At 49.0% G+C, this 72,089-nt stretch overlaps 1 protein-coding gene across 1 annotated transcript; it reads right to left on the reverse strand.

The window, feature by feature from the left end:
• Positions 1 to 15,805: 15,805 nt before the first annotated feature.
• Positions 15,806 to 34,176, reverse strand: LOC136536757 (uncharacterized). Its single transcript, XM_066528944.1, has 12 exons — positions 33,994 to 34,176; positions 33,547 to 33,624; positions 33,384 to 33,443; positions 33,138 to 33,295; positions 32,306 to 32,507; positions 19,946 to 20,065; positions 19,657 to 19,742; positions 19,468 to 19,578; positions 17,177 to 17,248; positions 16,937 to 17,026; positions 16,542 to 16,626; positions 15,806 to 15,916 (listed from the first exon to the last, which is right to left on the reverse strand). The coding sequence occupies exons 1-12, from the start codon at positions 34,174 to 34,176 to the stop codon at positions 15,806 to 15,808; spliced, it is 1,356 nt and encodes a 451-aa protein (XP_066385041.1).
• Positions 34,177 to 72,089: the final 37,913 nt, after the last annotated feature.

Here is a 72,089-nt window from a genome sequence, read left to right on the forward strand (position 1 = left end):
CGCGCGCTGCACTCCGTTTCACGCCCTCCACATGGGGCCGCGCTGCCCGAGCGACGAGGGAAAGGGGCGCGGCACCTCCGATTCGAAAGGACCCGACCACGGCATCGTATGGATGCTCTGCCGGTGCCGGGAGGAGGACACACCGAGACAATGCATCAGAAGGCGGGGAGGAGAGATGCAACACCCGATCTACTTTTGAAACATCCAAATACAACAGTTGCAACATACGTCTGAAGGCAGTTGAAACACTTTAAACATGCTTTTGAAACACTTGAAAAACAACCGAAAAACACATGAAAACCATTGCAACCATATACAACATTAAAATAAAACACATGCAACGTATTTGTGAACATATGCAACATCCAGATAAACACACTTGCAAAATGCGTCCAGAAATCACAAATAAAACATACTTCTGAAACATCTAAAACACTCAAAACGTACGCTTGCAGCATGCCTCTGAAAAATTGCAACATATGCAACATGTGCAACATCCATATAAAACAATTGCAACATACATCTGAAATGCCCTAAGCACTTAAAACATATATATGCAACATAGGGGAGGGGAAGGCTGGGCCGGTTGATTCCGGTCGTCGGGGTCGGAGACGGCAGCGAGCGACTGCGTGCGAGCACCACCACCACCAGTAACGGGCTTGGCTCAGCGACAACTATGGGGGATGGGGGCGAGGAGCACCATGGCCGTCGGGGTAGGGGAAAGCCACCCACTCCCTGCAACACCACCATGCCACCTCCATGAATCTCGCTCGTGCTCCATGAATCTCGTCGGGGTGGGGGAGAGGGCCACCAAATCCGCAGCCGTTGGGCACTCTTGGTGGGTGAGGACGTCGAGATGGGGGGAGGGGCGCCACCGGGGTGGGTGGAGGAGCCACCGGGGTGGGGAGGAGGACGCTGGGGTGGGTGAGGGCACTGCCACCTGCCAGAGAGGCAGCCATGGCCGCGTGTCGGGGTGGGGCAGTGCGCGAGCGTGGAGGGAGGCGGAAGCGAGGGATAAGATTCTTGTGGGTGCGGGAGTGAGCAAAGTGAGGCGTCTGTTCGTCGAGACATCCTCGATAGAGCATTATCGTTTTATGATTTGGTTTGATGGATTCCACATTGGTACTGCTCATTGGAGAAAATTTTGCCAACGTAACACCTAGCATGTGGGCTCTAGCATAGCACTTCTCAAATGTTACTCTCTTTGTTCCAAATTATAAAGGTCTTTTTGGTTGAAGGACAAATTTGGATGGAATATAGTCAATCATGGATTTCAGGATATAGGCTTATTCATATTTTCTGTTTGGTTGGATGGGAAACAGGCTATTTTTCTATTTGGTTAGATAGATGAGAGTGGATATGATGAAAATAGTTGTCTAATTATATCTATTATTTAGAAATAATAACAAATAATTATACACCAATATATATGCGCTAGCACTAATTTTGTCATGATAATCATTAGTTAAAAATAAAAATGTATTAATTAGAACTACTACTACCTTAATTGGCACACCAGACATGCATGCACTAATCAACATATTAGCATTTACCAAAACTAATCTTTTCATAATTACTAAGTAATAATATAACATAATAAAAATTCTTAAATTTACTATGATAAAAATTAGAAAACATGAACAAGCTCGTCAACAATTTTTTTTAGTAAAAGTAATATATCTAGAAATGTTAAAAAGGTTTATAATTTGAAACGGAGGAAGTCTATATCATGGATGCTTTTATCGGTTCTTAGACAGTAACATTTGCGTCCTTCATATGGATTCAACGCAGAGTGTGAAATCGTCTTTTATCTACATCGTCGTGATGTCGAATATTTAATGGACTCATAAGTTCAGCTTGCCTAACAAAGTGTTCAATGCTTATTTAAATTTATAAACGTAATAACAAGGCAAAGATTATTCTTCATGCGTATAAGGTATCAAAAGGCCAACAAAACTTCAGGTCTTCAGCTATTCTGTAGCATGCTCAGTGTGAGTCAATGATAATTATCAAAATAATAATAATAATCTGCATCTCAAGATACTGCGAACCTTAAACAATTTTTAGGTTGCTTGCACCCTGCTGGGCACGCCGTCCTTTTTGTTCCGCCGCTATCAAAATTGACTTGGAAAACAACTTGCAACAACATATTGTCCGACAAGTCTCGAGTTAAATCGTCAGCCTCGTATGGTTATTCCCGAATTTACATCAGGTAGGGCATCCGACAGGACTTTCAACTATCACTCTCTACTTTACCAACCGTCACTTTACCAGACGGCCCCCCTCACGTATGTCATCCTCCATCTCGTCCATCTGCGGTAGCCCACTTCCTAATTATACTTCGTTTGCCAACTAAAGGGTTGTACACTACAACGTTTATTTATGTGCTCCGCATACCTCACCTCATCTCCATCAGAGAAATTTATATCCTGTACCGGAACGATTTGAGGGAGCTTCACACCCAAACCAGGTTAATTTGCACTGTAGAGTTTTGAAACGAAAGCTCGAATAGATGGAGAAGGCAAAGAAAGGTAGGGTAAATCAGATGCAACGCGCCAAAACTGTGTTCTTCTAAAGAAAAAATTGCGCACCTGCTCAAGAACGCCTAGCATCTATATGTATCATTTGTTTCGGTTCTCTGGTTGTGATGATGGGACGCACATTGGCCAGCAAGGACAATCCAAGCACAATATACACGGAAGAATAAGCGTGGTCGGCCGTGTGGAGGCTCGGAAAGGCAAGTCCAGCAAGATTCTCGGGCCACTTTGGGCGTGTTTGGTTCGTTGGTTCCGAACGAACATGCATCGTGGGGTGCAGAGTCGGAGCGTTTGGTTGGCCGGAGGAGCGTTGGAGCCTGGCTGGCCGCATGCAGGAAGTGCCGTCGGGCCTGGCTCGGGGAAAACGCCCGAATCGGCCGTTTCTACTGGGCCAGGCTCGCTCGGTGCAGCTGTTTACTCGACTAATGATGTATTAGTGTATGATTAGTAAATATCAAGTGATATTAATTTGTTTTAAAGATGTTTAAGACATAATTAGATAAAATAAGAACTTTAAGAGTGTATTTGTACAAAATAAAAATCATAATCATAACCTTATAATATTTTTATCCCATGCAGCATATCTTCGTACATGCAACCAAACAGCATCTCTTCTCAGCCAGGCTGAGTAGATACACTCAACCAAACATGACAGCGTTGCATGTGCTCAGCCTGTCCCATGTGAGCCTGGCTCTCAGATACGAGCCAGGCTCTACTCCTACGCGAACCAAACAGACCCTTTGGGGGCCTCAGCTGTGAAACCGAACAAAGGTGAAACGAAAACGAAGCTTCCTCGGGTTTCGTCGCCTTCAGTCTGATTTGGTCCCTGGCTCTGCAAATTTATATCGTAGCCGCTGGAATCCACTTTACTTTGGTGACAGTAACATGTGAGGCCCTGGTGATCACTGACTATATATAAATATTTATATACGCGCAGTTCTTAAGCACGTAGACCTACCCTTGCAAAACATGTATATGTCGTAGAGACGAGGTCTGGTTTCGTCTAACAACACAGATTCTGCACGTTACGACGTCGACTGAGTATGCAAGTCCACAAGTGGCTCAATGCAAAGTTAGCCAACACATTTCTTTAACAAAGAGAGAATTTACAAGAGTCACATGAGAAGGTTACTATGCAAAAGCCCGGGATACAGAAGGGTAGTAATTTCAGTTAGCGACCTGACAAATGGTTTAAAGCTGGAGTTCTTCTCTATAGCTGCAAAATATTATAAAAAAGAGAGGGGGAAATTAAGTACAAATGCAACCTGAAAAAAACATTACAAAATTCAAAGTACTAATTCAAATTACGAAGAGTACCTTGAAGCATAGCCTTAATTCCTTTGCAGAAATCTTCAAGCCGACCAAGCACTGGCCTGATGCCACATGATTGGGATACACATAGTTCCATGTAAAGTGACGTTTCAAGTGTCACCAATAGGAGCTGGCATACCTTCTCTGTCTCGGGATTTAGAGTGCTTGACCCAATTGCCTCGACTACTTCAGTGACAATACAAACCACTTGATCCTGAAAAGAGAGATCACAGATGGAAGAGGGAATTATACACACAAAAAAAACATCTTTCATATTTATAAATAGAAATTTAATGTCTTATTCATGAGAAGATGGCAGATTTCAACAAGATCCTAATGAACTCCTTAAACTTAAACATAGAGCAATTTTCAGGTGGGGACGCCAGTGCCGCACCGCCTGCGCCAAGCCGATCAACTCCCGCTCATAGGCCGCGACTTTCAGGTGGCGCGCCGCGAACGGCCTGCTGAAGAACGCGACAGGGCCATCGCCTTGATGTAGAACAGTCCCGAAGCCCGACCCTGACGCGTCGCAATCAACGAAGAAGGCGCGGTCGAAGTTGGGCAGGTGCAGGACGGGCGCCTCGGAGAGCGCCTTCTTCAGGGCGGCGAACGCCGTGTCCGCCGCTGTCGACCATTGGAAGGCGTCCTTCCTCAGCAGGCTAGTGAGAGGCGCCGCTATGGAGCCGTACTCGCGGATGAAGCGTCGATAATAACCGGCGAGTCCGAGAAACCCACGCAGTCCCCGGGCAGAACGCGGTTGCGGCCATGACTGCACCGCGGCCACCTTAGTGGCGTCCATGGCGACCCCCTCTTGTGATATGACGTGGCCGAGGTACTGGACGGTCGATGATGCAAAGGTACACTTGGACCTCTTCAGGTGCAGCCCGTGTGCGCGAAGAACGTCGAGGACGGCGCGGAGCTGCAGCAAGTGTTCGGTCCAGGTCGAACTGTAGATAAGTATGTCGTCGAAGAAGACGAGGACGCAGCGACGAAGGAACGGCTTGAGCACCAGATTCATGAGAGCCTGAAATGTCGACGACGCGTTAGACAAGCCGAACGGCATGACCAAAAATTCAAAATGGCCGTGGTGCGTGCGGAACGCCGTCTTGGCCACGTCGTCGGCGTGCACGCGGACTTGGTGATAGCCCGATCGAAGATCTAGCTTGGAGAAAAATTTGGCGCCATGGAGCTCGTCCAGTAGCTCCTCAACGACGGGAATCAGGAACTTGTCTTTCACCGTGGCCGAGTTGAGCGCCCGATAATCAACACAGAAGCGCCATGATCCGTCGTGCTTCTTGACGAGGAGGACGGGCGCCGAGAAGGGCGATGTGCTGGCGCGAATCGTGCCCTGGCGCAGCATCTCCTCGCATTGACGCTCCAATTCATCCTTCTAGAGCTGCGGGTAGCGGTACGGTCAGACGGTGACCGGGTCCGTGCCCACCTTGAGGTGGATCCGGTGATCGCATGGCCGGGCCGGTGGTAGCCCGGTTGGCGGTGCGAAGACGTCGTCGAAGGACGCCAAGAGCAGCTCCAGCAGGTCGGCCTCTGACTCCTTGGCGGCCACGAGCGAGTGGAGGTGGCGTGGCAGTGAGGGTACCGCGCTGGGCGCGCCCACCCCCGTCCACAGCACGCGGCGTCCACGGCGGTGGAAAGCCATGCGGCGGCCCTCGAAGTCCCACAGGATGGGGCCCAGCGTGCTGAGCCAAGAGATGCCCAGCACCATGTCATACGCGTCGAGAGGGATGGAGTAGCAGTCGATGTAGAACTCCTCCCCCCCGACCTGGATGGGCAGGCGACGGGCCAGGCCACGGCAGGCGACGCGGTCACCATTGGCGACCACGACGTGGGTGCCCTTGCTGTCCCCGGACGCGAGGCCGGTTTGGCTCGCGGCAGCCCCACTGATGAAGTTGTGGGTGGAGCCCGAGTCCAGCAACGCGACGAGGTCCTGGCCGCCGCAGCGGACGCGTAGCTGCATGGTGGCCGGCGCGCGGATCCCCGTGATCGCTGACAAGGAAATCATGGGCTTCTCGGGGTCGAACGGCTCCGTTGCGTCAGCTGGGGCGGGGCTGTCGCCCTCGTCGTCATCGTCGGGCTCCTCGACGATGTAGTCCTGCGCTTCCAAATAGAATAACCGGGCGCATTTGTGGCCCCGGACATATGGTTCATCACAATTATAGCAAAGGCCCAACTTACGGCGCTCGGCCATCTCCTCCGGCGAGAGTCGCTTGAAGGTGTTCATGGCGGTCGTCGGCTTGGTGGGTGCGCCGCCGTAGCCCTCTGGCGTCGGGAGAGCTGGAACGCCTCCCGCGCGGCGCGCCGGTCGTGACAGTGGGAGCGCGGGTCGTAGATGGATGTTGCGCCGCTCATAGGCATGGGCCAGGCGCATGGCGTGCTAGAGATCCCTCGGCTCCATGAGCTCCACGTCGACGCGGATGTATGCCGGCAGCCCACCGGTGAACAGCTTAGCCTTCTGGAGCGTGGTGAGTTCGCCGGCGTGCGCCGCACGGGCTTGGAACGCCTCCATGTAGGAGTCCACGGAGGAGCCGAACGGCAGCCGCGCCAATTCGGCGAGGTGGTTCGTGCCAATGGCAGGGCCGAAGCGCTGCTGCACGTAGCGACGGAAGTCTGGCCAGGACGGCCGGCCGATGTCTTGCTCTAGGACGAGGTACCATTGCTGGGCAACCCCTTTAAGGTGGTAGGACGCCAGCCAAACCTTGTCAACCTCGCGGGTGAGCTGACCGCGGAAGAATTGCTCACACTTGTTGAGCCATCCCAGCGGATCCTCCTGGCCGTCGTAGGTCTCGAACGAGATCTTGTGGTACTTGGGAACGCCCGCGGCCTCCCATGCCGGAGCCTGCGGGGGGTATGGCTGGGACGATGCCATGTAGGCCGAGGCCGGCAGGGGCAGGGTCTGCCCAACCGATCCGTAGTTGTGGTTGGGGATTTGCGACGGGGATCGAGGGAATTGGATCTGATGCAGCGGAACTCCCGTGGACGGCGGCGCCGGCGCCGGTTGCGACTCGGGCAGCCCTGCAGATGTCAGTGGCAAGGAGGGGAACACCGACGCAGAGGAGTCGCCCGCGCTTGGAGTGACGTCCGTGATCACCGGCATCGAGGTGACGGGGAGCTTTGGAACGCCGGCGAAACCCGGCATGCCAAACTGGGGAAACGCCGGGCGGCCATCGAGGGCCGTCAGGCGGCTGCTTTGATCCGCTAGTTGATGATTGATGGCGGTCATCTGCAGCTGCATATTGTTGAAGGCGGTGGTGAGCGAGGCGAGCGAATCGGCGATGGAGGCGAGGGTGGGCGGTGGAGCGGGTGGTGTAGTGTGGACGGGCGGCAGCGACACACCGGACGTAGGCACCACGGAGGAGGGCACCCCAGTGGATGGCGTCACCGTCGCCGATGCATCCCCAGACGTCGCCATGAAGTCTGATACCAGGTTGTTACGGCGTGCCTTACTGCGGAGGAAGTAGGGAGGATCGACGGGTGTGTGAGGGCGCGTGGGCTTGCGGCGAATCGGCGCCGTGATCGAGATCGATCTCGGCGGCAACAGGGAGACGAGGAACAGGGAGAACGAGAGGAGCACCGCCAGGTGCCCAAGGGAGATATAATCTCAATCCTGGGCTGTCCCTTTCATTAACTTGGTTTGGGACTCTTATAGTCCTTACACATGACGACGATTACTTGCTAACAAATCCCTTGATTTCCTAACAAACTTAGCTAACCAAATCTCCTTGACTCAACTAGACTCCCTGAAACTCGGACTTGCCCAACCGGGCGTCGTGGTGACCGCGCACGGCGAACTCCCGCGCATGCGTCAACCACTAGCTTTGTCCCTCCTCTTGTAGACGTTCCCCACCATAACACCCCACAGTACAAACTGCTTGACTTTTTCAAAAAGTAAAAACTGCTTCACTTTTCCAAAAACTAAAAACTGCTTGACAGATTTGAACATGATATGGTCTCCAACGTGTACAACTGACCAGTGTTTTCTACTAGAATATAAATTATGAGATTGTGAAAGAATTTTTCAAGACAAATCTACACATACGAATGTCATGTTTCCAAACTTAATACTTTAAAACTTGTTCCTGCTCAGAGTGTCAAAAGATTGACTGAATCATGCCAAAACATATAGTATTTATGACCAGAGATAGTAAGACACAACATCAAACTTTGCACCTTCTAAGAAGTTGCGCTATTGAAAAGTGCAAATATAGCATCCCTGCCTAAAAAAGGAGCACCATGGGATTCACTAAAGTTTTTCAGATAGAAGTTGAATTTAACAATCTAGCAGGTCATTAATCACTTGGATGCTTTCAGGGAAACTGTTGTAGACGCTTTCATTGGGAAGCAATACAGCAGGAAGAAGGCGCCAGCCTCTAGTGGCTAGTTTTAGGCCATAGTTATCCTTTCCTATAAGTTAGGATCTGGGAGCCAGTTTGTTAGGAAGTTTGTTAGGTCCAGCCAGCCATTGGGAGATATAACCAAGGGCCGGCTGATTAGGGGGGAGGAGGAGAAATAGAGCATCACGTTCGGAGCCTCCCAGGGAGGGCGAACCTGCTCTACCGCTGCTGATCTCTAGGTTTAGCCATTGCAATTACCTCTGGTTCATCAATAAAGCTCTACCAGATTACTAGCTCTATCATCAGGTATCAGAGACCTTTCGATCCTCTCGCCTGTCATGGGTGACGACCTCAAGACCACTCTGGATGCCATCCTCGCCGATCTCTCCTCCATCAAAAACGAGGTGACGACGATCAAGGGCGACCAGAGCCGTCTCAACGTAGCCGTCAACCGACTGCAATCGGACCACCACTCCGCCGGTGGCTCCCACAGCGGCAAGGACACGGAGCATGGCGCCCCACCCCCACACGAGCACGGGAAGCACAAGCTCCGGTTTCCGCGTTACGACGGCAGCACCGATCCGGTCACATGGCTTCACAAGGCGGAGCAGTTTTTCCGCGCCGATCGCACGCCGGATGACGAGCGCGTGTGGCTCGCCTCCTTCTACATGGAAGGCGCTGCCCAGGACTGGTACTACCGCCTGGAGCAGAACCGCGGCGCTCCAACGTGGCCGGATTTCGTCGACAAGATACAGCGGGCGTTCGGGACGCCGGCGCGCAGCAACCCGCTCGGCGCCCTCATGAAGCTCCGCCGCACAGGGACGGTCGAGGAGTACAAGGCGTAGTTCTTGCCCATGCTCGCGCGCTGCAGGCCGCTTCAAGAGCAGGACCAAATCGACGTCTTCACCGGCGGCCTCCGCAATCCGCTACAGACGGACGTCGAGCTCCAACATCCGGCCACGCTCGATGACGCCATGGCCCTCGCGCGGGCTTTCGAACGGCGCCTGGAGTTGGACGAGGACGAGGACTCCTCTACGAGCCGCGCCACCTCCAGTTCAGGCCTACGATCATCGGATTCATCTCCTACCAGGCACGGCCCCGATCGTAGTACGGCCCTACCGCTACCCCCAGCTGCTCAAAGATGAGCTGGACAGGCAGTGCGCCGACATGCTCCAGCAGGGCATCATCCGCCCAAGCACCTCGGCGTTCTCATCGCCCGTCCTCCTTGTGCGCAAGAAGGACAACTCATGGAGGTTCTGCATCGACTATCGCGCACTCAATGCAAAAACAGTGCGCGACGTCTTCCCCATTCCCGTCGTCGACGAGCTTCTGGACGAACTCCGCGGTGCCACCTACTTCATCAAGCTCGATCTTCGCAGCGGATATCACCAAGTACGCATGCACGCTGATGACATCCACAAGACGGCGTTCCGAACTCATCATGGGCATTTTGAGTTCTTGGTAATGGCCTTCGGCTTGACCAATGCCTCGGCGACGTTCCAATCCCTTATGAACGAGGTTCTCCGCCCCTTTCTTCGCCACTTTGTGCTCGTGTTCTTTGATATTCTCATCTACAGCACGTCGTTCGCTGCACACCTGCAACACATCCGTGCTGTCCTCTCCACACTGCGCGCCCATAGCCTGTTCCTGAAGCGCTCCAAGTGCTCATTCACGGAGCGTCGGGTGGAGTACCTGGGCCACTTCATCTCCGAGGCAGGGGTGGCCATGGACATGGCCAAGATTGAAGCGGTGCAGAGCTGGCCCATGCCGCGAACCCTACGCGCGCTGCGTGGCTTCCTCGGCCTCACGGGCTACTACCGCCGTTTCATCCACAACTATGGCGTCATCGCAGCCCCGCTCACGGCCCTCTTGAAGCGGGATGCTTTTCGCTAGAATGACGCCGCCGCCGCCGCCTTCGACATGCTCAAGTCAGCACTGACCTCCGGTCTGGTGCTGCAGCTTCCCGACTTCACGGCGCCCTTCGTCATCGACTGCGACGCCTCGGGCTCTGGTTTCGGCGCTGTTCTCCACTAGAGCGCAGGGCCGATCGCGTTCTTCAGCCGCGCCGTGGCGCCATAGCATGCCAAGTTGGCTGCCTACGAGCGCGAGCTCATCGGATTGGTGAAGGCCGTGCGGCACTGGCGGCCGTATGTTTGGGCACGCCCATTCACGATCCGCACCGACCACTTCGCCCTCAAGTTCCTCTTGGACCAGCGCCTCTCCACCATCCCGCAGCACACATGGGTCAGCAAGCTTTTTGGCTATGATTTCAAGGTGGAGTACAAGCCCGGCCGACAAAACGCGGCTGCTGATGCCCTGTCACGCCATGATGAGGACACCGCGGTACTGATAGCCTGCGCACTCTCCCGGCCGGACTTCGATCTGTTCCACGAGTTCTGAGCGGAGGCCGAGACACTGCCAGATATCATCGCCAAGCGCCAGGGAATTGACCAGGGCCTTGCTGGGGTGAACTGGACGTCCGTCGATGGCTTCGTCCTGCATCGTGGCCGCATCTTCGTCCCCGACACGTCGGCTCTGTGGCCCCAAATCCTGGCCACAGCTCACGGCGCCGGCCATGAAGGCGTACAGAAGACGCTGCACCGCCTGCGCGCCTCCTTCTACAGCCCGCACGCCAGCCGTCGTGTCCGCGACTTCGTGCAGGGCTGCACCGTCTGTCAGCGTAACAAGACGGAGCATCTCCATCCAGCCGGCCTGCTGCAGCCGCTGGACGTTCCCCACACCGTCTGGGCCGACATCGCCATGGATTTTGTTGAAGGCTTTCCCAAGGTTGGAGGCAAATCGGTGGTTGATCGCTTCTCCAAGTATGCACATTTCATCGCCCTCGGCCACCCCTACAGCGCCACCTCTGTTGCCCAGGCGTTCTTCGACCAGATTGTGCGGCTCCACGGGCTGCCATGCTCCATCGTCAGCGACAGGGACCCGGTCTTTACCAGCGCCTTCTGGACCGAGCTCTTTCGCCTGTTTGGCGTCACGCTGCGCCTCAGCTCTGCCTTCCACCCCCAAACTGATGGTCAGTCAGAGGTCACCAACCGTATTCTTGGCGTCTACCTTCGCTGCCTCGCAGGCGATCGTCCGCGGAGCTGGCTGCGGTGGCTGCCCTGGGCAGAGTTCTGCTATAATTCATCCTTCCAGACAGCATTGAGGGCAACTCCGTTTGAAGTGGTGTATGGTCGACCACCGCCCACTCTGAATTCGTATCAGCCAGGTCTCTCAAAGGTGGCTGCACTGGACAAGCAGCTGACGGCCAGGGATGAGTTCCTGTCTGCTGTCCGGGAACGCCTCCTTCAAGCCCAGAGTATCATGAAGCAGAGCCATGACGCGGCACACCGGGATGTGTCTTTCAGTGTGGGCGACTGGGTGTGGCTCCGCCTTCACCAGCGCGCTGCGACAGCTATCAGGTCCAGCCACAATGCCAAGCTCGCGCCCCGCTACTTCGGCCCCTTCCAGGTGCTCGAGCGCATTGGCTCGGTGGCCTACCGCCTCCAGCTCCCTGCTAAGGCTCGCATCCACAATGTGTTCCATGTGGTGTTCCTGAAGAAGTTCCATGGCAACACTCCTGCAGACATTGTTCAACTACCTACAGTTGTCCATGGCCATGCTGTTCCGGAGCCCAGTCACATTGCCCGCGCTCGCCTCAACCATGGTGTGTGGGAAGTTTTGGTGCAATGGCTCGGTCGAAGTCCAGCTGATTCAACCTAGGAGCTGCTGGAAGATTTCAAGGCCACCTATCCCAAATTCCAGCTCGAGGACGAGCTGTTTCGAAAGGAGGGTGGAAGTGTTGTAGACGCTTTCATTGGGAAGCAATACAGCAGGAAGAAGGCGCCAACCTCTAGTGGCTAGTTTTAGGCCATAGTTATCCTTTCCTATAAGTTAGGATCTGGGAGCTAGTTTGTTAGGAAGTTTGTTAGGTCCAGCCGGCCATTGGGAGATATAACCAAGGGCCGGCTGATTAGGGGGGAGGAGGAGAAATAGAGCATCACGTTCGGAGCCTCCCAGGGAGGGCGAACCTGCTCTACCGCTGCTGATCTCTAGGTTTAGCCATTGCAATTACCTCCGGTTCATCAATAAAGCTCTACCAGATTACTAGCTCTATCAGAAACACAATTAGATAGTATCTGGTTTATTTAATATAACAAGCACTGACAACAGATAGTATCTAGTTTATTTAATATAACAAGCATTGATAACACTTTGAAAGCACAATAGGTATGGTTTCATTATGTGTAATGCCAACAATAGTTAGTCCATTTGAGCTCTTTATTACTTCTTATATGTAGCTCACAATTAGTATTAAGTATAGTAGTATGCTGCACATGATGGTAGCTTAGTTCAAATTCACAGCAATAATCACATGTAACAAATGTGTAGCTGTAAACATAGTTTACAACAATGGAGAAAACTATACTGTATAAGCAAAATATCGATGTGTTGTAAAATGTACATTGAAAATGACATAACAAGATGTCGTCCTTGTTTTACCTCTGGTAAATTGGACAGGATGTGATATATAATATCAAGTCCATTGCAAAGCACAAGCTGGATATCTTCAATATCCTTAAGACCATGATAATTGCTCCTATATGAGTCCTGAAATTTTCTTAACAGATATCATGTAAAGGTCACAAAGCTAATGATCAATAATACTAACAGAAAGAATATCCTTACATGCAGTAATTGTGTTGACACAGATAATATGCTCCAGAGTACACCGTAGACAGATGAATCACGACGCGGTCACCATTGGCGACCACGACGTGGGCGCCCTTGCTGTCCCCGGACGCGAGGCCGGTTCGGCTCGCGGCAGCCCCACTGATGAAGTTGTGGGTGGAGCCCGAGTCCAGCAACGCGACGAGGTCCTGGCCACCACAGCGGACGCGTAGCTGCATGGTGGCCGGCGCGCGGATCCCCGTGATCGCTGACAAGGAAATCATGGGCTTCTCGGGGTCGAACGGCTCCGTTGCGTCAGCTGGGGCGGGGCTGTCGCCCTCGTCGTCATCGTCGGGCTCCTCGACGATGTAGTCCTGCGCTTCCAAATAGAATAACCGGGCGCATTTGTGGCCCCGGACATATGGTTCATCACAATTATAGCAAAGGCCCAACTTACGGCGCTCGGCCATCTCCTCCGGCGAGAGTCGTTTGAAGGTGTTCACGGCGGTCGTCGGCTTGGTGGGTGCGCCGCCGTAGCCCTCTGGCGCCGGGAGAGCTGGAACGCCTCCCGCGCGGCGCGCCGGTCGTGACAGTGGGAGCGCGGGTCGCAGATGGATGTTGCGCCGCTCATAGGCATGGGCCAGGCGCATGGCGTGCTAGAGATCCCTCGGCTCCATGAGCTCCACGTCGACGCGGATGTATGCCGGCAGCCCACCTGTGAACAGCTTAGCCTTCTGGAGCGTGGTGAGTTCGCCGGCGTGCGCCGCACGGGCTTGGAACGCCTCCATGTAGGAGTCCACGGAGGAGCCGAACGGCAGCCGCGCCAATTCGGCGAGGTGGTTCGTGCCAATGGCGGGGCCGAAGCGCTGCTGCACGTAGCGACGGAAGTCTGGCCAGGACGGCCGGCCGATGTCTTGCTCTAGGACGAGGTACCATTGCTGGGCAACCCCTTTAAGGTGGTAGGACGCCAGCCAAACCTTGTCAACCTCGCGGGTGAGCTGACCGCGGAAGAATTGCTCACACTTGTTGAGCCATCCCAGCGGATCCTCCTGGCCGTCGTAGGTCTCGAACGAGATCTTGTGGTACTTGGGAACGCCCACGGCCTCCCATGCCGGAGCCTGCGGGGGGTATGGCTGGGACGATGCCATGTGGGCCGAGGCCGGCAGGGGCAGGGTCTGCCCAACCGATCCGTAGTTGTGGTTGGGGATTTGCGACGGGGATCGAGGGAATTGGATCTGATGCAGCGGAACTCCCGTGGACGGCGGCGCCGGCGCCGGTTGCGACTCGGGCAGCCCTGCAGATGTCAGTGGCAGGGAGGGGAACACCGACGCAGAGGAGTCGCCCGCGCTTGGAGTGACGTCCGTGATCACCGGCATCGAGGTGACGGGGAGCTTTGGAACGCCGGCGAAACCCGGCATGCCAAACTGGGGAGGCTGCTTTGATCCGCCAGTTGATGATTGATGGCGGTCATCTGCAGCTGCATATTGTTGAAGGCGGTGGTGAGCGAGGCGAGCGAATCGGCGATGGAGGCGAGGGTGGGCGGTGGAGCGGGTGGTGTAGTGTGGACGAGCGGCAGCGACACACCGGACGTAGGCACCACGGAGGAGGGCACCCCGGTGGATGGCGTCACCGTCGCCGATGCATCCCCAGACGTCGCCATGAAGTCTGATACCAGGTTGTTACGGCGTGCCTTACTGCGGAGGAAGTAGGGAGGATCGACGGGTGTGTGAGGGCGCGTGGGCTTGCGGCGAATCGGCGCCGTGATCGAGATCGATCTCGGGGACAACAGGGAGACGAGGAACAGGGAGAACGAGAGGAGCACCGCCAGGTGCCCAAGGGAGATATAATCTCAATCCTGGGCTGTCCCTTTCATTAACTTGGTTTGGGACTCTTATAGTCCTTACACATGACGACGATTACTTGCTAACAAATCCCTTGATTTCCTAACAAACTTAGCTAACCAAATCTCCTTGACTCAACTAGACTCCCTGAAACTCGGACTTGCCCAACCGGGCGTCGTGGTGACCGCGCACGGCGAACTCCCGCGCATGCGTCAGCCACTAGCTTTGTCCCTCCTCTTGTAGACGTTCCCCACCATAACACCCCACAGTACAAACTGCTTGACTTTTTCAAAAAGTAAAAACTGCTTCACTTTTCCAAAAACTAAAAACTGCTTGACAGATTTGAACATGATATGGTCTCCAACGTGTACAACTGACCAGTGTTTTCTACTAGAATATAAATTATGAGATTGTGAAAGAATTTTTCAAGACAAATCTACACATACGAATGTCATGTTTCCAAACTTAATACTTTAAAACTTGTTCCTGCTCAGAGTGTCAAAAGATTGACTGAATCATGCCAAAACATATAGTATTTATGACCAGAAATAGTAAGACACAACATCAAACTTTGCACCTTCTAAGAAGTTGCGCTATTGAAAAGTGCAAATATAGCATCCCTGCCTAAAAAAGGAGTACCATGGGATTCACTAAAGTTTTTCAGATAGAAGTTGAATTTAACAATCTAGCAGGTCATTAATCACTTGGATGCTTTCAGGGAAACACAATTAGATAGTATCTGGTTTATTTAATATAACAAGCACTGACAACAGATAGTATCTAGTTTATTTAATATAACAAGCATTGATAACACTTTGAAAGCACAATAGGTATGGTTTCATTATGTGTAATGCCAACAATAGTTAGTCCATTTGAGCTCTTTATTACTTCTTATATGTAGCTCACAATTAGTATTAAGTATAGTAGTATGCTGCACATGATGGTAGCTTAGTTCAAATTCACAGCAATAATCACATGTAACAAATGTGTAGCTGTAAACATAGTTTACAACAATGGAGAAAACTATACTGTATAAGCAAAATATCGATGTGTTGTAAAATGTACATTGAAAATGACATAACAAGATGTCGTCCTTGTTTTACCTCTGGTAATTGGACAGGATGTGATATATAATATCAAGTCCATTGCAAAGCACAAGCTGGATATCTTCAATATCCTTAAGACCATGATAATTGCTCCTATATGAGTCCTGAAATTTTCTTAACAGATATCATGTAAAGGTCACAAAGCTAATGATCAATAATACTAACAGAAAGAATATCCTTACATGCAGTAATTGTGTTGACACAGATAATATGCTCCAGAGTACACCGTAGACAGATGAATCATATAGTAGAATTTCCCAAATGATGCCACCAAGCTTTGATGAGAATGGTTTTACTTGAATACAGCTTTTCACCAACTCAAACACCTAGTCAATTACAGTTCAGTGGCAATATTTAGCTTCTCTATTATCAATGGTAACAACAAATGAAAACAAGGTCAACAAAACTGAAATGTTTCTAAAAGAAATCTACTAAAATGAAATAAGAATCACAGCCAACTAAGTGGATTACAGTATGTTTATTAAGTTCAATCGACAGAAAAAAAAGGGCTATGGCTCACAAGTACTAAAAAAATCACAGGTAACAAGCTATACTATCATTACATTGAACAAGCATAAAAGAATAATAAAAAAACCATACCCGAAGGGTTGTTTTCCAACGACTACATTCCTTGTGTTTCCAGTTCACATGATTAACCATGATGTATTGAATTGAGAAAACAATTAAAGGTGATATCATATCATCAGCAGCTGCTCCTTTCCGAAGAACCTGAATGGTAAAATCAAGCACTGCAAAAACTAGCATCAACGGCCTAGCCCAGAGTCCAGAGATAGCCTCTGGAGCTCCTTCGTGCCTGCAGTACACCACAAGAAGCCAGTAGTAGTAATTCTCATTATCAACATACAACGTTCAAGACAGGTTTTGCCATTATCAACATACAGTGCTCAAGACAGATTTTCCTAGTATTCCAAAAAATCAGGAAAATGGTATTCCTCGTACGCTAATAAAAAGGAACCAACCAAAAAAACCAATGAGCATTTAATCTACCATGTTGGGTCAACTGTAATAGATTGAAAATACAGCTAGAAATGGCATTCAAAATGAAAAATAAAAAATGTTGAAACTCAGAAGAAGAAGAATAATATTATCTTGAATAATAATACATGCCTGAAGATGTAAGTGAAGAACAATCTCCATTTCCTTCAGAGGCAGCAAAAAGCATTCTAGCTAGGGCACCAGAAAGTAACCAATCACTGCAAAGGTAATTGCAGCAGTCATATTTTGGAAGTTCACTTTCAAGAATGAAAACAAAAAAAATACAGAAACATACAGTCAGGGTATTTCTGATGTACCATGTTCAATTATACACCAAATAATTCAAACAGAATGAAAATAAAAAGTACCTTGATGGACCATTTAATTGTGAAGTGAAGATGTTGCACTCAAACGCCGCATCAAACACGTGATATGGAGCACTAAATAGACACAGTAACAGCTCATTAATTAAGAGCTATACAAAAAGGACAGTTTCGCTAGACAGGATCTTTTACAATGTGAGTCTAAAAGTAATTTTACTACATTTGCTTGAGCTCCTACCAAAACAATAAGCATCAGTTATGACATGTTATAACTCATAAGCATACTAATTACTCAACACGAATAGAACCAAAAAGAGACTTCTACTGAATGAGATGTCAAATATTCGAATTTCATAAATAACCAAAAATGTCATTTGGACCGATAGAAAGTGAGCATTTGGCTATTTGTTGTTACAACAAAAATATAGTTCTTTAAGTGTTTATCAGTACTCCCACTTTTACCTTGTAAGTTTGTATTGAAAGCATAGTAGATTCAGACATTTGGTATAATGCATTATTTGCATTAAGCCTCTCAGGCGGTATACAGTACAAAGACTTGGACAGACACCTCCCCGGAAACATATGGCAATATCGAATTACAACCCCAAACCAACAAATATACAACATACTCTAACATACCCTGGCAGTCATAGTGAGAGCATTGCGGGCAGTCAGACTGGAGAAGAAATTGAAGACTAACACCTCGTGCAGTCATAACGACGTCACATTGCAAATGCAGTGACTGGAATAGAAACTGACGAGTAGCTGATGTGGACTATAGCCCTTTTTGTCCTCAAGGTAGCCAAGGTCAAAGTGGACATGGTCAAAGCCATAGAGGGAGGTGCTGGTCTCAAGCATCAACAGAGGCACGAGTACACAATCACTAGCTTCCTGTGGACGGCTGCAATAGGACAATGACTCGATCGAATGGTGAAGGTAGAAGAGGCTGCTCAGACATATCAACAAGTGCTCACGCCTCATCCGTTAGCAACACCAGCGGCGATGTCCATGAGGTGGCGGCAGTAGGGACTTTGATCAAGAGCCAACTGTGACGAGGAGGACCAACAAGGGTGGCACCAGCCTAGATAAGTGGCAACTGTGAAGGTGGCTTAACCACGAGCAACGACATTGCTGCCTGGGAGGGCATGTGATAAAAACCTTGTCCTTGGGAGAGCCAGCGACTGAATAATGTGGGAGGGATTGGCAAACAAGACATTGGGGGAAAAACAGCAACATCTCAACGCAACAAACCACGGCGCAACCCAACCGGCAGCGTGGGAGAACAAGGCATGGCCCGAACGGTGGCACCTGCACGATGCAACAGGTCGCAAGATGGTCACAGGGCCCATGGTATATCAGCCTGACGATGCAGAATGGAGGATGCTTGAAACCACCACCCCATGCTGCGGATCAACTAGATTGGCCCAATACGGTGCTGCCCCCGGCGGAGATCAATCTCCCCAGGGGCGGCACAGCAGTGTTAGCCTTAGGGTTTGGGGAAAAAAATGAAACCGCCACCCCATGCTACAGATCAACTAGATTGGCCCAATACGGCGCTGCCCCTGGCAGAGATTAATCTCCCCAGGGGCGGCACAGCAGCGTTAGCCTTGGGGTTCGGGAACAAAACCTAAACTCATGATACCAAGAAAGCATAGTAGATTGGGCATCATCCATGGGATACATAGACTAAGAGGGCAAGACAGCGCCCTATACACATATGACAATATCAGATTGCAATCCAAAACTACCAAACACACTGTAGCAGATATGAATACACATGGCCTGTGTGTTCGAGAAAAATTACGAATACACACAACTCATGTTAATAAACCATAAATGGATCAAAGTAACTACAAATCTGTTCTTCAAGCAATGAATGCATTTACTATGTACAAACAATGTTAGCCTCAGAATAGCTGCTATTGTGTTTGCTTTATCCTTTTTACCATTCTACTATACATGAATCAATTGTTTGGTCATTACAAATTACAATCCATAGAATGTTTATAAACATAGACACCAAATTAACAAACATACCAACAAGTGTTTCTCCCAATTCAAAAAATGGTGCAACTGTCACCCAAATACAATAAAGGTAGCAACAAATGGTTCTTCAATTCATAAATTTTACATGTGTCACCAAAACAATCACCCAATCATCGTGAATGTATGAAAAATATGTTTCTACCAATTCATAAAATTTTGCAAGTGTCACCCAGACACACAATAGTCCTAAGTCTTGGCCAGCAGGCACAGTACAAAACAAATGCTCAGCTTCATTACAAAAGTTCATAGCCATTTCAATTATAGGAACAAAGTAAGAGAAACCAACTTACCATTTTATCATTTCTGCCAGCAGACCAAGGGTTTTGGACAATATGTCAGCATTATTAACATCTCGCACATATTTGAAGATGGAATTGCAAAATATCTTAGCAATATCAATCCTGATAAGAACAAAGAATATAACTTGATAATATATAATGTCCAAAGTACTAAATTGAAGCTGAGGATATGTTTCAAACCTGATATGATTTTCAATTTCACCTAAGTTCTTTGATGTTTGAACAGCCGGTGACTGGTCAACATGCAACAAAGCGAAGCACAGGTCCTATATATTCAAGTTTCAAAACAATACATCATACTTAGCATAAAAACTGCATAATCTTAAACGAAAGAAAACCAATAGGAACAAACGAAGACTGAACACGTCATAGTCTTTCTAATATAAACACAATGAATTGATATATCCATTAGGTGCATCAAAACAGCCTAGCAACTCGTGATGTAGGCCATAGAACAAAGTGGCAATACCTTATTTGACGACACCATCCGATAAAGTAGGTCCATGATATCAGATGCCTCCTTGTAATTGCAAGAATGGAGCTCTTGCGCCAGAGTTATGAGCAAAAAGAATACCCCAGAATGCGGGAACTAGACCAATGTAGCTATGTCAGCAAAAATATGCAGAAAATCAACTAGTAGAGAGAGCAATAATCAATCAACATTATCTGCTTTTCACAGTAGAACTACCTTTAAATGATATATGAAACCAGAGAGGTTAATCAAATAAAAAAAATGTGGAGCTATGCAATTGCAATTCACCTATGGACACTTAACACGATGTTCCCCGATATTATTTTGGAACCTGGATACTTTGTGCATGGCAAGTTATCAAGACCAAACTGGAACTATGACTCAAACAGGAAAACTGAACTGATGCCAGTCTGGAATGGCTCAATTTAAAGAACACTCTACCATGAAACCCTAAAGAAATTAAACCAGTGGCTTTCCTACAAAAAATGGGTGGATTCTAACCATAGCATTCCAGAAATTTGCAGCATAGAATCACATGAGTTGCGGGGAATATAAGTGAACGTTGTGAAAGTAATAATCACAGAAAAAGGAGGCAGAAATAGGGTCAACCCTAGCCAGGGTGGAGGAAAGCAATGTACCTATCATTCCACAAAAATAGTTGGTGTGACAGCATGCGACTTGTAATATTATCAAATTGGCAGTGCGCTGGTCCAACCTATGGTCAGACCATTGAACTCTCAACAGAACAGTTCAGCTTCACTTACAATGCTGCATGATTGGTTGGCTAAGAGTCCAAGGACTAAGGGCAAGTCACGTGCCATTGATATGCCATTCGGCATGAGGCCTATTTTAGGAGGGGAGAAACTAGATACTTAAATTGTTTGTTCTTGTTTGTAAGTGGTGATCGAGTAGGCCTCCTGTCGGTGTTTCGAACAAGCACCGGCAAGTAAATTTATATTTATGTGCGTTAGGCCCGGATGGTGCGCTAAAGGACACAAGGTCTATACTGGTTCGGGCTAAATGTCCCTACGTCCAGTCTGTTGTTGCTTGTGTTATTAGCACCGAAAATGGTTCGTAGTAGGGGGTACAAACGGTCGAGAGAGGGACTGGTCCCAGGTCTCTGATGGAAGGGTCGAAAGGATGCCAAGAGCCTGGTAGCGGCTTGACTATGTGTGATGTGTGTTGTGTTGTTCGTCGAAAGTCCCTCCCTCTAGTGGGGAGCCCTGCCCTCCCTTTTATAGACCAAGGGGGGAGCAGGGGTTACAGATGGGAGAAAGAAGAAAATACCAAGGGTATATAAGGTCCTTCGAAGGATCCGGGTCTTCCTTTTTTCCCGCGCCTGCCCTGTATAACATGGCAGACCGTGTCAGAAGCGGTGTGTTTGTTGATCTTCGTAGGCCATGCCCTAGCCTCTTTTAGCAAGTGGGTGTGTCCCGTCCCGCCTCTGCGGGCGGCGTGTCGGACAGGGGTGTCGATCTGCAACCTCGTGGGGAGCGGATGGCGCGGTAACTGCTCGTTTGCCATTGTAGAGGATGGGAGTCCCCCTTTGGAGCATAGTGGTTGTCGTATGTCTATGTCGGGTTCTTCGCCCGAGGGCTGAAGGCGGCGCCTACAATACTGTAGGGCGGAGAGCACGCGCCTGCAACACTATTTAGGCTCTGTCACGTCTGGAAGGGTCTAAGCGCCCGTCCCGTCACGCCCTGACGGTACTTTCCTGTAGGGGCGCAGAACATGGTCCTTGATGCCACGGTTGACCCGAACGTCTTCGGCCCTCGGGCGAGGCGGAGCTGGCACACAGGCGTCGGGCGAGGCGGAACCAAAGTCCCGTCACTTGGATAAGAAGCGCAGTAGTGCTCTTGTCCGTTCGGGGTCTTTAACGTTCGATGGTTATTAGTTCCACCTCCTTGGGTACCCCGGTATTAGGTCCCCGACAATAGCTCCCGGGTGGTTCGGACAAAATCGCCCGGGGGTGTTTTGATTTAGTCGGAGTTAATTTGCCAGAGGGTGCGCGCGAGCGCACCCGGTGGGTGTAGCCCCCCGAGCCCCCGGGTGATTCGAGTAGAATCGCCCGGGGGTAGTATCAGACCCTCCGTGGGTAAGGCCGTAAGACTTGGTTTTTTCGTCAACTGGATATTTTTAAGGGAATCGTGGTATCCCGTCCGCGGGAATTTCAATCAGGGCCGGCCTGGCTAGGGCTTGACTGCGGATCGAGGCCCTAGCGATGCTTGCGTCCTTGAGTCTTGGTTGTTTTGCGGGCCCATCCCTCGTTGGGACGGCCTTTGGGCTCCGGGGCCCTAGGCGGGCCAGAGAGAAAAGCTTTGTGACCCGTGTTCCCCCGGTGGGAAGAGAGTCCTGGTCCACCTGGGGAAGGCGAACCGCATAACGCGACTTTTGCGGGAAGGGATAGGGATCGTGCGCGCATGTCCCGTGATGTGACGCGGCGGTGTGTCGTGACGGGCTCGGAGATCGAGGTGGACCGTTGCCCTTCTCGCATCCGTCGCCCCTATAAAACCACAGGGTTCGCCCCTAGGGTTCTGTACTTTGCCTCGCCCTCGCATTCTCAGCCTCCGCCGCTAATCACTTGAGCTTCTCGCACCCATACTACTCCCTTCGTCAAACTCGCTGCTGCCTTCTTCCCCGTGCTGCTCCCGCCGTCGCAATGGACCCGAGGTACAGATCCAACATCTCCCCTCAGCGCTTAGAGGGCCTCGTCCGCCGAGGCCTCCATCGCCCGTTGACCGCCGCCAAGGAGTGGCGGCTGCCCGGTGAAGAGGACGAGCCGCAGCCGCCCAAAGGATACGTCGTGTCTTTCGCCCACTTCCACGAGCGGGGATTCGCCATGCCCGCCCATCCGTTCTTTCGGGGACTGCTGGACTATTATCAGGTGGAGCTACAGCACCTTACCCCCAACGGGATCCAGCACATTGCAGCGTTCATCGCCCTGTGCGAGGGGTTCTTAGGGATCAGTCCCCACTTTGACCTGTGGCGGTATCTTTTCGCCGTCAATCTTCTGAAGGGGCGAACCGGGAAGCAAGAGCTGCACGCGCCGGTAGGGTGCGCTGGCATCCACCTCCGCCACCACCGGGCAGGAGCGTAACCGCTAATGCGTCTGTCCTCCTCCAACAAGGGGTGGCATTCGCAATGGTTCTATGTCAAGAATGACGCTGCCGCCCCCTTGCCAGCTTTCACTGGGCGCTACATCGTGGAGGCCCCGAAGTCGTGGAGGTGGTGTGTCACGGCCAAGGGAAAGAAGCATCTTAACGGCCTTCTCGCCGCCCTCCGAACTCTAAAGGACAGGGGCGTGAAGGGATCGGGGATTATCGACGCCTACCACGCGAGGAGGGTTGCGCCGCTGATGGCGCGTGCGCTTCCCCTGTATCAGATGGTGCCCGGAGCGTTGTTCGAAGGGACGGTGCTTACCGACGAAGCGCTTCCTCCCTCCGAGGCGGCGCAGCGCATCAATTAGGCGATGGAGCCTACGAAGGACTTCGTCGGCGCCGTCCTTGACTTCGTGTACCCGGTGCTGGGGCATCCCCCAATGCGGCTGAAATAGGGGTTTGTTGACTTCGTAAGTTTTCTTTCCCCTTGTTCCTCCATTCACTTGAATTTCCGACCCCTGATGCTAACCTCGGGATAACAGGACCAGCCGGGGGGACTGTTCTTTAACGACAGCCTGGCCCCGCTGCCGAAGGACCCAACCTGGATGGCAACGAACCACGCCGTGGCCGGTTGGGACAAGAAGACGAGGGAGCTCGCGAAGAAAAAGGCGATACGGAAGCAGCAAGCTCGAGATCGAGGAGAGACTGGTAGTGAAGACGATGACGATGACGACGAGTCTGACAAGGCAGCAGCCGACGTGGATTGGAGTGACCTAGAGGACAAGGACTCGCTGTCCACGCAGGGACCCTTCCCGTTCCACGCGGGGGGAAGCGAGTCCGCGAGGACGGAGGAGCCGGGCCTGCCCCTGGGTCCGTTGGGAGCCGGTGGATCCGCTGTCACCCTCGGGGTGCCGGTGGAGGGGAGGTGACGGATCCACGGCCACCCCCGGGGTGCTGGAGGAGGGGGCGGCTTCGATGCCGCACCCCGTGAGCTGATGGAGGGGGACGGCTCTGTCGCCGCGCCCCATGAGCCGATGGAGGGGAGCGGCCCTGTCACCGCGCCCCACGAGCCAAAGGAGGGGAGCGGCCCTGCCGCCGCGCCCCATGAGCCAATGGAGGGCAGCGGCCCTATCGCCGCGCCCCATGAGCCGATGGAGGGGAGCAGCCCTGTCGCCGCACCTTCGGAGACAAGGGAGACGAGCCCTCCTGCCTCGGAGCAGGGGGCAGGCTCGAAACGGTCCCACCCCCATGAGTTGGAGCAGGGGTCCGGGGGTCCGTCCCCAAAACGTACCCGCCGCCCAAAAGCGCCAGAGTATGTCACTGATTTCCCTTTTTATCTTTCTGTTCCGACCTTATGCCTTTTCCCTTTTGCAGATTCTTGCGACGGGGCCACCCTCTGGGGCCGGCGCCCAAGAAGAGCCTCGCCCTTCAAGCGGGGCAGATGGTGCTGCCTGACGTAGCTCCTGTTTCGGGCAGGGGCGGCGTTGACGTTGTGGCCTTGTTGGCAGGTCCGGCGGCGCCCGTGCCCTCGGTGGTTGCCGAGCAGGCGGCCGCGACCGCGCCAAGCCAGGAGCAGCCGGACGCAGCCGTGGTAGTGTCGGATGCAGCCGCAGTGGTGTCCGAGGGAGCAGCGCAGTCCGTGCCACCGAAGGCCCAGACGGAGGTGGCCGCGACCGCGACAAGCCCGGCGGGGTCGGATGCTGCCATGGTGGCATCCGAGGGGGTGGCGCAATCCGCGCCACCGGCAGCCCAGGCCACGTCGCTCGAGGCGGGCCGGATGGAGGACACGTCCGGAAGGTCTCCGGGCGTCGTGGCGGTGGTGGAGAGGACCCGCAGGAGATCACCCCCGGACTTGTTGTCGGGGGGCAGCCGCCGCTCCAGTGGATGGCCGCCGAGGACCCAACATCGGCTTTTTTCTCGCTTGACGATGCTGCCGAGAGCTTGGAGCGGGAAAATCTTGACATCGGGTTCTCAGCTGTGTTGAATGCCTTGAATGAGGCTAGTGGTGCCTTGCGCGAAATCCTCGTTCCTTCTAGCCAGGTATCCGCTTGATCTTCTCCTTTGTTTTCTTCTTTCTTCATGAATTTTTGTGTTTTCGTATTTTTTATATCGGTCTTCTTCTCAGTTTATCGTTGCTCGTAGCCGGAACAAGTCCTGGTTCCTCCATGAGCAAAAGGCGGAGTGGGACCGCCTTACCAAGGAGGCCAGGCTGCGAGGAGATGTGGGCGCGCATCTTGCTGCCGCCGAGCAGCGGGAGGCCGAGGCGCATCGGGACGCGGAGGAGGCTCATGCGATGTTTGAGGACCTGTCGGCGAGGGCGAAGCTGGACGAGGAGGAGGCCGCTAGGCTTCGAAAGGAGCGGGACAAGCTGCTACAGAAGGACACCGCGGCCAGTGAGCAGGCCGCCGAGCTCCTGGCGGAACTGGAGACGGAGCGGGACCTCAAGCTGAAGGCTGAGGAGAGGTCCGCGACATTGCAGCAGAGGGCGGACCGGGACGCCGAGGTGATCACCCGGTTACGCAAGGAGCGGGACGAGCTACGCCGGACCGAGGAAATACTTCGCTTGGAGCGTGGCACAGCCCGTGACGATCGCGACCGGGCCATCCGGGAGCGCGACGAGGCGCGTGGGGTGGCCGACTCCCTCCGGGCGGATCTTGGAACTGCGGTGAACCGAAGGTTGGACATCGAGAGCGTCGCTGCCAGGCTGGACAAGGAGCTTACCGAAGTGCGAGGGATCCTTCAGACCGAGGGCGACGAGCACGACCTTCTGCAAGTCGCTGTCGGGGTGGTCATCGATGCCCTGAGGGTGGCGCAGCCGGTGGAAACCAGCTCGCTCGTGGCTCGTGCTGCGGGTATCACGGCGCGGGTGGGCCAACTTGAGGAGGACGCCTTTCACGCCGGGATCACCCAAGCCTTCGTTGTTGCCCGTTCCCATTATGATCGGGAGATCAACCTGGAGGTAATGAGCCAAGGCTTCGCACCTGTCTATGAAGATGCTGAGCTGGACGAGATGGAGAAGGCGGTGGCTCCCCTTGCACGAAACCTGGCGAACAGACTGAAAGAAGAGGTTCTCCCTTCGCGGAAGTAGTTAGTTGAATAAGTTTGATAAACACTTATCTGTAATATGTGAACAAGTGTCGGTACTTTTGTGTCCAAAAGCGGATTCGTGACTTTGTTTCGCACTTTTGTTTTGTTTATTTGATCTTACCTTCTTCCCTTTTTGCAATGAAAAAAGTTTTAGGCGATCAACCCTTCCGTTTGTTAAAACCGTAGGGCCCGAGGTGTTTAGGGGAAATTTTGATTGTGCTGGTGAGCAAAATTATTGTAGCCGTCTGGGCGTGGGCTTTTTGCGGTCTTACCAGTGTGTTCCCCCGAACCTTGCCGCTAGTCTTGATGCGAGGAGGTCTGATGTAATGATTTTTTCGAAAAAAGAAAGGAGGTACCCGTACCTTTATCAGCCCCTTACGTTTGTATTTGCTCATACCCCTTACCTAGGACTTTGGTGATCGCTGCGTGACCATGCGTTCGGTCTTATCGCTGGTCCGGCCTTCCCCGAGCCCCCGCGCGTGGTGGGGATTCGGTCAAGGGTCAGCTCGTTCGTGACTATCGCCCCATCAGCGGTTTTTCGCAACCCGGGTTAGGGCGACGTCACTTGCCTTGATGGCTCGAGTGACGTGCTTTATGAGCTCGCTGACAGGGATGTTCGGACGGAATCCGATCCCGTTTGCTTCGCGACAGGGTCGGCAAAGCCCTCGGGTGGCGTTCCGTTGCTCCTTAGCCCGCCTTCCAACAGATTCCCCCCTCAATGGGATTTCTATGGGCTCGGCTAGAGGCTGGATTGAACAAGAAGGTTGAGATGACCATATTCACCTTAATGCAGGTTGGGCAAAGGCCGTTCAGGCTCATCTGTATTTTCTCCCCTGGCCCTTGTTTGACGCGAGGCGGCCCCAGACCCTTCGCTGGTCAGCCTTCAAACCTCGTCTCTCGATCTTGGATCGAGCAGCTCAAGCCCCCGAGCCCTTTGGGGTCTGCTAGGTCTCGGCCGTGTTTTCACGCGCTACCCCGTCCTCAGTTTCCGCAACCAGAGGGGCTGAGTTGACGACACTTGCCTCGATGGCTCGAGTGTCGCGCTCAATGAGCTCGCTAACAGGTATGTTCGTATGGAATCCGGATCCATCATTCACTGACGGGGTTGGTAGAGCCCTCATGTGGCATTCCACTACTTCTTAACCCGCCTCTCGGCAGATGCCCGAGCCGTTCACTGAGCTCAGGTGGCCCGTTGGCCTCTCCTCGATGGAGATTCTGTGGGTCTGGCTCGAGGTTAGAATCGAACGAGAAAGGTCAAGATGTCCCTGTCCACTTCTGAACGGGGTTAGGCAAGGCCGCTGGGGCTCATTTTGGTTTTTCTCCCCTGGCTCTGACACGAGGCGGCCTCGAGCCCTTCGCGGGCCAGCCTTCGAACCTCGTTCAGGCGTCGCTCATATTGAATGAGGCGGCTGCTGCTTCGTGACGCGACGCGAAGCGTTGAGATGCAAGGATTTGCATATGCAATGTTTGGAAGTATGGATTTAGCGTATAGCTTAATCGAAACGAAAGCGGGGGTTGGTAACGTTACCTTGGTGGTATGAGCCGTGGGAAGCTCCTACCAGATATGTCCGTGCCAGGTTCTGGTCCGACGTTTGCGACGAGGTCGGCGTAACCTGCATAAGTATCGCTATTTTTTGTTTTCGTCTCTCGGCGGCGATCCGAGCCGCTCGATTGATTTTATGCAGCCTGACAGCCTCTCCTCGAAGAAGATTCTGCAGGGGGACCCCTCCGAACCCTTCTCGAGAAGGTGGGAGCTAAAGCTCGTGGTGTGGGGAACTGTGAATTCGACCAGTTGTATCCAAAGATTTACACCCACACACCGTGCTTCCGATTTTAGACGTAAAGAGGGGTCGGGCTAAGAGGGTGTTTAAACAAACAGGCGCCCTCGGCAGCCCCTGAGCAATGTCCGTGCCCCTGCCGTTGCTGGGGTCGGAGGCTCGGTAAAGAATTTAACACTCAAAGTAAACAGAGGTGCTTATCTTTCAATCGGTCGTTCGTTCGTTGTTTTGCCTGGGCCGCCCGATCGACCCAGGAGGCCCGTTGGGCTCCCCTTGGAGGGGGGTTCCGTCGTTGGGTTGTTCCACGGTCCTGCCTGGGGAAGCGGAGAGTTGCCTGCATGTGAGCGTGCCCCGGTTCTCGCGCCCTGGGCGCATTAGTGGCGGGCCACGCCCGGGCGACGTCCTGTCGACCAGAGCACGTCCCGTTGTTTTCGGCGCGTCCCCTCGGATTTCTGTCAGCATTGATTTCGTATTTGCATCGAATAAGGGAAGGCAGAGAGTTTTTCGTCCCAACCTTTCGCCTTTCCTCCGCTACTGAGCCCCTTGTTTAATAGGGAGGGGGAGAGGAGTTCTCGTCCCATTCCCTAGCCAGCCTCTGAGCCGCTACCACTTCTCCTTCCTTTCCACCGAATGCGGCGGTTCCTAAGTAAGAGAGGGTGATGCAAGGGAGAGAACAACTCACAGATCCGCTTGTGAATCCGGAGCGTGATGTCGAGCTGGAGGTCGTCCAACGTAGATGAGACGGTGCGAGCCGCCCTTGCTCTGGAGGGACCACCGCCGCCGACGGAGGAGGGGCACTGGAGGGTGCCGAGCGCCGTCGACCTTGCCATCGTTCGTTGCGGCCTTCCTTCGGCGGGAAGCGCCCCCTGCCCAGACGCGGTTGTCGGGGTTGTGGCTGATGACGATGGCATAGTCCCTGGACGCCCCGGCGGAAGGGCACCGCATTCGCCGGCGCGGTGCTCGATGTTGCAGATGACGGCGCCTTCGAAGATCCCGGGAAGCGGTGGGACGTCGCCGATGGAGGGCGTGGTGCGGCGGCCGCAGTAGACGAACTGGCCCGTGTACATGTCCGGACGTTGCCGATGGAGAGCATGGCGCGGTGGCCGCAGTAGTGCTCGTAGCAAAGGTAGGTAGACACTGTAATTGAATAAGTTTGTGGGGGAGCCCCCGAGTGAACAATCCTTGGTATTTTAGGAGTACATTAGTCCTTTGCGTGATGAAATCACTTTGTAAGTGGTGAATTTGTGCAAAAATGAACAAATCTTCATCTTTTGTTACGGCAAACAGCTTTTCAGCTTCCTCTTTTTGTAGAAGAGGTTTCGATGCCCTCCGACCCTTCCCATGGCTCAAGTTGCAAAAACCTAGGAGTGCGGGTGAATTAGTTCTGATTACGCTGGTGAGCAAAGAGGTTGTAGCCGCTAGGGCGTGAGTCTCCCGCAGTCCTACCAGTTGTAATCAGAATTTATTCCCAAAATCTTAGTCCTTAGGACTTGTTATGAGAAGAACGAAAAACTTAGAGAATGTTTGCAAAGATAACACAGGAAGTGTTTGCAAGATAAACGTACTTGTATTATTTGTATCAGCCCCCGAGTGAGGTCCGGCCCCTCGCAATTTGTAGGGGTCGGATGTCACTAAAGATCGGGGATTTGTAAAGACAAAAACTGATAAGAAAAAGCATACGTTTATTTAAGGGTAAAAACGACATAGCTGCTCAATGTTCCAGGCGTTGGTGAAGACCGCGTCGTTGATGGTTTTCAACTTGTAGGTGCCTGGGCGGAGTACTTCCGCGACGACGTACGGCCCCTCCCAGGGTGGAGAGAGCTTGTGGCGGTCCTTGTTGCTCTGCACGAGGCAGAGGACAAGGTCCCCGACGTTAAAGGCTCGGTTCCACACCCGTCGGCTGTGGTACCGTCGCAACACCTGCTAGTACTTGGCCAAACGGAGGAGGGCGATGTCACGGACTTCGTCTACCTGGTCCATGGCGTCTTAGTGGGATGCCTCGGCCCCCTATTCGCCGTATGCTCTAATTATTGACGCTCCATAGTCAAGGTCCGTTGGGAGAACGGCCTCGGAACCGTAGACCATAAAGAAAGGTGTGTAGCCAGTGGCCCGGCTGGAAGTTGTCCTTAGGCTCCAGAGCACCGCCGGGAGCTCGGCGACCCAGCACACGCCGAACTTGTTCAACCGGTTGAAGATCTTGGGCTTGAGGCCCTGCAGGAGCATGCCGTTTGCGCGCTCGACCTGCCCATTCGTCCGAGGGTGCGCAACGGCCACCCAATCGATTCGGATGTGTTGTTCATCGCAGAATCGAATGAATTTCCTGCCGGTGAACTGCGTGCCGTTGTCTGTGATGATGGAACTTGGTACTCCAAAGCGGTGGATGATGTCGAGGAAGAACAGCACAGCTTGCTCGGATTTGATCGTGGAGATCGGTCGAGCTTCGATCCATTTCGTAAACTTGTCTATGGTGACAAGCAGGTGGGTGAAGCCCCCGGGCGCCTTTTTGAGTGGCCCAACCAGGTCGAGCCCCCAGACTGCGAAGGGCCACGTGATGGGGATCATCTGGAGCGCCTGGGCTAGGAGGTGAGTCTTCCGAGCGTAGTACTGACACCCTTCGCAGGCGCATACAATTTGCTCGGCGTCGGCTACTGCGGTGGGCCAGTAGAAGCCCTGTCGGAATGCGTTTCCAACCAAGATCCTCGGCGCGGCATGGTGACCGCAGACCCCACCGTGGATGTCGCTCAGCAGAAGTCTTCCCTGTTCGCTAGGGATGCAGAGATGTAAGATCCTGGTGTGGCTCCGTTTGTAGAGTTCTCCCTCTATAAGAACGAAGGACTTGGCGCGAGGAAGGGCCACCCACTGACTATTCATAAGGCTACTACGATCGTTATGGGCTCAAAAACTGACCCTTCTTGGCCCTGGGCTGGTCTACCAATTCAGGTTCCACATAATGCTCAAGCACTGTTTCATATGGCTGTGGAAACAATTGTGAGAAATGGAGAGTCCACTCATTTCCAGGCTGACCGGTGGTTGAATGGGAAGACCTTAGCACCCAATCTGTTCAAGTCTGTTTCAGAAAGGACTATGAAGTGTCGGACAGTAGCTCAAGCCTTGATCAATCGAAGATGGATGTCTGACACCGAGGGGGTATTAACGGTACAGGTTTTGGTGGAGTACTTACTGATTTGGGACCTAGTGGATGGTTTTGTCCTACAACAAGATATTCAGGATCATCACCGTTGGAAGCTGGCACGATCTGGCACTTATACCAGCAAGTCATGGCCACCATAAAATTTGCCCCATGGAGGAGGATTTGGAGGAGCTGGGCCCCTTAGAGCTGCAATTTTTTCATCTGGTCGGCCATTAACAACAGGTGTTGGATGGTGGATACCTCGCAAAGGGTGGCCCGCCTCACCCAGTTGCCTGCCCCTTTTGTGATCAAGCCGAGACAAATCAATCACATTCTGCTCTCCTGTGTTTTCACTTGGCAAATTTGGTCTCTGATCCTGCAGAGTTTGGTCCTGGCTGCTGTTGCACCTACTGCAACGGCGTGGCACTTCTCTACCTGGTGGGGGGACACCAACAGGAGCTCTCCTAAAGAGTTGTGCAAGGGTTTGAATTCTATAATCATTATTGTGGCTTGGGAAGTTTGGAAGCATAAGAATTCCTGTGTTTTTTTATGGGGCTCCACCGAACATGCCTGGGCTCCTCTAAGCCGTTAGGGGTGAGTGTGGTGTTTGGCAGGGCATCGAAACTCGGAGATTTCCTGGTGAGATCACAGCATCTTAGGCTCTGATGGTCCTTGGTCAAGTTTTCTTTCTCTGTGGCATGTTTGCTGTCTGTTAGCTTCCTAGGGCGTGTGGGTGAGTGGTTTTTTGTACTTGGGTTGGGCCTCTATGTTTTGGCCCATTGTACTCTTTTCTCTATATTAATGAAATGGCACACAGCTCTCCTACATAATTCGAGAAAAAAAATTGTTATTTTATATTCTTGTTCCCTTATTTTATTATTGTCATTTGTTGATCTCCCTTGTCAAGCGGTTACGTTACAACACTTTTGTCATCTACTGGAGCACAATCTAGTCAATTAATCAATTAAAGTAGAAAATTGTTGTCCTCGACCAAATAGAAGAACAAGCAATTTAGTAGCAACAAACAGAATTTGTTACCATAATCATGAAAACTGAATATAGGGCATAAAGGTGCACCAAATGAATGCAAAAACATGCAAACATAAAGAACAATCGACCCAGAAGCAGCAAATAATTTTTATATATAATAATCGCAAAATCAAACAAAGGTCGTAAAGATGCAACACATGAAACTGAGTCTAAAAACAAATGTGGAAGCGTGCAAGGATACAGTAAGTATGGTAGTACAAAGAAGATAGTCTACCTCCCAGCGAACTAATACAGTATCCTCTTGAAGAACTTTCAAAATGTAGCCATGGGTTCCACGGGGAATTGTAATGCCTTCAATACCAGGAATGCTGACTGGATGATGACTTTCAATTTGATGGCCATAACCCACACCGTCAGCAACACAAGGGATCGTATAGATTGTTGTAACTCCATTCATCCTCTCAAGATAATTATATCTGCGACGAAGTAAGCCCCAAAAATATTGAAATACACTACATCACATGGCAAAGAATATCATGATCTTTTTTCCATTGCTTTTAAACAAAAATTTACACAACCACATCAGCAACTCTTGAAATACCAAAAAAGTTAATTACATTTTGCTAAGATAAAATTCTTGATAAGGGAATGAAATCGTTGGTAAGGATCATTCTGCATGTTGCAATTTGCAAACCAAGATGGCTTGTATACTACAGCCTAAGTACTGATAATATCACTAATTCTGAATGTTTTTTATATATTTCACCTACAGATAAAGAAATTACAAATTCATGTTCATGACATGGCAGTGAAAAACATCATCACTATTCCAAAAACTGGATATCAGAGAAAAAATGAAATAACAGTACTCGCTCAAAAGCAATTTATGAATTTGACATGAGATAATAAAGGTTCTCTTATCAAATACACCAAATTCATCATCCATATTTAAGTTATGTTTGTCTGAGTAAACCATATCACACTAACAACATAGAGGAAATCAACGCGGCACAAGATAGGAAGGACACAAGTTTTCTATTGGGGAAGGAACATCAATCCCGACACAGTAGTGCCAAAAAATAAAGAAAGAAAAAAGGACAACATACACACAATGAGCAGGCCAGGTCCCATGGCAAACTGCTGATAAGAAGCGTATTAGTTCAGATATCTGAAAAGGATACTCCTTCTCCAACATATGAAGAACAGATCTGATTGGACCATCAACAAAACTATCTTTATCCCAAAATTGCATACAGAGAGATTCCTGGACAATTAAAAGACCATAAGATGATTTCTATAGTACTCATGCATAAATTATTCTACATCAACAGTCACAATAATCATATTAATACCTCTCCATCATAAACTTCACATAAAATACTTGAAATCATGTCAAGAGAACTGTCTTCTTTCTGCACAGAAAATAATGCAACCAACCAGTTAAGCTCCTTAGTATTACCTTCACCAAGAGTTAATTTAAACATGACTGTAACTAACCAATAGATTTGCATTTACCTGATAAGATACCTCATATGAAGCAATGAATGCTGAAATGAATGTACGTAATATACCCCGATAACCAGAAACAGGACCCTGAAATTAAGCTTTGACTTAATTAAATGATCTGCTACATAATAAACAGATCTAGAATGTGCACTCTGCTACTTAATAAATAGATCTACAATGTATTTCATAGAATCAACATGGACTTCATAATGGGTGCATAAAACATCTACAACATATTTTTTCATTTCTGAAACAGAAGCTAAAAAAAATGTGTCAACAACTCAACATGAATCGTCAAATCAATGTCATTTTCATAGTGCAAGCAACTGGTCTTATCATCCCTTGAATTTAGCAGAAATGGCACATAGGACATTTCTTGGTCGTCCAGAATTAAAGTGAAGGTCTATTATCCACAAGAATCCAAATATTAAGGGCCACTTTGGCAGAGCTCCCAACCCACTCCTGCTCCAGCTCCCGCTCCCGCTCCCCACTGCTCCCAATGCCGTGTGGTGGAGCTTCCCTCGACAGCTCCGCTCCCAACCCGCCAGAGGACGGGGTTGTGGCGGTGCGTGGAGGAGGACGACAGCGGGCTTGGTCTCGGCAAGCTTGGCAGCCTCGGTCTTGGTGACAGCAGGCCATATCTCGGCGAGCTCGGCAATGGAGAACAGCTGCCCAGCGGAGAAGGGTGCAGCGAAGGCCGGGGCGGATGCGGCGAAGCAGAGAGGGGGCGTGGGGGAGGTGCAGAGGCGCAACAGAGGTAGGAAGAGAAGGCCGGCGAGGAAGGCAGAGCGGGGCGGGGAGGGGAGGGGCGGGACGGGGCGGCGTGGTGGAGACAATGTCACCTACATGCTGCTCTATGTCGACGACATTGTACTGACGGCGTCCTCTTCTGCTCTACTACGACGCATCACCGATCATCTCAGCTCCGAGTTCGCCATGACAGACCTTGGCGCTCTCAACCACTTTCTTCGCATCTCCGTCACACGCTCCTCCGACGGCTTGCTCTTGTCGTAGCGACAGCACGCCATAGATCTCCAGCGGGCTGGCATGGCCGAGTGTCACCCCACGGCGACTCCAGTTGACTCAGTCCAACCCGACCATGTTGCTCACCCCTCGGAGTACCGGAGTCTGGCTGGCGCTCTGCAGTTCACGCTGACTCGACCTGACCTCGCCTATGCCGTTCAGCAAGTGAAAGGACCTAGGATGCCGCCTAGAGGGGGGGTGAATAGGCGTTTCTGAAAATTAACACCTTTAAAAGCGGAAACGATTAGTAAAGTGAGTTTCCAAAAATGGAAACTCCAAATAAAGAGTACCACCCCTCACAAGTTAGCCACAGAGTATATAAAAGATACTAAATGAATCTAGGAGCCAAACGCCTGCAACCAAAGAGTTAGAACACAATTCAATTCAGTTTGGCGCAGGGGTTAATACCGGACGTGTCCGGTATTCACGACTTCAGTGGAACAACCCCTAACTTGCTCCTTTTGATTTCTATCTTCAATCCAAACTGCAGGAAACTATTAGAGATAGTAAAATACACAGAGAACCTGCAGAATAGCTAAAGCAACAAATGAAATGCGAATTAAGACACGATATTTGTTTTACCGAAGTTCGGACTCGTTCGAGTCCTACTCTCCGTTGAGGGGGCTGCGGGCGACCCAGCAAAGGTCAGCCCTAGAGGGTACCACGAAGGTCACTCTAGCCGGAGTCTTTTCCAACTCCTTTTCCTCCTTCCACTAGATGATTCCGAGGCGGCGGAATCGACCGTTACAAAATTTCCGAAGCAACCACAATCTCTCGGTTGCTCTCCGGCGACGCCAAGCCGTCTAGGACCGAAGAGTCCAAGAGTAACAAATGCGAATCACGAGATTGACAATATGCACAAGTGCTCAAGTGGTGGCTTGCTCTCTTTTTCAAATTCTTTCTCAACCCACAAATTGATTTTGCAATTTGGATCACACACTCACTAAGAGAGGGTTTAGGAGAGTTGGCAAGGCTCAAAAACGTGTGTCTATCTCAGCAGAATCAGCAGCCTCCAAAGGTGGAGGCTTGGGGGTATTTATAGCCCCCTTGGAAAACTAGCCGTTGCAATACCGGACACGTCCGGTATGACTCACACTGCGCCAACGGTAACTAAGTTACAGTGATGTTGTGAGGCGTCGGAACTCCCGAAGAATGCCGGGACTTCCGACCGCTGGAACTCCCGACTCAAGTCGGAACCCCCGACCCTCAACAATTTTGAAAAACATGTAACTGAGTTAAAGTTAGTGAGGTGTCGGAACTCCCGACACATGTCGGAACTCCCGACCATCGGAACTCCCGACTCACGTCGGAACTCCCGACCCTCAAGGCTTTTGAAAACTAGCCGTTGGCTTCTGGTCATCCATACCGGACACGTCCGGTATGACCAGGACAGTGAACCCTCAGGTCCACCAGATCGGAGCATTCGCTTCGGCCTCCGGACGCCCTCTCCGATCGGAAGGCCTTGCCCACAGCGCTACTTCAGACCCTGACCCTGCGTCCCTCTGACGGGGACTCATAGGAATCAGAAGGCATGCGGAGCAAGGCTGGGCAAGGCTCATAAGTCAAAACCACTATACCAGAGTCCATACCCTACGCGGAGCAGTACTATGTAGCCATACTGACATTCTACAGTGGCATCAATAGTATTATAGGCGCTTACCATTCTCTCACACCTACCAGAATGGACAACGAGGCTTGGTAGACGTGAACAACAAGGCTGGGTAGCGTATGCTCCCTTGCCCTCTCTTGTAAAGCCATCCCCTTCATCTATAAAAGGGGATGTGCTTCCTTCAACAAGGGGATGGACTTTTAACAACACAACACACATCACACACAGTCAAGCTGCTACCAAGCTCTTGGCATCCTTTTGACCCTTCCATCAGAGACTTGGGACCAATCCCTCTCTCGACTGTTTTTACCCCCTACTACGAACTACTTTCGGTGCTAATAACACGAGCAGCAATAGACTGGACGTAGGGACATTTAGCCCGAACCAGTATAAATCTTATGTCCTTTAGCGCACCATCTAGGCCTAATGCGCATCACTATAAATTTACTTGTCGGTGCTTGTACGAAACACCGATAGTTGGCGCGCTAGGTAGGGGACTTTACGCGTTCCAAATCAGGCCTTGGATGGCTAACCACGCAATTAGCTGGGTCCTGGGTGCACACATGCATTTCGGTGACCTAGATTTCATTGTCACACAGGGAGGAGAGCTGGTGCTTGCCCACACGGCCGTCCGGTCTCTCCCTTCCATCAACTTCAGCCACCGGAGGCTTGACGGCTAGCCCGGCGACTCCCTTGGACCCCAGTCATCTAGGGAGGCCCCGCGCTACATCACCCTCTCTCCGGAACACCACGTGCGAAGCGCCCCGACAGCGTTTTAGTTCGGTCTCCGCAACGCCACGACGACCACTGGCCACCTTCTGGCACTACGCATGGTTCAGCCACCCACGGACAGCGAGTTCATGGGGACAATTGAACATGATATGAAGACTCTCCACAGGCGCCTCACAGAGGAGCTAGGATTGTCCTCCAACTCTGACTCTAGCAGGGGGAGCCATCACCCTTCCTAGGAATGCTTCATGGCATAAACCCCCGAGGGGCGTGTCAAAAGCATCTTCGGGGAAGAGGCTACCCTGACAAGCAACCCTGACGGTAGGTCCGAGGGGAGGCAGTGGCCCCATCTCGCTTGAGGATGGAGCAGCTGAGAGCCCGCAAGTTGGAGATCGATGAGGCTAGACAAGGGCTCGTTTAGGAGTACGTGGACATCAATCGCGAGATCGAACGCAGCGAAAATGGTGGGCGCACACGTGCCATGGCCCGCACTGTACACTAGAGGATCCTCACCAATGATGGGACCCTCCCTCACTTCGCTCGGGTGAGCCAAAACATTGTCGCTGCGACGGCCTTGCTGCACGGCCTTCCAGAGGCCGCGACGTTCGAGGATCACCGGGCCCACCGAGAAATTCATACGTTGCTCGAGCGTGCGGCGGCGCAGCAGGTAGAAAGCTCATTGTCTCGACAACGTGAGCCCTATGCCAGCCAGCGCATGCCCTCGGTGCGCCCCACCAAGGACGCGTCCATTCACCAGACACCGCCAGGCGGCAGGCAGCTCACCGCCGTCCTGGTACATCAACGTCTCGGCCACGACCGTGACATGCGCAGCACCATCGACGCCCGTAGGTGCACCCACGATGACACAGGGGAGGGAGCCCACCGTGGCTACCATCCTTGATGCAGTGGACACTACGACAGCGGCAAGGACTGGAGCTCGAGCCCTAGCCTACCAGGCCCTCAGGCCTTTGGCCGACACATCCTCAATGCTGCCTTCCCACCAAGGTACCGACCGCCTACCAACATCCCTAAATATTCTGGGGAAACAAACCCCGGGCTTTGGCTTGAAGACTATCGGCTTGCATGTCAAGCTGGTGTGCGAGTGATGACGATTTCATTATTCACAATCTCCCACTATTCTTGGCCGATTCGGCACGAGCGTGGTTAGAGCACCTACAGTCCAACACCATTCAAAGTTGGGCGGATCTAACGGAGATCTTCGTGGGGAACTTCTAGGGCACGTACAAACGCCCAGAAACCCATGGGACCTCAAGAACTGCCGCCAGAAGGCTGATGAAACCCTCCGTGGGTACATCTGGCGCTTCTCCTAGTAGTGCAATGAGCTCCCTAATGTCGCTAATGCCGACATGATAGGAGCCTTCCTATCCGGGACAACCTACGAGTCTTTGGTTCACAAGCTAGGGCATAGGGGCCCGCGGACCACTAAGGAGCTCCTAGACATCACCACCAGCCATGCCTTAGGAGAGGAGGCGGTTGGAGCCATCTTCGACCATTCCGACAGCAAGGCGAGGCAGGACGAGGACGCCGGCAAAGGCGCCTCCATGAAAGGTCCTAATGGCTAGAGGGGGGTGAATAGCCTAATAAAATTTCTATAACAACACTTAACAAAAAAGTTAGACAATTATGAGGCGAAGCAAGTGTTGCGCTAGCCTACTCAAAATGCAAGCCACCTACCACAATTCTAGTTTAGATAGTGTTGATTCACACAAAAGCTATGACACTACCATACGTTAGTGTGCTCTCAAAGGCTAACTAAAGAGCCACACCACCAAGCAAGCAAGCTCTCACAACTAGCTACACTAAAGAGCTTGTTAACTAGTTTGTGGTAAAGTAAAGATAGTGATCAAGAATGTTATACCGCCGTGTAGATGAATAAACCAATCAATCACAAGGATGAATAACAATGAAGACCAATCACCTCGGAATCAATGATGAACACAATGATTTTTACCGAGGTTCACTTGCTTGTCGGCAAGCTAGTCCTCGTTGTGGCGATTCACTCACTTGGAGGTTCACGCGCTAATTGGCTTCATACACCAAACCCTCAATAGGGTGCCGCACATCCAACACAAGATGAGGATCACACAAGCCACGAGCAATTCACTAGAGTACCTTTTGGCTCTCCGTCGAGGAAAGGTCAAGAACCCCTCACAATCACCACGATCAGAGCCAGAGATAATCACCACCCTCCGCTCGATGATCCTCGCTGCTCTAAGCCATCTAGGTTGCGGCAACCACCAAGAGTAACAAGCAAAATTCACAGCGAAACACGAACACCAAGTGCCTCTAGATGCAAACACTCAAGCAATGCACTTGGATTCACTCCCAATCTCACAAAGATGATGAATCAATGATGGAGATGAGTGGGAGGGCTTTGGCTAAGCTCACAAGGTTGCTATGTCAATGAAAATGGCCAAGAGTCCTAGCTTGAGCCGGCCATGGGGCTTTAAATAGAAGCCCCCATCAAATAGAGCCGTTGGCTCAAAAAACAGGCTGACAGCGTGTCGACCGGACGCTCTAGTCCAATCGACTGGACGCAGCACTGGACACTCCGGTCGTGAATACCGGACATGTCTGGTAGGACGATTGGACATGTCCAGTCTCTCCTAGACCACCACGTGTCCTATTCAAGACAAGGTAGCCGTTGTAGCCCACACTTTCATGCAATCGGACGCTCAGACTAGATGCAGAACTACGAATGACCGGACGCTGAGCCGCCGAGTCCAGTCGAGTCCAGTAAGCCACCAGGGCCGACCAGACGCATCTGTTAGAAACTGACTGGACGCTGAGCCTCAGCGTCTGGTGGAGTACAGTAAGCATCCACGCTCGACCGGACACATCCGGTCACATCGGACCGGACGCTGCCAGCGTCCGATCGACTACTCTGCCGAACTCTGTGTTTGCTGATTCATACCAGACGTGTCCGGTCGTGGAGTTCGTCACCAAATACCGGACGTGTCCAGTCACCATACCGGACGCGTCTGGTCACTCTGTAACCAGCACGGCTAACTCCTCTTCGACTCTATCTTCTTCACCCTTGCTCAAATGTGCCAACCACCAAGTGTATCACCTTGTGCACATGTGTTAGCATATTTTCACAAACATTTTTCCAAGGGTATTAGCACTCCACTAGATCCTAAATGCATATGGATTGAGTTAGAGCATCTAGTGGCACTTTGATAACCACATTCCGATACAAGTTTCACCCCTCTTAATAGTATGGCTATCAATCCTAAATGTGATCACACTCTCTAAGTGTCTTGATCACCAAAGCAAAATAGCTCCTATGGTTTATACCTTTGCCTTGAGCCTTTTGTTTTTCTCTTTCTTCTTTCCAAGTCCAAGCACTTAATCATCATTATGATATCATCATCATCATGCTATGATCTTCATTTGCTTCATCACTTGGAGTGTGCTACCTATCTCATGATCACTTGATAAACTAGGTTAGCACTTAGGGTTTCATCAATTCACCAAAACCAAACTAGAGCTTTCAATCTCCCCCTTTTTGGTAATTGATGACAACCCTTTCACAAAGATATGAATTGAAATTTAATTGAATCCATGTTGCTTGCCCAAGCATATTTACCATGTGTAAAAGGATATGGACAAGTTTCATGAACCCCAAATGGTAGCAATTGCTCCCCCTACATATGTGCTAAGAGTTTGGATTGTAGCTTGCACATATGCTTAGATAGGAAATATAGGAGTCAATGTCTACCACATAATGCTAAGGTATAAAAGATGGACCTTTGAAGCGTGATACCAATCGGAGTGCACCAATATACCATCCTTAGCACCATGGTTAGCTCAATACCACTTTAGAAATATTTGGAAGTGAAATCACTAGATATCCTATACATGCTATTTTTCATTTCATCATTCAAACCGACAACTAGCATACACCACACAAGCATGGATATTAAATTTTTAAACTTGTGCCATGCAAGCAAACATATGAAATGCACATTCAAATGCACCATACAAGTTCATGAGCTTGCTCCCCCTACTTGTGTGCTCAAAATTTTAGTTGATCTCTTTCCTTTGTCATATCTCTCCCTTTATGATATTTCTCCCCCGTTTTCACTATCTTTATTACTATCTTTGTTTCTCTCCCCCTTTGTCATCAATGACCATAAAGGTTCAAAATATAGATAGTATTACTTGTAGAGTCGAGATTATCAATGTCAATCATTGGGGTGAGGATCAAAGTTCCGAATTTGGTTCAAGCTAGAATATATGCCAAAGATATTTAATTCGGTTTGATCCAAGTACAAGCTTCTTCACACCTCCAAATGAGGGTTATCTTGTACCATGTTGAGTTAAACACTTAGAGCTCATTTTCTAGATTAAACACTAGGTTCACAAGCCCACAAACATGGCATATGCTATCACTAGATCAAGTTAAACATAGAAGCAATGGTGATACCATATAAACATCAAATTCATTTGATTTTCATGAATGAGCCTAATAAAATGGAGAGATGACTAGATGCACTAAACATGTCCTTAGCAAGGATGTATGCCATGCTAATCAACTTTTACCTTGGATTGCTTGAAGGAGAGGCATGTCATATAAGTGGGGGAGGGGTGCATCAACACATATTTGAGAAATCCAATATGTTCAACTCATTCCTTAGCTTGCAAAACCTTTTCTCATCCAATGGCTTGGTGAATATGTCGGCAAGTTGATCTTCGGTGCCTACACTCTCAATGCAAATGTCCCCTTTTTGTTGGTGATCTCTTATAAAATGGTGGCGGAAATCAATGTGCTTTGTTCTTGCATGTTGAACCGAATTGTTTGTCAACTTGATTGCACTCTCATTGTCACATAGCAATGGCACTTTCTTGAACTTGATTCCAAAGTCACTCAAAGTGGCCTTCATCTAAAGTACTTGTGCACAACAACTACCGGCGGATATGTATTTGGCTTCGGCGGTTGATAATGCAACACTATTTTGCTTCTTTGATGACCATGAAACAAGTGATCTTCCCAACAATTGACATGTGCCCGAGGTGCTCTTCCTTTCAACCTTGCATCCCGCATAATCCAAGTTGGAGTAACCAACTAGCTCAAACTTTGCTCCTTTGGGATACCACAAACCAACATTTGGTGTATGCTTCAAGTACCTCAATATTCTCTTTGTAGCCTTCAAATGACTTTCTCTTGGTGAGGCTTGAAATCTTGCACACATGCATACACTAAACATGACATCTGGCCTTGATGCGGTCACATAGAGTAGGCTTCCAATCATAGACCGATACAACTTTTGATCCACCATATTTCCACTTGCATCACTATCCAAGTTGCCATTGGTTCCCATTGGTGTGCTAATGACTTTGCTATCAATCATGCCAAACTTCTTGATCATGTCCTTGATGTACTTGCCTTAACTCACAAATGTACTATTCTTTAATTGCTTGATTTGAAGACCAAGGAAGTAACTTAATTCTCCAATCATGGACATCTCAAACTCATTAGCCATCATCTTTCCAAACTCATCACAAAATTCTTGATTTGTTGACCCAAATATGATGTCATCAACGTAGATTTGCAATACAAATAGATCTTTTCCAATCTTCTTGATGAAAAGAGTGGTGTCAACTTTGCCCATTGTGAACCCTTTAGAGAGTAGGAAATCCCTCAATCTCTCATACCATGCTCTAGGTGCTTGCTTCAAGCCATACATTGCCTTCTTCAACTTGTACACATGGTTGGGCTTCTTATCATCTTCAAAACCAGGAGGCTGCTCAACATATACTTCTTCATTGATGTAGCCATTGAGAAATGCACTCTTTACATCCATTTGATAGAGCTTTATGTTGTGGGAACAATCATAGGCTAGTAAGATTCTAATTGCTTCCAATCTAGCAACCGGGGCATATGTTTCTCTAAAGTCAAGACCTTCAACTTGTGTATAGCCTTGTGCTACCAATCTTGCTTTATTCCTTACAACTATCCCATCTTGATCTTGCTTGTTTCTAAAGACCCATTTGGTTCCAATCATATTGTGTCCCTTTGGTCTTTCTATCAACTCCCATACTTGATTTCTTGTGAAGTTATTCAATTCTTCATGCATAGCATTCACCCAATCAACATCCTTCAATGCTTCATCTATCTTCTTTGGTTCAATGGATGACACAAATGAGAAGTGCTCACAAAATGATGCTAATCTTGATCTTGTTTGTACACCTCTAGAAATATCACTAATGATAGTGTCCAAAGGATGATCTCTTGCAACATTGGTTGGTTGGAGGATTGGAACTTGATTGCTTGCACTTGCTTAATCATTGGGTTGAGATGATGTACTAGCCACTTGATCTTGTTCATTATCATGAGATCCACTTGCACTAACTTGATTTGTATCATCTTGCACATTTGAGTTAGAGAGCACTTGCACTTGATCATCTTCATCATCATTCACTTGCCTAGGCCTCAATTCACCAACATCCATGTTCTTCATGGCATTTGAAAGTTTAATGCCTCTAACATCTTCTAAGTTCTCATTCTCTACTTGTGAACCCTTGGTTTCATCAAATTCAACATCATGAACTTCCTCAAGAGTACCATTATCCAAATTCAAACTCTATATGCTTTGCTTGTGGTGGAATAGCCAAGTAGGAATCCTTCATCACATTTCTTGTCAAACTTGCCCAATCTTGTGCCTTTCTTCAAGATATAGCATTTGCAACCAAAGACCCAAAATATATGCAATGTTGGGCTTTCTACCATTTAAGAGCTCATATGGTGTCTTTTCTTTCAATCGGTGACAATAGAGGCGGTTGCTACAATAGCAAGCCGTGTTGATAGCTTCGGCCCAAAAGGATTGACTCACATTGTACTCACTAAGTGTAGACCTTGCTATATCAATGAGTGTTCTATTCTTTCTCTCAACAAGACCATTTGATTGAGGAGTGTACTTGGCCAAGAATTGGTGTCTAATTCCAAATTCATCACATAACTCATCAATTTTAGTGTTCTTGAACTCACTACCATTGTCACTTCTAACTCTCTTGATGGTTGTTTCAAATTCATTGTGAATGCTTTTGACAAATGATTTGAATGTTGCAAATACATCACTTTTGTCCACTAGAAAGAATACCCATCTGTATCTAGTGTAGTCATCCACAATCACAAAGCCATATTTGTTACCACCGATACTAGTGTATTGTGTTGGCCCAAACAAATCCATGTGCAATAACTCAAATGCTTTACTAGTGCTCATCATGCTTTTCTTGGGATGTGTGTTTCCAACTTGTTTGCTGGCTTGACAAGAGCTATAAAGCTTATCCTTTTCAAATACAACATCTTTCAAGCCTTTAACCAAGTCATGCTTAACCAATCTATTCAATTGTTTCATTCTAACATGACCAAGCCTTCTATGCCATAACCAACCCATGCTAGACTTAGTGAACAAGCATGTAGATAATTTAGCTTCACTAGCATTGAAATCAACCAAGTAGAGATTTTCATATCTAAAACCTTTGAAGATCAAGTTAGAGCCATCTACACTTATGATCTCTACATCATCTACTCCAAATATGCATTTGAATCCAAGATCACACAATTGAGCCACGGATAGCAAATTGAAGTTCAAGCTTTCTACTAGCAACACATTTGATATGCTCATGTCATTGGATATTGCAATCTTACCAAGCCCTTTGACCTTGCCTTTGCCATTGTCACCAAATGTGATACTATCATAACCATCATTGCCATTGGTGTTGATTGAGTTGAACATCCTTGCATCACCGGTCATGTGTTGAGTGCACCCACTATCAAGAACCCAATGCCTTCCTCTGGCTTTGTAATTGACCTACAAAAGAAGATCAATTTTTTTAGGTACCCAAACTTGCTTGGGTCCTTAAAGGTTAGTCACTAAGCTCTTTGGTACCCAAATGGCTTTCTTCTTTCAGCCCATACATGGTTTACCAATGAACTTAGCCTTCACACCATTTGTGCCCTTAGTAAGCATATAGCATGAATCAAGCTTAATGGAGGATACATTAGCATTTTTGCTCTTGTTTTTGCATTCATGCTCTTTATGACCAACTTGCTTGCAACTTGTCCAAAACCGACCATTGTTCTTCACAAAACTAGTCTTGTGAGGAGCAAAGGCCTCCTTGCGTTTCTTGGGGGTATAGCCCAATCCCTCTTTGTAGAGAGAAGCTCTTTGGCTACCCAAGCACATAAGCAAGCGGTCCTCACCACCATAAGCTTTAGCTAAGGTGTGAGTGAGCTTATTGACCTCCTTCTTGAGGTTCTCATTCTCATCCACTAGTGAGGTGTCACAAGAGAGACCATCACTACTAGATGAGGAGGGAGTGGAAGTACTACAAGAAGGGTTAGTAGGAGCAACCATGATAGGCATAGATAGTGATTCATCAATTATAACTAATGAATAGACTTTATACTATAAGAACCACAAACACTCACTTAGCAGAAAGCTCCGTTGAGGCACTGGTGTTCATCGAGGTACAAACTTGGGGAGACACCGACAAGCCCAACTCTTCCCCATATTCTCCCTCACATCTCTCCCTACTAACTCTACTAGCTATCTAGGGCCTAAGCCCTTGGAATGAAACTCAAGTGTCGTGCTCTTGATCCTTGGTGTGGTGTCGTGGATGGCCTCTTTATTTATCCTTTGCGCAAATTAGCGTCGGAAAGCGCCTTTCAGTTTATTTGTGTTTATGTCCTACAAAATAATAATCTCCAAATACATATAGAACTTGGTCAATGGTAAATGCATATGTGTTTAAGGTTGCTCAGCCACCGGTGTTTGTTCTGTTGTATTTCTTGTCCACTTAGGTACATTGCCTATATTATTCCGATATGTCATCTTGCAATTGGTCAAACACCAAAACTTATGAAAATTGTTAGTTCCAAAGTGCTATGTCTAAGTTTGGTGTTTATTTGAGCACATTTTATATGAAAGTTGGCGGTTAGAATTTGGAGTTTAAGGACCGCCAATAGGTGCCTAGTTTAAGATATGGATATGCTGATCATAGTTTCATAGGCTTTATATTAAGCGTGGTGCTTAGGTTAAATAGCCTACATTAATCATATTAGACTTGGTGTCTAGTTTGGTTATTGAGCTAAAACTGCTTGTATAGACATTGGTTGTATGGAATGACCTCTGCAAGAAATTGTCAATGTGAGAATTGAGTGAACATTAAACAAGAGTTAAAAAAACATGGGAAAATGATCTTTGCTAACTAAATAGGGGCACCAACTTGTCATTAGCATAGAAGAAAACCTTTAGACCCAATGGCAACAATCTCCCCTGTTTCTTTGTGAAATCCTTCGGGTATGCGTTGTCCACTAACCTTTGTAAGGATGAGAAATGAAACCTTGATCGAGAAGGAGATGAAGCATACACCTCCAAGGCCAAAATCCATACCTCATCTCTGGGATTGGAAGATTCAAATTCAAGCTGAATTCAATGGAGAGGTCATGCTCAATTGACTTGAAGCAATGAGCCCTCACCGATAGGTAAATCGGTATGTATCCTGTTATTTAATTTTCGTATATCTTTTAAATTTTGAATTGTTGCATGTTTAGTTTTCAATCCAAACTCTTTCCCTTCATGCATAACAACTTAAAACAATCTTGTTACAAAATAAAAAGTAATAAAATAAAATTTTCTCATATTGGTTTTTTGCATAATAAACTCGTTCTAGCTTACCCTTGTTCCAAGACCAAGCTAATCTTTCACCTCCCATTCTAATAAAGTCTTCCAAAAAAAACAAGTTAATAAGAGCATGTTGCTAGGACAAGTTGCCTTCGGGTATTCTTGGTCGCTAACCATTGCAAGTAAAGACTATAAAAGAACAAAGGTTGTATAATGTCTAGGAACATGGGTGCTGCAATACACATTGAGGGGATGCTCCAACACACACACTTGGCTTTTAAAGTCGAATGACATAAAAGTCCAAGTGTGGGGGAGGTTGGTCGATCCACCTGCAAGTCATTCCGATTCTGCTTTGCCTCCTCACAGGCCTCCGCCACTTTGGCACACTGGTTTGCACTCCCTTTGCCCACTCTTGCTTTGCTCTTATAAGTTTGATGTGTTAAAAATGCTATATACTAAATTCAAACTAAAATGTGGAATAAATCATGCTAAACTATGAACATGACTTTCTAAAGGTTGGCCAGCATAAACTTTATTCCTAGTTCATATACTTATTACTTGTGGACACATCTATATTAGGAAAACATGTCAACTAAGTTGTTGTGAAGTGAGATATGGTAACAACTAAAGAAATCCTATATTTTCTATGTAAGCTCTTAGAGATTTCTATTTTGATAAAACTTCAAAATTAATAGCCTCACTTCTCCTCAATGGTGAGATTTCCTACCAAGGCCAAATATCATGTTATATGTTGAAAACCTTCCACATATGCTACTTGTTTTTGTATTAAGCTTTGTCAAACTTTGTTGACCCTTGTTGAGAAATTTATCATGTTCCCAAGATCAAGATCATAGACACTCCATGAAATATATGCTATACTGCTATACCGAAAGTAAGCAAAAACATGCCTTTCCATTTCCACCAAATAAATACTCTATGTTTACAAACATGATCTTTCTCCACAATCCTTGCAAATGAGGCATGGGCTATGAAAAAAGTATTAAAAAGAAAAAAAGAGAAAAAAATGTGGACACAAGAAGGTCTATAGAAAAAAGAGAATAAAAGAGAGAAACATAGCCTTGCTCTCAAATAATGGTGAAGAAAGAATCATATCATGCTATGGAGTAATCATGATCATCATATTTTCACACACATGCACATATGGATCTAGGGGTATGACATTTTTCTCCATGGATCCTTTGTTTGACTTAGCAATATATGCAAATTCAAGTGTGCTTTACTCTTATCCTACCTTGAACTCCACATAAGCTTGTTAGAAGTAGGAAGTAAGGCAAAACACTAATGCCTTGTTGAGGATACATACACCATGGAGCGATTTGAGAGTACCATTTGAGAAGTATGGGCTACATTTTCAATTGCAAAAGTTATAAAACTCCAAGTATGCTTCATCGTGGGATAGTGGTGACTTTGTGTCAACGCTGTTCCACTTTTCAACCGCTCAAGGTGACATGGTAGCCACTTCAAAATCCACAAGGTATGGTATCTTTTATGCTAGCATCATATCTTTTGGTGTCTTCTTCATATCTAGCTGCACCTTAATCTTTGTTTCCACACTTTGCTCAGGATGAGCAAAGGTTTAGTGTGGGGGAGCTTGTTGATGGTCATTAACACCTCATTTTAGACCATCAACCATGCCTAATTTGGTGATATAAATGACATAAACCATAGTCATAGGGTTTATTTCTAACAATTTCCACAAGTTTTGATGACTATGTGAGTGTAGGAACAAGGTGGCCACATACATGCAAAAACACTTCATCAAATGCTGATTTTGACTACACCATGTCAAAGAGCTCGTCGAGACACACGAAATCAAGTTTAGATTCACCCAATTCAGAATCTGGATGACAAAGTTATGTCTTCCGAAAGATCGCAAAATGGGCCAGGCTGACACTGGACATCGAGCGATGTGGACACATGTCGGGCGACATGGGCCCTTTCCCAATGGCCCCCAAACTTAGTTAGGTACTCCACACTCCACCAGAAGCCCAAGGAAAGCCCCATCCCCCCTAGGGGACAGTCAGGCGATGGCCCAAGGGCGTCGGGCGATGGCCCAAGTTCACCAAACCACCTCAAACTTTTAGACATGCAAACAAGCACAATTTGGAGCAATGTGGTGCATTGGTTTATGGTGGTTTGAGGTAGGTTTGATCCAAGGGCTGCAAGGTACTCTCCCATAGATCGAATGATGTGGCAATGGAGCGGCCCCTACTCCACCTCTCCATTATAAATAGGACCCCACTCCTCACTTGTAACACACACACACCACAAGAGAGCAATCTCCACTACACTCTCAAGATGTAGAGGTGGAATAGTTTAGTTGGGAGAAGGGAGAGTTGGGCTATGCTCAAGTTCCTGGAATAGGACCCCCACTCTCAAGAAGAAATTTGCTACTGATGCTCGGAAGGTGGTGAATATTTACTAAGAGTTGATCCAGAGCATAGGTGAAGAAGCGAAACTGTCCTAGCAAGCTATTGTCACTAACTTCATGTCATGGCTGGCAAACAAATTGGCTACCCTAGGCAATCATATGGCCGTGGGGAGGGAATACACATCAATGGTTTCGCTTCATGCATTTGCTTAGTGTAACAACCCAGTTTTTTCCAATAACCCAAAAATCTGAACTTAAAAAAATTCTAACAAAACCCATGCATGGCGAGTGTGCATACTAGGAAACCACCCATGTAGCTGCACAAGTATATCCCAAGCTAGCTTGTTTGAGCATTTGCATTTTAATTCAACTTGTGAGTTGCTTTTTCTTGATTTTATGTGATGAAATAAAATCAACTCAACCTTTATAAATAACTTGTTGTGTGTGTTGCCAACCCTTGGCTTGGACCCTAATAGCCTAGATGACCCCTAGTGGACCCCATAAGGATGTGTACATGCTTGGCAACACATGTATACATGCATAGGAATCCAAGGTATAGCATAGAATGGGGAATAGAAAATAGAAGAGGAATTAGAAAAGGGGGAAAAATAAAAAGGGAAAAGCAGCCCAGCTGCAGCAGGCAGCTTAGCCCTGTCGGCCCACGTCGCTGATGCAGCGTAGCCTCCCATGCCCGTGCGCACACTGGTGCTGACCCAACAATGCAACCCAGCATACCGCCCGTGCTCGTGCTCACGATCACATAGCCCTATAGCCTAGCAATGGCCCATGCCCCATGTCGCGATGCACTGCCACTGTCGCCTTCCCCACCACTGACCACTGGGCCTGCCTTGTCATCCCCTACGCTCTCCCCTCCTCTACTTTTCCCATCACCGAGCAGAGCACCTCGCCAGCGTGAGCATCCAAGGTCGTGCCCTTACATCACAGCCGCTCGCCCTCAAGCCACTGGGTGCCAACGCTTGGATGGGCACCACGTCCACATTCCATAGCACCTGTGCCTCCCCTGGCCATGCCATGCCACTACTAACACCCGCCACCATGGCCTCGCACCATGATGTCGCCCCGTCCACCTTTTGGACAGACGCTGCTTGAATTAGGAGCGCCAGCACTCGCGCCACCACCTAGCACTCCCAAAACCCTAAGCCAGAGCCCTTGATCGCCCTCCACATACCCCCTTCCCCTCCATCTGCCATTCACCACCCACCATGGCTGTGACCTCCCTATAAAAGGGCACACCCGGTGCCCAAGCACCCTTCCATCACCCCACTGCCATTGGTGGCTACACCAACCACACACCAAGACCAAGAGAAGGGAGGAGGAAAGGAGAAGGAGGACAACCACACCGCTGCCAGAGCTGGAGATGATGCCTCGATCGTCTACACTAGCATAGTAGCTAGGCACAACACTACACCACCTCGTCACTACACCGTCTTATCATCGCGCCGCTAGCCTAGCACCACCACCACCACTAGTGAGCCCCGATGTAGCCTCTGCTCTCCGCCATGGACATGCCCTGCCACGCTGCTAGGTTCTTCCCCTAAGGAGGGCCAATGGCTGACCTTTTTTGCTGTTGGGATGATCTACACACATGCACACACGCACATGAGCCAAGGCCTGGCCTTGCCGATCCACTGGCACTCAGAAACACCGGCGCCACTGCAGCACACCTGCCACGGTTGCCATGGCCGGCATCTGCCATGTCATTGCCCCATTCTAGCCACCTCGCGCTGGTAGAGTCAAGAAAGGTGCCTCAACTAGCTTCGCCTCGCTGAGGGATGCGTCATGCGTTAGATGGGAGAAGAGAAGCACCGAGGGCCGTGGTCATGTCTGCCTCGCTAGACCACCGCATGCCCATGCTGCCACCACACTAGAGATGTTCTAGCCATGCTAGGCCGAAAGCGGTTCTTGAACCACCGCAAGTGGATTTGCCTTGATGTGTAGGTACCAAAGCGCCCACCTTTTTGGCCATAGGAGGCCTGGATGCCGTAGTTGTGCTTGCCTCGCCGGTGCCGCCATGTCATGGACGATCCCGATGATCCCAGCCACCTCATGTCATGAGGAGGACCTAGTAATGTTTGCATGACCTCGCACACCCCGCTGACCATTCGGTTGGAGGAAAAGCCCCATCTTGCCCTTGCCTATCAAAGCCGCATGCTCATCGGAGCTCCACCGTGCACCCCATCATGGTGTAGACTCTACCATGCTTTTGGGTCATTGCCGATAAGCCATCTTGCCTTCCTGTGGTCCTAATCAAAGGAAAAGGGCCACCTTTAGCTCCAATCATGGCTGTAGGCACCTTGCCGCAACCCGACGCCGCTACCGAGCCACTACCGCCACGGCCAACCTCACTGGAGCCCTTGGAGCTTCGCCTGGTACCCTAGCCGTGCTTGTTGTAGCACCTGGAAGATGTAGAAGCCCCACTTGGGCTATGCTAATGTCTCTAGCGTCCTTGCCGCCGATCAGCACTGCCATAGCTTACCGCGACTCCTATGTCGGGCGCCCGAGCCTCCAAGTCACCGTCTTTGGCCCACCATGAAATTCCTCATGACCTCATGATGCTGTAGACCCCCTTAGCTGCCCCTTCAAGCTGCCACAGTGCAAGAACATGCGAGCTCACCATTGGTGAGAGTGCCACCGTGCGAGAGGGAGGGTGCTGTCGCACCCCTGCCTGAACCCGCATGCACCCGGTGCACGGTAGACCAAAGAGAGAGAGAGGAAGTGGACGCGGTCTAGCGTGGATGATGCCTGCGGTCCATAGACCCACATGACATTATCCACTATGGACCAGCCCCATGGACCTAAGCCCAGTAGTGGCCTGCTTGCGCCACATGGCCGCCTGCTTGTGCGACATGTGTCTGGGCCCGCCCTAGCCCAGACCGGCCCAACCCGGCCCAATATCTAGCCCGCCGAGCCCAGCCCAAGCCCGGTCAACGTTGACCATTGACCATGGACCCGGTCCCACTTGTCAGCAACTGGATCCACCTCGCCCAATCATGTGCTACCACATGTCAAGCCCCAGAATTTTCCTTTTCTTTTTTAGAAAATGATTTAAACTTGGAAAATTCATAGAAAATTCATACGACCTCAGAAAAATATGAAACCAGTGCCCAAATTTTTCTAAAAATGAGCTCTACGTCATAAGCTTGTGTTTGAGTGCATTTGGATCTTCTAGAATTTCTATCGCTTCCTTATGATCATCTTTAGGAGTCACTTATCATGGCTATATGTCTTGTTTGATAGACCCAGAAGAGCCACAGACTGAGGAGCACGACCCCAACTACACTGAGGAGCTTAGAGACAACTTGCTAGGTGCCACATCCCACCAACCTCGAAGAATCCTATTAGACATGCTACAATGTAGATGCTAGTGCTTTACTTTTATGCAAATGATCTATGATAGGTTGCATGGTAGAATTGCTTGTGAGCCATTACCTTGTCACAACCTATACCCCCACACACCTGCTGTTAGGTTAGACGCTCGCTTACTTACTTGCTCCTGCTTCTACTACGTATTATATCTATGATGTGATGCTTGGTGGAGGATTGTATGCTTGTGGTTAAGGCACTGGGTGCTAGTAATGTGGTAACAACCGAGGAGATCTTGGCGTGCATTTTGGGTGTATGGTGAGGGTTGAGTCGATCGGGTAGGATCTTACGATGAGTTGTTGGATGAGTCTTATCGGGGGGGTGAGACCTAGGCATCCCCTATGAGAGGTACCTATGGCAGGTGCATGTGAGACAAGGAGATCCCAAGGTGGAGTGTCTTTGTGGGATGAAACGCTAGGATGGAAGTGCCATCGAGGCACGGGGTGTTGGTTATGCCCTTGAGAAGATATCCTGTCTGGTCCCCCTAAGGACTGGTATGTTAAGAAAACAGATCATAGGACCCTACATACACACCACTCTCTCTTGAATGGGCAAGGGACGGTTATGTGACCAACTAGGATGGTGCCATTACTACTAGGTTGGAAGTGGATAGTGTAGGGAGGTACGAGCGTATGGCCCACACCCTCCTAAGATAGCGTAGTGACCTCTGGGGCCTGGTACTATGTCTCATAGTCTTAGCATGCTGGAAGAGTCTAGGGTGGCCCTAGGCTGAGTGGTAGGATGGCACCATACTGGTTGGGAGGCAGTTGGTACCTATGTAGGGCACCACCAATGATGGTGATCTTGTGGTTCTAGGTATACACGCTCTGTAGAGTTGATCGATCTATACGTATACCCGCATCCTTAGATATGGACATTCCTATGACTTATGCTTCCCTTGATTAGTGAGTGGAATCCTTTCTTCTCTTCCCCTAGGTTCTTATGTTGGTTTTTGGCTTTGGCCGATGAGGCAAGGTATGAGCGGGAGTCATCCTTGTCACCTAGAGAGTGTGAGAGTGGTGAGATGTGTGTGATGGGATGGGAGAATGTATGGATGAGATGGGTTAAAACTTGATGAATTATTATTAAAACTTGACATACTTGCATAGGAAACTACAGCCACAAATAGGTCTTTTGCTCTACCCTAGCATTCCACCACCACAAAGCAAACACAAAGCATAGGATGGGAGCTAGTGGCCAGTACAAATCATACTAATAATTGTTTGATAGGTTTTGAGCCTAAGTACGACTACCAGGGAGACAGTTGGGAGGATTAGAGGTCTTGTTCCTACGCTTAAGTTTGGTTGAGAAGATGGAGTCGTTGTCCGCTGCCTTTCTACTTGATGCTGTTCTAGATGCTGTATGCTCTGAATGATTCCACCAAGTGGCAATGTAATAATGAGTAAACCTTGTTATTTGTACTCTCTTTAAGACAAGAATTCGATGTATGACTGTGATATCAACTATTATTTGATAATGTGATGGGATGATCACCTAGGACTATCACGTTATACTTCGAATCTATGGATTTCCCTTTGAGGAAATCAAGATCGTTTCAGTTGGTATCAGAGCCATACTTGACCCCAGGATGAGACCCTTAGGATTGGACGGTAGAAATAGGAGTGGAACTTGTCTTTTTTGGTTATATGTGCCGACCTTGCATCTTTTTATGCATTGCTTATCTTTTTCTAGTCTGATGATTCCCATTTTATGGACCAATTTGCAGATGGCACTAGCAGTTGAGCTTCTCATCGATGGTCTGAGCTACCGGGGTTTTGCTCAGATGCTCTACAACGTCCTTGAAGAGCTTGGTGACCCTACCGTGTAGGTCAAGTATGTCTATCATGGCGAGCCAAGACCCAACAAACTATAGGGTGACATCGTCATCCACCTCAGTGTTCCTGCAAGTGAGACACTGCTAGAGCTACATGCCTTACAGGAGCTATAGGTAGAGACCTCCATCGTAGCATGTGTCCAATCCATTTCACATTTGGCCAATTGGCGTGTGATGTGTGATGCCCACGAGCACCTCAGGAGGGGACCGTACTGCTTGCTTCCCTGAGCCCTAGACCTTACCCAAAGTACCATGAGGTAGGTCTTGGCCGCTAAGCATACTATCTACACCGAGGAGGGCCCTTTCCTTCAGGTGTATGGATAGTACATCCTATGCTAGGATAGGTACATCATGGAGGTCGAGTCAAAGAATAATCGGTATCGGGACATGCTGTTCTAGGCTGACGAGGCCTTCCTGGAGGAAGAGAAGAAGAAGGAAGTATTCAAGGGGACCATCCATGTGGAGTGTGAGGGCTACAACCGCATGGAGGCCTACTATAAGGCACCTGAGAGTAAGCTAAAGGAGGAGATTATAGATCTGAGAGGCAAGGCTAGAGACTTTGGGCTCCATAATGACTACTTAGACTGTAAGGTGTTTGAGCTTGAGGATGCCCTCGAGCACAAGAAGAGGTGCCTGAGGGATCACATTGAGATGGAGAAGAGGTATGGTTTGAGGAAGATGATGCTAGAGAGCGATTGCAACATGTTGGAGGGGATGGTGGTTTAGTTGAGCATTAACACCGCTCACAACCAGCGCCACCTTATTGAGTACATGAAGTACATGGAGTTCCAAAAGGATAGGGCAGGCAAGATAAGCAAGGCATGGGTTGATGCCAACATCAGGCGAGTCAAGGAGTTTAAGGAGATGCAGAAGTTCCTACCCCCGAGTCACGCAAGAGGCCGCGCAAGGAGTCCTTCTAGGTTTAGCCCACTAAGCTCAATCTGATGGCATGCCCTTTCGAGGACTACCCCGAGGCCCTGAAGACCAAGCAGTTGGTGGAGGCCCTGGAGTACATCTCAAGGATGCACCACACTGATGCAGAGCTTTAGGAGATGGATGCTAGCACTTCACCAGCACCTAGTCAGAGTTAGCTTCCTAGCGATGCTCTAATAATGTAGTAGTCATAGTGTTGATGATGAGCCCTGCATGGCTATGAGACATGACTCACTTTTAGGAGTAGAGTAGAATGTCCCTCTTTTGGAGCCTACCTGCGTGTAGTGTGATTCCCCATGAGTTTCTAGTGTAGCTGCTGGAGACATCGCCATGTAATAAACTCATGTAATGAATGTTTGGATTTTAATGTTTCTTATGGTTGTTCCTGCTTCTCTGTTTGAGTGTATGGCTAGAATTAAATTATTAATTGAATTGCTAATAAATCATCAACTACTTGATAATAACTTGTAACCTAGTGTTTGTAGCAAGGATGTCGTGTCATCACTCAGAACGTTTGAACCACCGCTCTCCGTCCTCCATGTCCACTGGCCATGGTCATGGTCGTGCCCGCGGGTGTGGAGAAGGACGCACTGCCACCTATGCTGCCCTCAGCCTCAAGGCAGAGGTACCACCTACTAGAGAGCAGCACATGAAGGAGCCCATCCTAGAGGAGCCAGGCGTATCCCAGCCTAGGGCAAGGACGCTCCACCTAGGGGCGATGATGCTCTACCACCACCACCAATTTTGTCATTCCTGGCTTTCCAAAGAGAACCAAGCTCTAGTCATATATGTGCCTAGGAAGTCCACACATACAACAATAGAATAGAAATATCAGAAAACAATGTTATATAGTGGAAAACATACTTATATTAACACTTACAACTATCAGAGTATCATGGAACGATTGCTAAACTTCTCCTCAGGCTCCATTCTTCTCACGGACGGTTGACTAGGGGCTCCATACGCCAAGCACTTCTGACAGACCTTGGAAAACTCCTCTGCATCTTTGACCTTCTTCTGAAAAGCACTTTACTACATACTGGGGGTGTGGGGGAAATAGCAAGGGTGAGTCCATGTCGAACTCAACAAGTACAGGCGAAAAGTATAATGTCATGCAAGGCTTATTCAAAGGGAAGGTTGACTCAAGGTTTACTGTAGATTAGCATTTTAGTTGGCAAACTTTTATTATTGTAACCTAATCACTAAGATGAGTGAAAGATCCCAATCATTAATTATTAGAATGATTATAACATTTTCATTATCCTCATATAACCGAGGTAGCAACCTCAATATTAACCATGGGGTAGCAACCCCAAATAGTAACTCGGGTGTCAGGTTCATAAACCTGGGGTCCCTCATGGACCGGCTTCCCAGTAAGGGATCAGCCCAACTGACAACGTTGCGAACAAACAAGCAAACTCATGGGCCGGCCCAAGTACCTAAATGATAGGCCAGAAGGGCGATCCAATCACTGACCAGAAGGCCTGGCCGAGGAGGAACAACGCCTGCCTCTCCGACCGAAGCGCTCGCTTTGGTCTTCAGCCTGCCTTTGGATAGCCTCTCCGACTAGAAGGCCTGGCCAAACACTGCTTCTGACTCTAACCCACATCTCTGACTAGGGATGCGCCAAACCCCTACTCACTGCTCTTGTCCAACTGGCGCGATCAGAGCCGACTAGGACCAACTGACTAGGGATGCCCACTTGGTAAGGACCAGGAAACAGATGGAGAAAGTAAGGCAGGGTGCACAAGTCAAACCACAATACCAGGGACCGTACCCTGTACACCTGTAGAATAGTACTATGTGACCTCGCTGGCATGACAGAACCCAAGCAGTGTTGTGGGCACCGACATTTTCCCCTATAGTGTTGTAGGCGCCATCAACTCCCATACCAGACAAATACGGTAAGGCTCCCCCACATGCCTCTGAGGCATCACCAGTGTTCAGGGCGCCGGTATTTACCATACCAGGCAAACATGGTAAAATAGTATGGCAGGCACCGACATCTGCCATACCTGAAGAAGACGACACAACCTCTGACGTGCATCTGACATTCAACAGTATTATAGGCGCCTACCATCATCTTGTACCCATCGTACTCTCTCCCTCTCACTTGTAAGGCCATCCCCTTCATCTATAAAAGGGGATGCGCTCCCTCCCAAAACTCAGTTGATTCAGATCGATCATGTTCACTAGGACACAACAACAAAACCACTAGGTTCAAACCACGAGCACATGCTCGAACACTTAGCTCATATAGAAGCTCCCATCACTCTTGGCCCTTTTGACTAGAGTTCGACTAGACCTCTTATACCCCTCATCTTTCTCCTTCTTATTTGTAACCCCACTATAAACTTTGAGCACCTAGGCTTAGGAATAAAGTCACCGACTGACTCAAACTAGACGTAGGGCACGGTGCCTGAACCAGTATAAACCCTATGTCATTGAGTGCTAGGCCACCTCCGATCACAATGTATGGCAAAACTACAAATATTTATGTGTTGGTCACTTTCTGCACCAACAGTTGGCGCCGTCCGTGGGGAAGACGCTGTACGTTCAACACTTTTTGGTCATCGGATGACCCACTTTTCCACCACCTTTTCCATGGCGGGCTCAAGCGATACGACTCGCTTTGGCTCACTAGAGTTTCCCGCACTCCCACCTATTGAGATGTGGGTTCCATCTGTCTTTGAGCCATCCTAGGCCTTCCTCTTCGGAAGCCTAGACTTCGTCGCTGACCGGCTTGGCATACTACACCTCCATGAGGATGCACTTGTTCCGGCGCCCATAGGAGGGGCACCCTCCACCGGCTCCAAGATGCACAATGACTTCAACAATGAGGCACCTATGGTTGATTCTGAGCAAATGCTCTGCTCAAACCCCGCTGTGAGTAATATACGTTATGTTATTTACTCTCTATTTACTATCTTTCACTGATTATCCAGAGGGACCGCATTGTCCGCACCACAACCACCGTTCGATCGGTTCCCCTATGGCCACACATCCCCCATGGACGCGTACGCCTGGGGGCTCCAAAAAATGCTGACGCCGCCTCCTCTCGCATCCGAAATCATGGGGATGGTGAGCTATGCTCCCACCTGTTTCCTCGACCTCATGGGTGATGATGTAGAGAGTGATGGCTCTAGCATCAGTGACGTGGCACCTAGCCACCATTCATCCTAGGAGTATGCTATGGTAGACATTCTGGGATAGCCACTAGTGGTAGTGGAGTCCTTGCAGACTCACACCCCTCCAGACCCTTGTGCGGGGACCCTCGTGCTCACACGAGAGCACGGTGAGGAGCTACGATAACAACAGCAGAACCAGCCACCACCTACGCCGCCGTGCTCGGCGCACCACACTGTGCCCCACACGCACAAACCAGCAGGCCGCCCCTGGGGTCATGCCCACCAGGATCAGCACAACATCATGAATAGGGGGAACGATCCCCCATAGTTCGCTTAGGCTGACCAGTACATCACCGCTGTGGCAATGCTTCTGCGTGGCCTTCCTGAGCCGAATGACCCCCAAGAACAGGAGATCCACCGGAACCTTCGGGCATCGGTGGAAACCGCCATCGTTCAAAAGGCGGAGAGCTCCGCATCATGACACCAACTCATGGCCTCTCTCCCCACCAGGGGAGTGGGGATGCACCAGATGAATCACTCCACCTGCTCACCACTATAGCCGCTAAGCATGGCATAGGAGGCTGCATCTGCTCCCTAGCTTGACATGGCACCCACTCCACACCGACTGCCTGTATGCGAGTGGCTTGGACCGAACCATGACACTCGCAGCGTCATTAGCCCAAGCCAAGATGGCCCGGGACCATGGGCCTTTGCCCGATGCATCCAGAGAGTGCCGCTCTCGCAATGTGTCGCAGAACCGACCAATTTATAAGAATACAAGTATAATGGCAATCCGCAAGCGGTCGCACTGTCATACTTGAACCCATATAAACCCGGTAGTCCGTCGAGTACCGTGACGGGTCTCGATAAACGATTTACAACAACCAAGATCGTACAGGATTCAACATACATGCCACATATTACATAAAGTTCACAGATACTTTTCATCATCAGAGTACGAATAAAAAGTTATTACAAACCGAGTTTGATAATTAAAGCGGAAGCAAATAAGTTCAAAGATAGGTTTCCAACATAGTTTGATACAGTGCCAAACCCGATCACGGTCCACAAAAGCAAAGATAGGAATTACTAAGGAAGCCTGCCCAAGGCTTACTCCTCATCCACAGCGGGATAGAAGCAACTCTTGCAATAACCATGATACATAGTGCCATCTGCAACAATGGGAAAAATAAACCCTGAGTATGAGAAGGTACTCAGCTAGACTTACCCGTCATGAACCAGAAATAAAATGACTCCAAGGATTATGCAAGGCTGTATAAGTGGACGTAACTTGGCAACATTTTGCGAAAAAGGCAACTTACCTGTTGAACAATTATAATTCCTTTATCAAGTTAATTATAACTATTTCTCTCTAGATTAGCAACTATCCTGTGCCAAACATGTGGTATGTCATTTAGAAGCATACAATAGTAACCATAGCCGGTATTGAAATTCCAATTTTTATCCGAACCATCATGTTTCATAACACAGTTACTACGATGTTGGAGCTAGCCAAGTTTCTCACTATCCGGGAGAGACGGCGATTCAAATCGATTTCAACCAGCTAGGAGTTTATTCCTAACACAAACCCAGGTCTACCAGCCATGATAGCCTTAGGTCACCTTTGATACAACTCAGGTACACATTTCGCAGGTCCGTACCGCGCCACACAATCTGGAACACCAGATGCCAGGATGCTCAGGCCAAGCCTGCCCTTGGGCTCAGTCTGATCGTTCCTCGGAAGGAGCGCACAACAGAACGGTTCCCGGCCTGAGTTGAATTACTCGGCTTCGCGGTCGGAACGAATTATCCGGCCAGCTAAGTGAGAGGCATGCGTTCAATCTTGTCAGAAGTTCCAACAACGATACGGTCCTTGATCGACACAGACGGGGATAGATCCACACCCAAGACCTCCATGCCTTGTTGCTTTTCTATCGATATCCCGCCCGGTCTCCATTTACATTAACCATGGTTCTTTTCCACGATAACAGTTATAACCAACCATGCTCCGGTATCCACCTACATCTCGCAGGTGATAGGAAATCACCCGACTTCTACCGGTCTAAGCATGGCTAAGCATATATTCGATCCTGGACCTATACCGGTTAAAGGTGTAATTTCTGGACAAGGAATGTACATGCATCAAGTGGTTTCATTCAACTCTTATAACCTAATGCATCAATCATAAATACGTAAGTAAATAGTGGTAAATTACTAGGAGACTTATAATGCTCCGGGGCTTGCCTCGCAGAAAGGAAGTAGGGCGATGGTCAGGGCACTCCGGAAGCTCTTCAGGGTTCTGCTCCACGCCTTCGGGAGCTACGGCTTGCGGATCCTCCTGCGGGTTCCCTTCCTCTATTTCTTCGAATTCCAGCAACGTGATCTCTTCCTCCGATCCTAAATGCATGAGTATGGCATAAGTATTACGAATGCATAATGTTAACAAGTGCATCGCGTTGTTTGAGTAGGTGCATATCTCTTCTCAATTATTACTTACTACTTCTACAATGCCTCGACTATGCCATACAGTAGCTACTTGTTTCACTCATAACTAGAGTTCTACAAATCCAAAAACAGTGATCCTGGACTTTCTGGAAAGCTTACCAAATTCTCTACAACTTTGTTATTAACCATTTTTACAGTACACATCAGTTTCAACATGCAACTCATCACACCCTAGAATTAGTCCGGAAACTATTTAACATGCAATATAAGGTAATAACACCTCTACTTCATGTAATCATTCACAATTTGACAACCTAGAGCCTACCAACAGTTTAAGCATACCAAATATAGTTAAGATAATATAATGGCAAAGCCCAAACTATTTATTAAATTGCCTTTATTGTTTTATTTAGATATCTAGGTTAAATAATAAATATATATCAGATGTGCTTAATAAATTCTCAAAAATTTACAGAGCCTTACTAATGCTATCAAAGGACTACTATAAAAATTTCATGTCATTTTACTAAGTAGAACATTCTATACAAAAATGATAAGGAAGCAAGGCTTGAAATAGCATAAATAGAAAATCCTATTGAAAAGTGTCAAGCAACAGATTTATTATTTTTCTTAACATCCATAAGGTACTAGAATTACCTCCAACAAATTTCATGAATTTTGGACTCATAAATAATTTATAAAAATTTATGCAAGGATGGACTAGCCATAAAAGAAAAATCAATAACTATAAATCCACATAGGCAATGGTCCTCAAATTTTTATCCAAGCTCGTGTATGCTAAGATCAGCTTACCACAAAAATTTCATAATTTTTGGAGCACAGGAACTCTAGATATAAAATAAACAAATTTGAATGCATTCAAAAGCACATTTCAAATTCCTATTTAAATCTCCAGAAATTTCTACTGTTGAAGCCAAGAACATATTTTTACTAAATACTACACTTCCTAAGCAACACAATCATATTTATTTCAACATTTTAGGAGCTACCAAACTGAAGATACAAAATTCACAAAATAAATCAAAAACTGGATTCAAAATGAGTTAGCCTTCACTACTGCTGTCGCTGACAGGTGGGACCCGCTGGTCAGCGAGACACAGCAGAGCACGGCGGCGCTGCTCGACTGACACGGCTAGAACTCGACGGCGGCGAGTTCGCCGGCAGTAACATCTTCACTACACGATCTATGTGACCTAGCGAAGCTATTGAGCCACTTGGCCGGCCTTATCGTCGACTCTAAAGCTGACGGCGGCGGCCATGGCGGAGCGGCGGGGCTGGACCACGGCGGTACGCCGGTGGAGGCCAAGGTGACCCAAATTAACGCGTGGACAAGCACCAGTGGACTATAAGGAAGCTGTTGCTCGTGCTATCGTGGCCTGCGGTGGTCGGGTTGGGCCTGGCCACGGCGACGGAGGGTAGCGGAGGAGCTCTGGCGAGGCGTTGCGCGGCACTGGGGCTTACCAAGCTTGGTCAGCGAGCACGGGAGGGAGCAATGGGTCGCTGAGAAGACGGTGGAGCTTTGGTGATGGTGCTGGAGTGGCTAGGCGCGAGCTCGCGCACGGTTATGGCGACGGTGGAGCAGCGGGAGCTCGGCTGCTGCTGCGGCAATGAAGAAAGGCCGAGGCGAAGCAAATGGAGGCGCGGGATGGCTCGAGCGGGTGCTGGCGATGTTAAGGCCGCGCTTGGGCGCATCGTGGCCTGGCTGGGCAGAGCAGAGGTGACGCGCGGCCGTCGCCGGGGACACGCGGCGCGCGGGTTCTGAAACCGGTCGGCCATTAAACGTCGCGATTCAGTTCGTCAGCCGCGCGATGCAGTGCCTGACGACGAGTTTTCGAAACGATTTATCGGCTAATCCGTGGCTCCTTCGTGCAAACATCCAGAATATATTTTGTAGACCTATGTACCATTTACAATATCTCTTAAGAAACCTTCTTCTAATTCGCAATAGATAGGGAGAAAAATCAATCCAAAGTTGAGCCTATCAACTGCCATTGTAAAAAGGACTTAGAAAAAATCGTTAAGTAATGAAAGCTTGGTTTTGCTGGTTTTTGTGGGACCCATTCAAGCATGTTAGAAGCTAAATCAGTCCATGACCTAAAAATAAAAGTTGTTCCTTATGTCAAACACTACAACTTTGCTTTAGTGAACTCCTCCATGCAAGGTCCCTAACACCTAGTTCAACTTTAGTCAAACATGTCACTTTGAAATCATGATACCCATTCAAACCAGGGCTAAATGACCAAACTAGCCCTAGCACTAAATACCAAAGTTGTTCATGATGATACTCTAAGCATGTTTGAGCAATTTGCAAGGTCATCCTATCATTTTATGCAGTGGTCACTCATAGAGGTATCTAGGTCAACACATGAAATATCACTTAAGTGCTTGATCATGAAATGTGGCCTTCATGAACAAGGTTCCTTTTGTTAACCTAAGTGTAGCTAAGGTGTTTTAGTGACTAGCATTACCCACTTGCATTCATTTGTACAAGATCATATGCATATGTTCTAAGAAACACGAGATAACAAGCAATGTTTCATATGTTTCGATCAAATGTTTCAATTGTAAATGATGATTTATGAATGCTTGATGCTCATGCTCATGTTATGCAAGTCAAGTTATGCAAGGCTAACACCCGAGGTGTTACAGCCCCTCCCCCTTATAAAAATCTCGTCCCGAGATTTGCAAGGCCTACCATTCTTGGAAAAAGGCGGGATAAACTTCTTGCAGATAATCTTCTCTTTCCCACGTAGCATCTTGTTCACTATGATTGTTCCACACCACCTTATAGAACTTAATGATCTTACTCCTTGTTACCCTCTCCATCACTTCTAATACTCGAATTGGCTTTTCTTCATAAGTCAAATCCGATTGAAGTTGCACGTTGGTGGGTGCAATAGCTTCTTCCAGTACTCGAAGACATTTCTTTAGCTGAGAAACATGGAACACATCAAAGATTGCACTCATCTCTGGTGGTAGTTGTAGCTTATACGCAACATTTCCTTTTCGTTCCAAAATTTTGTATGGCCCTACATATCTCGGTGAAAGCTTCTTTTTCATCCCAAATCTCTTCACACCTTTCATGGGTGATACTCTTAAGTACACATAGTCACCTACTTCAAAAGTTAGTGGTCTTCTTCTTCTATCGGCATAACTCTTCTATCTTGATTGAGCTGCCTTCATGTGTTGTTGGATGATACATACTCGTTCTTCGGCTTCATTGACAAAATCAATACCAAAGTATCTCCTTTCACCGGGCTCAATCCAATTCAATGGAGTTCTGCACTTTCTGCCATACAGGGCTTCAAATCGAGCCATTTTGATACTCGCTTGATAACTGTTGTTATAGGAGAATTCAGCTAAAGTTAACCATTTCTCCCATGAACCTTTTGAAGATATAACACAAGCCCTAAGTAAATCTTCTAGGATTTGGTTCACTCGCTCTGTCTGTCCCGAAGTTTGCGGATGATAAGCTGAACTTCTGATTAGGTTGGTTCCTAAAGCTTGGTGTAAGTGCTCCCAGAAACGAGCTATGAACTATGGTCCTCTATCTAAGATTATGGTCCTTGGTACTCCATGCAATTTCACGATCTGGGAAACATATAACTCAGAGTATTTACCCGCGTGATATGTTGTGTGAACTGGTACAAAATGTGCTGACTTGGTGAGACGATCAACAATGACCCAGATTGAATCGTGACCTTGGGGCATTGTTGGAAGGCCTGTGATAAAGTCCATACTGATCTCCTCCCATTTCCATCCTAGAATAGGCAGTGGCTGAAGTAATCCAGCGGTTTTCATATGGACGGTTTTCACTCTGCTGCAGTTATCACACCTAGCAACATAGGCTGCGACCTCTTTCTTCATCTTAGTCCACCAAAAACGGTTTCTTAGATCTTGACACATTTTACTACTACCCAAGTGGATAGACAATTTGGACGAGTGAGCTTCTTCAAAAATTTGATTCCTTAGCTCACGGTCTTTTGGCACCACTAGTCGGTCCTCAAACCATAATACACCTCTTTCGTCCAATCTAAAATGTTTGGTTTCTTGCTCTTGCATTTTTCTCTTGATGTGACTTATTCCTACATTAGTCTGCTGTAGCTCTATGATTTTACCCTCAAGCGAACAACTGATTGTGATATTGTGTAGTACAGCAGGATGTAGCAAGTTGAATCCATCTTCCAATAGCGCTTCCACAGGGTTGCAATGGGACTTTCGACTAAGTGCATCGGCTACCACATTAGCTTTACCCGGATGGTAATGCACTTCCAAATTGTAGTCCTTAATCAATTCCAACCATCTACGTTGTCTCATGTTCAGTTCTGGCTGGGTAAAGATATACTTGAGGCTTTTGTGGTCAGTATATATATGACATACATTGCCCAACAAGTAATGTCTCCATATCTTTAATGCATGGACAACGGCTGCAAGTTCCAAATCATGTGTAGGGTAGTTGACTTCTTGTTTTCTTAGTTGCCGAGAGGCATATGCAATTACTCTCCCTTCTTGCATAAGTACACATCCCAAACCTATTCCTGATGCATCACAAAATACATCAAAAGGCTTTTCAATGTCTGGTTGTGCTAGCACTGGCGCTGTAGTCAACAAAGTTCTGAGGGTGTGAAAAGCTATTTCACATTCTGGTGTCCACTTGTACTTCTCATCTTTCTAAAGTAGTCTGGTCATAGGCTTAGCTATCTTTGAGAAATCTGGAATAAACCGGCGATAGTATCCTGCTAACCCTAGAAAACTCTGAACTTCATGCACCGAAGTTGGGGCTTTCCAATCCATGACCTCCTGTACTTTTGATGGGTCTACTGAGATTCCATCTCTGGATAAAATGTGACCTAAGAAAGGCACTTTGCTCATCCAAAATTCACATTTGCTAAACTTGGCATATAGCTTATGTTCCCTCAGTCTGGATAGGACAATCCTCAGATGCTCTTCATGATCTGACTCATTTTCTGAATAAATCAATATGTCATCGATAAACACAACCACAAACTTATCAAGTTTGGGCATGAATACCGAGTTCATTAGGTACATAAAGTAGGCTAGAGCATTTGTTAGTCTGAAAGACATAACCAAGTACTCATATAAGCCGTACCTAGTAGAGAAAGCAGTCTTAGGTATATCCTCCGATCTGATCTTTATCTGATGGTAACCTGACCTTATGTCAATTTTGGAGAATACCTTTGCCTTCGCTAGCTAATCGAACAAGATGTCGATGCGGGGTAACGGATATTTGTTCTTGATGGTCACAGCATTGAGTGGTCTGTAATCTACACACATCCTCAGTGACTTATCCTTCTTTTTCACAAACAGAGCTGGACATCCCCACGGAGATGAGCTAGGTTGGATAAGACCTTTGTCCAATAGATCTTGCAATTGAACCTTGAGTTCTGCTAACTCATTGGGTGGCATTCTATAGGGCCTTCTGGATATGGGTGCGGTACCTGGCACTAATTCGATCTTAAATTCCACGTCCCTATCCGGTGGTAGACCTGGTAATTCCTCTGGAAATACATCCGGAAACTCACAAACCACTGGAATATCACATATGGTGGTGGCTTGGATAGCACAGGCTAAATGTTGGGGTTCGAAATTGCGGGAGAGTGGAACTAGAAAAGCATTCCCTCCCGTGGGTTCTCTCAACATAATGGTGCGGGTGCTAGTGTCAATAAGAACACCATGATCCTTCATCCAATTCATGCCTAAGATTACACTTATCGACAATCCCGGCAATATTATCAAATCTGTTGTGTACTCCCTCCCTTGTATCAAGATGAGTACATTTTTGACTATCTTTTTGGTAGTAACAGTACCTGTCGACGAAATATGGTTGGCAGTCTACCTAGGGGTATGCCCAAGGTAGTAGATTATCGGCAGACAGGTGCGCAAGCCCCAAACAAGACGGTGACGCAAGACAGACACGAGGTTTTATCCAGGTTCGGCCGCCAAGAAGGCGTAATACCTACGTCCTGCGTCTGATTTGTATTGCTGTATGTCAATGAGAGATGTTTTTTAGAGGGGTCCCCTGCCCGCCTTATATAGTCCGGGGGCAGGGTTACAGATCTGGAAACTAATCCTAGTCAGTTACAATTGCCATATGTGGCCGGATAAGGATTCCTATTCTAACCGACCAGGATCCTGCTTGGTCGCCAAATCCGTCTTGATTCCTTGTGCGGGACTCCGATCAGGTTAACTGGGCCGCACGTCATCTTTCGGGTGGACTGAACCCATCGATCCGGGCCAGCCCAAGCTTAGCCATAAGGGTATAGGGGTTAATACCCCCACAGCTAGTCCCCGAGCATCATGTATTATGCTGCGACACGCCATTTTAACCTTCTCCGACAAGCAAGGCTTGAATTCTTGACGCCTCCGACCACCGTCATCACCGGAGAAGTAGGTTGTCCGAAGAATGTATGGTGCTCTTAAGAAAAAAGAAAAAGATTTCTGTCCTGAGAAGTGTGCCCACTTGTATTTCTGAAAAGAAATGTAAGTGGTCTTGAAGCATAGCATCCTTAAACATCAGAAGCGTAGGGGTCAAAAAACAAACACATTCACCGCAAGGTGAAGTGTGCCCACTTAGTCCCCGAGCTTGCTGGAAGGCAAAGTATGAGCCTTGTAGCAAGGTCTAAAAGAAAAGTCTCTTAACTATATGTGAGTACAAATCACATGTAGCCAAGGAGAACCATTATTCAAGCAGTGGTCGGGGCAGTCCCCGAGCATACTAATAATCCTCATAATCATTCAAAACACAAGGGTCGATTTAAACAAACACATTCACCGCAAGGTGAAGTGTGCCCACTTAGTCCCCGAGCCTGGTAGTAGGTGACGCAGGCACGTGGTGCCAGGGTCTAAAAAAGAAATTCCGCTGAGGTTAAGAATCCAATTGCCGTACAGGCAAAACAAGATACACCGGCAGGTGCATCGCATCGACGTAGTCCCCGAGCTTGCTGGAAGGCGAAGTATGAGCCTTGTAGCAAGGTCTAAAGAAAAGTCTCTTAACTGTATGTGAGTACAGATCACATGTAGCCAAGGAGAACCATTATGCAAGCAGTGGTCGGGGTAGTCCCCGAGCACGGCCATGGTCGGAGCGATCCCCGAGCACAAAAGTGGTCTGGGCAGTATCCAAGCACAGTAGTGGTCTGTGCAGTCCCCGAGCACATTAGTGGTCTGGGCAGTATCCAAGCACAGTAGTGGTCAAGGCAAATCCACGATCACTTGCGCTGCTTGTACTATTATTTTGTGTACTTTTCTCTATTCTCTGCCAAGGCCAGTCTGACACGTCTGGTCAAAAAAGTAAATAGGTATAGTACGTCATTCTGTCTTTTTTTTTGGCAAACAGTCGGTTGACACCTGTATTGAGGTGTGTCAGTGTGGGCCCCCTTACACCATCAACGAAGAGGCACGTACACTGTTAACGAAGGAGCGCGTTTATTGGCGCAGATTTTGAGGTTGTGTGAACAACCGTCTGCGGCGCGTGCGCACGACTCCCAATATTCTCGGGCGGACGAAACGACGGTGCTCTTTGTTTTATATAATGCAGATCTGGTAAGCTACTCATACCATTCCCCATTGTCATCCGCCGCCGCAACCTTCTTCTTCCTCCTGCCGAACCCTATTCCCCCAAAAATCATCACCAATCCCCTCGGTCTCCCGCATCCACCCACTTAGTAAGTACGAACTAATGGCGAAGAGAGACGCCCAGAAGAAAGGCGGGGTCATGGCGAAGGAATGGTGGAAGTCACGGAGCAACGAGCAGACCATCGAGGACCTCGTCGCCATGGGAGTGCTCCACAATAAGGCACTTGCGGGATGGCGTGCACTGGAAGGAGAAAGCTTCCCCGATCCACAACCAGGTGAGATTGTGGTCTTTGAAGATTTCTTCAAACGGGGTTTTGGGATTCCAGTGCACCCTTTCCTTCAGGGTCTCTGCTTGTACTACGAGATTGGGATTTGCAATCTGCATCCCAACTCGATTCTTCTTGTCTCCACCTTCATCCATCTCTGCGAGGCTTATGGTGGCTTCCAGCCCCATTTCGACCTCTTTCGCCACCTATTCTGTCTTCGGAAGAAAGGGAGCGGTGGCTCGAAGATCGCCGGTGGCGTTTACCTGAACCTGCATGACGGCATGAAGGCTCAATACCTGCACTGCCCCTGGAACACCTCATTGGACGAGTGGTACAAGAAGTGGTTCTACATCCGTGAAGAGCCGAACACCATCACTCTGTGCGATGTGGGACTGATTCCAGAGAAGAAAAGCAGCTGGTCGGAGAGGCCCGAGAACTTGGAGCAGATCGCTGAACTGCTCGGGATGATCATGTGGGGAAGGCTTGATGGCCCGAGCGTTGTCGGCAACTTCATCAGCCGAAGAATCTAGCCCTGCCAGAAAAGGATTCACCCCGGCTTCGAGTACCAAGGAGGCGCTGATCCGACGAGGACCAGGAAGGAGCCGCTCGACAAGATGGAAATCAAGGCCAGGATTGGAGAGCTGTTCAACCTGGCCGATCCCAATTATGTTGCACTGAACGCCATCGAACACGCCTTCAAGCTGGCTCGCCCTCCCCCAAAGGTAAATGACGCCTCCTTTTAACTGTAGAGTCATGTTGCATCAAGAAAATAACTGTCTTTTCCTTCATTTTGTGGCTCAGTGTAATGGCCGTGACCGGGCAGGAGTGTTTGTGTCGCCTCCCCCCGGTGTAGAATGGCCACAAGCTACTGGGCCAGCTGCCCAGACCAGCACCAGGACCGACGACGTTCACTGGGCGGTACTCGAGACCGTAGAGGACGCCTCGACCAGAGCCGCTGGCAAGCGTCCAGCTGCCAGCAAACGACATCAAGCCATCTTCCCCCTGTCGGATGACGAAGCAGAGGATGCGGACATCTTCCGGCTCGTCCCCCGAAAGAGGAGAAGGCAGGTGGGACCGTCGGAGCAGGGTGGCTCCTCTGTGCCAGCAGTGGTCACAGCACCGACCACTGCAACACAGAGCATAGACGAAGGGAACATGCCGCATCACACTCCGACGCCCGTACCGGAGGTTGAACAAGTCCCGGTGGAAACTGCCGAGCAAGCGGAGCAGGGGCGGTCGAGGAGACGTTCCTTTGCCACATCCTTCCGCAAGTCAAAACTGTAAGTATCTATACTTTTGATGTAAGCTTTGCATTTTGCATTGGATGCTATTATCTTCTGAATTTGCCTCTGAATGTATTAGATCGGCGTCCACCGAAAGCCCCGACCAGCTAGCTGGGTGCAGAACGTCCTTACCAACAACGGCGGGACAAACTGCTCAGCAACCAGCCGTGGAGGAGCCCATGGCAAGGACTCCGCCTAGGCCTCAGCAGGCGGACGACCAGACACCAGTCCCCGAGCAGAATACAAGTGCTCCAAGCACGAACCCTGATGAGGCGGATACCACGGTGCCAAAGGAGCTGGATCTAGCCGAGGGGCAGCAGCCAGAAGTTGCTCGGAACATGGTTGCCGACGCGACGGCTCGTGGGAAAGCCCTGGTGGTCGTGGAGTCTGTGAACCCCGGACCAGTGCCGCCTCCTGAACAGGAGGCTGAAGAGGATGAAGTGGAAGAAGTCCTGGGCCGTCCCCAAGATAGGCGACAACATGTATATGTGTCGCGCTATCGGAACGACGAATGGGTCATGCACGAGGAAATCCCAGAGGTCGAAGAGACCTTAAGAGTCGAACGGGCGGCCAAGCGTCTGGTGACTGAAGTCCAGGTATATTTGGCTTTAGTCCTTGACCCTTTTGTTTAGTCGAACTGTCTGACGTAGCTTGTCTGTGTGCAGGACTTGATGAAAACTGCAAGATACCGAAAAAGGTGCTTCGACCAGATAGAAGGAATCATGATGACTAATAAGGAGCTGACGGCTGAAGTGGATCGCCTACGGCGCCAACTTGAAGCCGCCGACCAGGAGAGGACAGACCAAGCCACACAGAACCAAAACCTGGTCGGTCAGCTCGAAAACAAAGAGCAGGAGAAAACAGGTAAGTGTTCACCGTATCATAGCAAGTGCGGGACTTGTGTTATTTTGTTCTTGATAGTAATAGCTGTAATGCAGGTTTAGAAGCTGAAGTGACCCGCCTCTAGGGGGAGAACAGTCGTGCGCTTGCAGAATGTGGTCGCCTGAAGGAGGACAACGAGAAACTGGCACGCCGCCAGTTGGAACTCCAAGACCACACTAACAGAATGAAGGACGACCTGAAAAGTAAGCACTCCAGACCACCTTTCTCATACAATTGCCCACATTGCCTTGTCGTGTCATCACGTTTGATGTCTTGTACTGTTTTCAGTTTTGAAAGTCAACGCCAAGAGGCACCTTGAGGCCGTGATCAAGGAGCGTGACGACTGGAAAGCACAATGCCTTAAGGCCACCGAGGAGCGGGACACGTGGAGCAAGCAGTGCCAAGAAATGGCAACTGGCATTGTGCCCGTCCTCGACCTTATCGACCCGGCGCTCACAGAGGAAGAGCTAAGGACGCCTCAGCTCGGACTGGTCGAGAGATGCAAGCAAGCATGGGGATGGTTCCAAGACTTCGTGAAGGAGGCGGGTGAGTACACGGGTGCCCATGTGCTAAGCATGGTGCGTGCTCACTACCCCCTGATCAATCTCAAACGCTTGGAGGCTGGGTACCTGAAGGAGATAGACCCAGACAAGGCCGAAGAGCTTCGGATGGCCCAGCTGGACTTGTCGTCAAAGATAATTGGCGATATTAACCTATGCGGAGGTGGGACAGCACCTGTGCAGGGTATGCCATCGACAAGCCAGCTAGAAATGCCATCAGCTACAAGCCAACCAACAAAGCCTGCGGTCTCGACCAGCCAGGCACCGGCGGGGCCATCCCCTTCAGCTTGACTAGCTCTAGAGTCCCCGAGACTCGAGTAGGGTATCAGAGGCGGCAAGCAGTAAATGCCATGCGCCCCGACCAGCCAATGTAATAGGCTTAGAGCTGTAGAAGGAGGACATAGTTGTGTTATTGTAAACTTGAGCCTTTTCAGGCAAGCTTGTAATAACGTAACTGTATATCATTATAAGCTTGTTTGTTTTATACAAAACGCACTTTAAGCTTGAAATTTTTTGTTGGTGTAACTAAGTGGGAACGTGTTAACGTTCTATTTAGTTGTACCGTTTTGCTCGACACGTCACCCTGAAAAGTTTGTGCGGCCCTAGTCTGGCATGTGGTCAGAGTATGAGGTACTATGACCTGTGCACACGTGGACGCAGACAAGTCAAACTAGGGGGGACCTGCCGATCACCCGCAACGTAGAGAGTGGATCCCATGCACGTGTTGGGAGGAACCGAAGACAGGGCCTGCTCTGAAAACCGTAGAAGGAGTGGTGGTCGGCTTGTACTGGCTTAAGTTAGAATAATCATAAAATTC

The sequence above is a fragment of the Miscanthus floridulus genome, chromosome 2, assembly GCF_019320115.1.
Source record: "Miscanthus floridulus cultivar M001 chromosome 2, ASM1932011v1, whole genome shotgun sequence".
Classification (NCBI taxonomy): domain Eukaryota; kingdom Viridiplantae; phylum Streptophyta; class Magnoliopsida; order Poales; family Poaceae; genus Miscanthus; species Miscanthus floridulus.

Coding starts and splice junctions, on each gene's coding strand:
- LOC136536757 (XM_066528944.1), bottom strand. CDS start 34,176: ATGGCCTGCTGTCACCAAGACCGAGGCTGCCAAGCTTGCCGAGACCAA. Junction 20,066..32,305: donor CTGTATTAGTTCGCTGGGAG/GTAGACTATCTT, acceptor ACATTGGTCTAG/TTCCCGCATTCTGGGGTATT. Junction 17,027..17,176: donor CAATTAAATGGTCCATCAAG/GTACTTTTTATT, acceptor TTACCTTTGCAG/TGATTGGTTACTTTCTGGTG.